A 69042-nucleotide genomic window follows, 5' to 3' on the forward strand; every position below is an offset into this window, starting at 1 on the left:
AAATCCGGATATTGGCTACTTACTCATGATCCTCATGATGATCACCCTTTCCCACCTATTCCTCACGGCTCAGTGGAGCTCAAAAATAAAATATGGAAACTCCAAATCTTACTAAAAATCAAGCACTTCTTATGGCAGGTTCTGTCCAAAGCTTTACCTACAACCACCCGACTTCGAACTAGAGGAATGAACATAGTTGCTCTTTGTCCAAGATGTAACCAGGAAGATGAAACAATTTGACATGCTTTATTCATGTGTCCTTTTGCGAGAATGGTATGGCAAATGTCAAATATATCATCTCAATACAGTAATCAAGTACTCAACGGATACGGAGTCATCTATCGAAACATTTCTCAATACAGCAAGTCAACAAACCAACACTCAGAATTCATATTTACCTTTTTGGCTCCTTTGGCGTATATGGAAAGCAAGGAACACACAAGTCTTTGATGGTATTCGAGATGGACCTTCAACCACTGTTCTGAAAGCAGTTGCTGAAACAAAAGAATGGATCACAACACAAAAACTTGATACTCTGTTTATTCCAAGGAATGTTGTTACAAATATATCAACTTGGTCAAGACCAATCTATCCTATGGTTAAATGTAACTTTGATGCAGCTTTTGATATACACAGCCACACAACTTCAAGAGGATGGATAATCAGAGACCATCAAGGAGATGCATTGGTTTGGGGAGCAACAGTCTTATCTCACTCTCAGCCGGCGCTAGAAGCGGAAGCAAAGGCACTACTATCAGCATTAAAACATGCATTGATCCGAGGTTATAATTCAATGATATTTGAAGGGGATTGTGAAACTCTTGTTAAAATTGTCAATGGCCATCAAACGAATGCTTCCATTCTGAATGTGATTCAGGATATTCATCTGTGGAGATCAAAATTTCATTATTTTGTTTGCAATTTTACAAGAAGATCATGTAATGTAGCTGCTCATACTCTTGCAAAATTTGGTTGTCAAAATACTCTTTCTTATGTTGAATCTGTAACAAAGCCTGTTTGGCTCATTGAACCCCTTTGTAATGATTTTAGTTAAGTAATAAAATATTTGTTGAGTAAAAAAAAAAATATAGTGGGTGCAACCTTAATTTATTTTTGGAAAATTTTATTACTAAATCACGTTGTTTCCAAAAAACTTAAAAAGAATATTTTAAAGAATCATCTGATATCATCTAACTTACCATATTAATTTTCTTTATTAAATTATTCATCAAATAAAATACTTTGATATCTAACTTAACATATTAATTTGTTAGTTATCATTATACTTCACTTATCATTTTTATATATGCGTCTATTTTGTGAAACAAATAAATTATCATATTGTTTATTATAATTAAAAATAGTTTTATTTTTGTATATACCATAAGTTAAATTTTTAAAAACAAATATAAATTGTTCAATCTATAAAATATTCAAGTTTTAGTAATATTATTGTTTAAAAATAATATCTATTGAATTAAAAAATTTACTGAGTATCGGGTCAACATTTGAATATTTAAATTCAATATCATATATTTTTGTTGAATTTTACAATTTTATATAATATAATAAACTTTAAATATTTAAATAATTTATTTTGCAATATTGAAACTTGGTATAAAAGTTAGAAACTATAGACACTCTAAATTGATTTGTTATAGCAATACCAATAATATGTCACTATAATATGAAAGAATTTCAAGAAACCAAGTATATTAAAGCAAAAAATATAACAATATATTAAATTACTCATAATATAATTACTCGCTTTTGAAAAACTAAATTTCCAAAATTATTTCTTATAATGACATTTAAGTCATGATGTAGAATATACATTGTTGAAATAACTTCACATACATAAACTAATACAACATATTTATTTTAAAATATAAAATATACAAAACTTTGTAATAAAATTTAACCAATGTTATAGCATGGTTACAAAATATGTATCTTTTTTCAAGACATCATATTTAGCATATGATTTTATTGCATAATATTTTATCCAAAAAAATTTTAAAAACAATCACATAAATTATATTTATATAAAAATGAATTTCAACCTGTGCTCTAGCACGAGTCTTAATCTATTTAAAAACTTAATTAGGAGGTAACTTTTCTCTTTAATTTCAATCTCTATTGACCTACAAATGATTTGACTTAGGTTTAACTCTGAGCTCTTTCATTTTCTAGTTTTTTTAATTGATGTAGTAATTTTTTATTATATGTGTATTAGTTCGCCAAAAAAAAAAGTTTATCTAGTCATTCAAAGTTTTCAATTAAGTGATTGTTTTTCAGTCTAATCCATATATCCCACAAATTATTGACTTTGGTTTCACTCTTGGTCTTTTTTTTTTAAACAATTCTCTTTTAAGTGTATTAGTTAGTCAAAATAATCGCTTATCTACAAAAGTATATTTTTCACCAAGTACATTAGATCATGATTGAAATTTCATACTATTTTGATAATTACAAATTAAATTTTGAATTTATCCTAGCTAAGAATTATCTAGATAACTAGAAAGCAAAATTTAAGTTAATTATAAGAACTACGCAAACGAAAGTATGGATAAAAAGAATAAGAACAAGTAGGTTTTAAATGCAAAAGTTCTAAATTTAGATACAAAGCCTTATCGTGTTTATATTTTGTAAAAAACTTGTTTGATATCTTTCACTCGAAACGTTAGATTTCATATATAAAACTTATCTTTGTTTGGTAATTAACTAAAAATGAAAGTTTTTGTTTAGTTGATAGTTGTAAATATACTACGTAAGGGAAAGTTTAAACACAAAGAATGAAATAAAATATTTAAAATATAAGTTCAAAACTTAGACCTTATTGTCCTAATACCTTGCAAAAATATTGTTTATCTTCTTCCTTTGGAATGTTAGTTTTTATATACGGTGAGAAAAAATTGTATTTAGAGAATTTTAGTAAATATATTGTTCATCTTTTTTAATAATAAATTATCTAAATAAATAATTGATCGCAAGAAAATTAATCATAATTGAATTAGATTTTAGCATGTTTTAACCGAGTTATTTCATGTTAAACATTAAAAAAATATAGATAGTGCATATCGATTATTTTTGTCCACCATGGTGAGGGGATAATTTCAAAAATATACCACCAACGGTTAGAATCTGTCCGTAATCAGTCGAAAAGAAAAAAAAAATTACTGATAAAAAACTGACAATATTCACAAAATCTTTTCCGTCAAAGATTAGTCGACTTTTCCTTGGTAATTACCGACGATTTAAAGCAATAGCTAGGTAACTCTATCAGTTATTCCCTTGTTTTCTTGTAGTATATAGCTTTTGCATGTTCATTGATACAAGGTAAAAAGTCCAATTCTGACTCTGGCTTGTCCGTGACAACACAAAAGAAAATCAAATCCACCAATGTAGCACATGTATTCTAATTAACATTTCATCAACATACAGGTGATTCAAAAAGAAAAAAGAAAAAGAAAAAAAAACATACAGGTGATTCAGAACTGTTAGTTGACAAACTCTACGCTTAACCACAGCATTGATCATTGGCACCAAATCATAAAAAAAAAATAGTGGTCATTAACGTCCCAAAATAACTTGAATCTCTTCAAGACTTCAAGTCACAACTCTTTTTTTTTCTCCAACAACTCGACAAAACGCTAATGGGAACCGAATCATTGGTTGAGAGTTCAAAGAGGATCCTACATAAAAATCACATGGTAAATCGCTTAGCCCATTTTTCCCCAAGCCTTTGGTTTCTAACTTCTAACCATGGCTTCTCCCGTAAACCCTAAAAATTTCACACAAAACTAAGACACCAATCACAGTTCTAAGTACGAAGACACTTGAGAGACTAAGTGAGAGAAGAATGTATAGATCTCATCTCTAGATTTTCGACAGCTACTAAAACAAGGCATTGCTTTTTCTGATTATTTTTAATTCATATCTATATGAATTTTGTGGTGGTTTTAGTTTACATGAATTTTAAAATTATTTTTAAGTTATTAAAAGAATGACAACTCGAGAAACTAACTGATGGTTTTCAACTCGAGAAATTATTTTTAAGTTCTTTCAATCTTTTGTTTCAAATGGTTGCTTAAAATTGAAAAAGTGAGTTGAACAAAATTGGGTTGAATAATTTTCAATCCATTCATCTTCAAAATAGTGGTTGAACAAGTTGAACATTTTTGTTGTAGAATTTATTTTTTCAACTTTTTAAGTTGAATGGGTTGAATAGTTTTTTTTCAACTTCTTCAACCTCTTCCATCCAAATGGTGAAAATTAATTTCTATATATGGTAAGAATTTTTCTTATCTATGTATGAATTCTGACCAAAATATATTTTGTTCTAGCATCTAACAAAAAGTTTGAATTTAACATCTCATCAATGCTCTCGAGTCTCATTGTAATTTCCAAAATGAGATGTTTTAGACGTTTCAACCTTTCTATACCATCCCGGAATCACCCTATTTGTGTTTGTGACAAGTTGAGATATGCAAAGAGAACAAACAAGAGATTCTTGAAACTGATGATGACACAGAAAGAATTCAGCAGAGATAAGCACCAAAGTTGCGGTTTAGTTGGAAAGAAAGAGAGTTGTAAGCTGATGATGACACATGTGACTATCAGAAACACCGGCTTACTTGACTCTTTATTTCATTACGATTTCCAAGGTTAGAAGTGATCCACATAGCTATCTGATAAATCACATTATGCATTTTAAAAACTTTAGTATTGTCATCACTCTCCATCAATAAACAAGTATGAACTTTGGTTCATGGCTCTGTCACTAGACCCACTACATCTGTATCCACCTACAAATAATCAGTTTACCTAAATTCCCAAGGGTGAGCAAGTAATAACATATCATGAGGCATAGAGAGCTTGGGTTTAAGAATCTTTAGATGATGGATTAAAGAGTCAAGAAGGATATTAAGTGAATCCATTATATGGTTGACGCTTAGGAACTAATGACCGACGCATACAGTTAATAACCGAATTAATTAAATACAGTGTGGTGAATGCAAAGATCATGTTGAAGTTTTGATGAGTCTTTGCAGTGGACAAGTGGGGTCGTGATGAAGTTACTGAACCTGTAGACATCACGACAAAAGAAGATAATATAATCTCTCACTAATCGAGTATGAGCTTGTGAACATCATTAAAGAGTGATGTTGGGATACAAACAATGTCCCACATCTGAAGATTAGAAAATAAGTTTCTAATATATAAGTCAAGACCAACTCTAATTAGTATGAGGTCTTTTGGAAAGGACTCCAATAATATATCCGTGCGGGCTTTGCCACTTGGGCCCAAAGCGGACAATATCATACTTTTGGGAAGAAGCCTATTAAAAAATTGTGTGGGCTTTGCCACCTGGACCTAAAGCGGACAATATCATATTAATAGGGGAGTTGGCTTGAGCTTGAACAAGTGATGAATTAAAAACCGAAAACAATATAATAAGGATTCTCATTTCTTAATCTGTATGACAAATTAATGAAGTCTTTTCTGTTCCGGAGTTCTGTTTGCAGCTTTTCTCTTATATGGTTTTAATCTTAAATTTTATACCAAAAAATTAACTGATATATACTAAGGCCATGTTTATTGGTATATCAGATGGGGTGTTCTTAGGCATTTTAAAAATGAAAATAATTGAATAGTGGACTTAAGATCAGGCTCATTGATCTTATTTTAGAACTGTTCTTGGGCCTGATCTTGTGTGACGTGTCTCTCTCGTATTGGAAAGAATTAATTAAATAAAATATTTGTCTTGTTTAATTAATTAAGTAATATGTTTGTTTTTTAAAAAAAAAATTATTTACAATGTTTTTTTTTTTTCATAAAAATATGGCATTGTATTTTGAATTTTAGTAAAAGTTTTATAAGTTTGCAATTAAAATGTTATTTTATAAATTTTTTTAATTGTAATATGTTTAAGAATATTAATAAACATTATATTATTAAATAGTATTAAACATTCTTAAATTATTTATTAAACATTAATCTATGTATTTATTAAACATTCTTAAATTTCTATAAGAATATTATATTATTAAATTTTAAGATCTTACACATGTTCTCCCAATAACTAACTTCTTAACAAAAGTTCTTAACTACTGATCTTACATTATTTTTATAATATTTATACTCTAAGAACATCCTAAACTGATCTCCCTATAAACATGCCCTAAAGCTAAACTAACATCCAATTAATTAGCTCTCTATGGAGAGATATACAAAAAGAGTAACGTTACTAAAAAGATTTCAACAGATGCGAGAAACAACTTAAGTAAGATTCTAGTAGTCGTAGAGCTGGGGAAGTAAGCGGATCTTTGGAAGACAAGGAGATGAGGAAACCATTTTGAAAATCCTATCATTCCTCTTCTTCCAAATCATGTAAGCCAGAACTTGGAGAAGTAACCTTGTACTAGAAATAAGTAAAGTTCTTGGAGGATTAAGCAATATAGGAAACCGCGATGATCTTTTAAACCGACAATGATCTGCGTGCTAAACATACAAGCGAGATGCCAAATTAAAGCAAAGAGAATGCTCTCTCCCCGAACGGATCTTGCCTCTAAAAGAAACCAACTGCCTTCGTACTGCATCACATAGAACTTTTCCCATCCTTATAATCGAACACTTCTTTAACTGCAATAAGTTTTTGACACTAAAACAGACCACTAGTTTTTCAGCTTTCTTCCTGTAACATTAACTTACTTGACAAACAAGTATGTGAAAAAAAAAAAAGTATGTGGAAAGTAACACCAATAGTTCCATGAAACAGCTTGATGTAGCGGACATTACAACCGTATCAGTGGCGGACCAAAACTTGTGCAAGTCCCGACTGTAAGAGTCGATTTCATCTGACAGGCTTGGGCAAGGAAGCAATTGAAAAAAAAAAAAAAAAAAAAAAAAAAGGAAGCAATTGAAGTTGGGCCTTTTGGTTGGTAAAGGCCAGGTAAGAAACTGCTCTTGATCAAGGCCCAGTTAAAAGAAGAAGACTCTTGTTGTGTCGTTTTCTCTACGTGTTACTATTCACTGAATCTTGGTGATAAGGTTTGTTTCTCCTAGGTTTTGAATGTGAGTTGTAAAGGGAACTAGGGAAGCATCAACGGGTATATAAGAGGAGCATAGAGTGAAGACAAAAGTAAGGAGCATGAGTAGCAAGCGAAAAAATCTAGAGAGAAAGATAGAGGTTTTAACTTTTATCTTCTTCCTTTCATCTTGGTTGTAATCTTTCTAAGGGTTGTTTATCTTTCTGGTCTCCTCTGTTTAACAACGCTGGTTTTAGCTCTCCAAAACTTACCTTGGTCACATTGACCTTGGGAACTTGTAAACCTCTGTGTCTTTCTTTCTTTGCTTGTTCGTCACAAAGATCGACAAAACAGTTTATAACACAACACCAACAAATATTATCTTCTTTTAATAAACATTTGGTCAAGAACTTGCACAAGTTTTGAGTTTTTGTCTCATATTTATCAGTCCAATCAATAATCATGCAAACAATAATCATCTCTAATTTTCCTAGAAACAAAAATCTATATATAATAGCAACCCCATTTTTAGAAATCAATTTAAATCTAACGGATGAAATTATTTTTATTATTTCATCTAACGCTTTAGATTTATTAATGATCTCACAAGTTGCACTATTTTGATCCAGCAATTGTGTTTCTTCATCGTATTTCCAGCTTTCAAATGTTTGTACTTATTAGTTTTTTCACCTTTTTGTTTCATATATCTTTGTTTTTACACTTTATTGTTTACCATAAAAAAAAAGTTTTTATTTTTCAGAGTATTCTTTCAATTTATTAATGGACGTTGATTTACTCATCTTCGGTAAAATATGGACTGTTTTATTTATTGATTCTTTATTCAACCTTTGTTTGGTGTTATTTTTTATCTTATACCTGTATCGATTATCTCTTACAGATATTAATCTAGGTAATTGATTAGATTTATACTATTTGTTAATGATCTAAAAAGTTGCAAGGTTTTCTTCCCGATAAATATGTTTCTTCGTCGTACCCCTAGCTTTCAATCGCCTCTTTGTTTCAGCACTACTTTGTTTATATATATATATATATTTTTATGGATCTTGAAAAGAGTTTTTGTTTCTCTGGGTATTGTTTCACACCTTCAAGTTTTAAAAAATTTGAGTATTGTTTTCTTTCAATTGATTAATCGATATTACTCATCTTTGTAAAATTTGGATTTTTTTATTCATTGATTCCTTCATCCAACTTTTGTTTAGTATTGTTTTCCATCTTATAGCTGCATCGATTATCTCTTCAAATATTAATCTAGATAATTGATTGTGATTTCTAATTTTTTATAGATCTATCTTTCTAGCAATTTGGTTAGTTGTAGCTTTAAGCTCTTTCACCCTGCTTTTATAATTACTTTTTGTAAATTTCGAGAATTTGCTTTATGTGAATATCTTTTAAAATTGATTATCTAACTAAGATTCGTCAAACATAGATTCATATATCTTGTTAACATTGTTCGCTTATTGTCATTGAATCGATTTTTGTATTTACAACATAATTATTATTTGATTAATTAGATTGATCCATGTTAGACATTATTTCTGAATTTCATAGTCAATTAAAGGATTAGAGTAAATTTTCCACTGGAAATAATTATAATGTTAATCATTTCAAGTTTTCACAATCTTAGTATTTATTAAAATAGGATAATATTTGTCGGGATAATTACTGATTAGCAACTTTATAATAAGGCTGGTATAAATTAACAAAAAAATTATAGCATTGGTACAAAACCCGACCAAACATATAAATTACTCCCTCCGTTCTAGTTTAACTGTCGTTTAAGGTTTTTGCACACAAATTAAGAAAACTATTAAATTTTATGTTTTGTCCTTCATTAATATATTTTATAATTTTTTTATTGGTTGAAACTTTAAAACAGCAGAGATAAGATTGGAATATTCATCAAATATCTGCATTGAAAATCTAAAACGACAACTAATATGAAACAAAAATTAAATCCTAGAACGACAACTAATTAAATTAGAACGGAGGGAGTATAACATTGTGTATATGTATATCTACTTGTTCTCTCATATAAATTTATTAAAAATCTATTTGAAGAATTGATGAAGCTATTCGAAATTTCGAATCAGCACATGATTTCTTATCAAAAACGGAAACGTCAAAGAGAAAAACAAAACTCTTATGTATGCATGGTCACAACCGACCTGAGGTTAAATCAAAACCATAGACTTGAAAGTCACGTACATTAATCTAGAAGCTTACAATATTTAGAAAAAAAGAAAAGACTAAAACACAAATAACTCCTTGTTTCATTTACCCAAAGTTACGAATACGATGATGTCGTTACATCGTTCTGTTTCTTTCTAGGTTACCTCTGCCAGCCATATCCTCCAACAATATCTGAATCTTGTCAACCATCGAGATTATGAACTCTCTATCTGTCACGTTACTGTCATACCATACAAGTGAAATATATCAACAAGAGAAAGCTTATCAGGTTCTAGATGTATATTCTACTTGGCAAAAAGAAAAGAAAAAGTACCTTTGTTCTGGCAAGAACATGCCTTTTATTTCGGGAATAGACACTAAGGCTTCCTTCCATTTTATAGTTCTTTCTCGTTGGTGTTGATGATCGCGTTTCATATCCCGATAACGATCCCCAAATTCTCCTTTAAGTTGTTTCACGACGGAAGGTTCAATTTTGTAGAAGATGGGAACCACTATGAGACGGCCTTGGTCCTTGCGTTCCTTGATCTTGGCCAGCTCATCCAAGCACCAACGCGAACTTGTGTAATCCTTGGAGAAGATCACTAGTGCGATCTCAGACTCTTCTATTCTCTTCAATAGGTTAACCAAATCTGATCCCAAATGCTCGTCTTCGTCTATGAAGACGTTTATATCCGCTTCTTTCAAGGCAGCGTAGAGAAAGCTTATAAAGTTTCTGCGCAATTCTATTCCCCGGAAGTTGATGAAAACTTGAGGCCCCAGCGAGTTGGGTCTCACAACCGAAGATGAAGCAGCCATGAGAGAGCTTTATATATATAGAGGACAATGCAAAAAAGACAGTTTAGGTTAATTATAAATTGTTTGATCTTTTTATGTTTTGTCAGATTGCTTTGAATGTAATGCTACCAATTTCATTATATGTTTGGATTCTCGAAATAATATCTATACTAGTATTTTTGTAGCAACTTTTGACAAAAAAAATTCATTTTGGAAAGTTTTTACATTTAATGCATTGACTTTAATATTAGTTACCAAAACTTCAAAATTAATTATAGGTAAGATTTAGAAAAATAAAAAAATCTTTCTACCTCATTCAAACATAAATATATGATTTCCTTTCATTATTTATTTGAATTTATATTTAAATTATATTGAATTATTCTATAATACATTTAGTTAATAAAAATTGTGATTTTTTCCTGCATATGATGTAATAAAAAAAAATTAAAAACGGACATATATTACTCAATAGATGAATAAAAAAATACGGGTACAATATCCCACATCGTCTAAAAAAATTGGGCAATGGTTCAGAGTCATATTATAAAAGAGACCAAAATGATTCTGAATACAAATGAGTAGAAAGGTTGATTTATCAGGCATTCAAACTTTAAAACTTTTATTTGGTTTATTCCGGTTCTTTATTTTAAATATTTTTAAAAGGTTAAATATGAAAAATATTTAAAACTTTTAAAAAGTTAAATATGATAAATATTATACCGTGGATACACAATAAATATTAAAAATTAAGATGATATAGTGTGAGTTAAAATATCTCGGGACGGGGTTATATAGCGGACTGGTTTTATCGATATTTAACTATTTATATAGATTAAAAAATATTATTAATTCGGTGTTATAGGGATAAAACATCATTTCATTATTTTGTTAACACTATCGGTATCAGAGAATAGACATATCTAATTATAAATATTATGTAAAAAATAAATTATATTGCGGTATTATATGGTTTATTTAACAATTATTATATAATTATAACCTATTTAACCAACAAACATAAATTATAATTTAAATATTTTAGTTATAAATAATTTTGTCCTGCGGTGTACCGAACTACCGCGGGTTAATTATGCAGTGAAACCAAAGCCGTAAATATATATAGATATATAGTATTTATGTTAGCTATTAGCAATCAAAAATCTAATAACGATGATGAATGGTGGTATATAACACTTGTTCACATATTTAATATATACTATATGATTCCACTATTTTTTACCATTCAGAATATTTATCAAATTTTTACGTTGGTAAAATAATTCCATTATGTAATACTAATGTGTTAGAAATATAGATATAAATATATATATAAAAATGTGATCTTATACTAAATTTAGCTTTTCAGTGTTTTATAATTATACTACAAAAAAAAAAAAAAAAAAAAAAATTCTAGTTCTAGTTTATTTTGTTTCACTAACAACTATTCACTTATTACATTATTTCGCTATTCATATGATATACTAGTCAACCCAATAAGAAAAAAAAAAAAAACAGTAATGTTTTCCCCGATAAATAAAAGCTTTGATGTTTGTAGAGTTCTGTTCTGTTTTTAAGGAAAAACTTACTTTGGTGCCTCGTGCTTATTGAGACTGAGTCCCCTTGCTGGGACCAATAAACAGTCACTATTTTCTTCTCCTCTATTGCCATTCATTCCTTTGCAGATTAAGCTTATGAAATCGTTCTCGGATGTCTCACTTTGATATGCAAAATACATATATATATAAAAGCTTTCTTCAATTGGTATCCGAACACAAAAAAAATTATCTTAATTAAGTAGATCCACCATTTTATCAAAGTGGAAAATAAAAACCTGTAATTTGACAAAGTCAAGGATAACTTTGGGAAAATAGTATTCAAAGCTGACTTCCATTGCTGGAATGTTTCTGGTTCATGTCGATATTTTTCTTCCAGAATCCTGAAAGTTATCCAAACACATAATAAATGATACAATCTAGCTTTTTTTGTCGAAATATGATACAAGTTACCATTTTAATTGTTGATAGGAACGTAAAGTGGGAGACCTGTATGCTGGCAAGGGCATGTCGAATGTTTGGGAAGTTGAATTCAAAGCTTCCGTCCATTTCTGTATTCTCTTTGGTTCATGTTGATATCTTTCAACCAGATCCCTGAAGTTATCCCCGAATTTTCCTTTAAGACCATTCACCACGGTGGCATCAAGCTTGTAGAAGATGGGAATCACTCTAAGTTTTCCTTGATCCACGCGTTCCTTGATATGTACCAGCTCGTCCAAACACCTTTTTGACTTGGTGTACCCCTCGGAGAAGATAACCAACGCAAATCTTGACTCACTTATTAGGTCTTTGCCCTTCTCTTCTTGCTCGTTTGTAAACACGTTAATGTTTTTGTCTTTAAAGCCACGCAAAAGAAAGCCGACGAAGCCGTCGCGTAGCTCTTTCCCCCGGTAACTGATGAACACTTGAAGTCCCGTCGGGATCAATGAGACATTAGAAGAAGAAAAAGAAGATGATCCTGCCATATCGAAGAGCAAACAAAAGGAGTTTTATCGTATCTTGTTTGAGTTTGCTATATGGACTGATGAAGCTTATGTGTATACTTGGGTTGAATTTGAAAGTACTTTATAGAGTTAGACAGGTGATATTATTATCGTCACTGATCGTATGTTTAATATTTTGCAAAAAACTACTTTTTGGCATTTTCCTCAAAAATTTAGTGGCCAAAAATAGAAGTTGCAAAAGATTACATAACTAGTTGACAACTTGTCTTTTTTTTCTTTGGTCAAACTAGTTTTCGAATAATATTAATATCTAGAAAACAAGTTGACTTCTTCTCTGACTAACCTCTCTAAGAAAATTTGCCTAATATATATAGATAAAGTAATTAAGAAAATATTATAGTTGACCAAAAATTGTGACACCTTTCTTTGTGTTCCCACTGACTATTGCATGGAGCATGGTTATTTCCTATCGGTAGTCTACATTAAATGTTCTTCACCCAACTTAACATTTCCTACACTGTCAATAACTTTCATATTATATGTAATATCTCTCGACTAGACACTAGTGATCGTAATCTTTTCTTCTACAATGATCCGCTTCATCCTCATTCTTGTTTGGTGGTGATGGTATTAGAGACAAATATGACATTTACACGCTCTTCTATAAAAATCTAGTAGAAATGTGTTTTGAGAGTTTTGAGTTGCTCATGTATTGTTCGCACATATCAATTCAGGTCCACTCGTTGATATGTCAATATGCCTTTTCTAACTTGTCCTAGACCCTTCTTACACTCGTAGTAATAAGAAGCCTTTAAATCGTTTAATAAGAAAAATCAACTTCAGCCCAAAACCAAAGTAGGTTTATTTCTATCATATCCCATTTTATGTCCAGAGGGGGTTTTCTTTCTATGACCAATATGGCAATATGAATTGGACTTTTAAAAGCCCATTCAAAAATTTTATCAAATTTGGAATCATCATAGATTTGATCTTTAAAGATGAAAACTTGTTTACAAAAAAGATTTATTTTTAGGTTCATTTTTCTTTTTGTGCAAATTGTACCTAAAAAACTATAGAGAAGGGGTCAGATTAAGAAGCACACATTAAAACTATATTCGTCTTATCAACAGACTAATGACAAAACTTAGAATAATATTTAATAAAAGCAATGTTAATTGATTTGATAACTAATCCAACCGCTATAGGGTTTGTATTTGATGATATATTGATATTATACAGATTAGGTTTTGCTGTCACGATCCATATCTCATGACTGACCAACATGAACCAAACATGAAATTGAATGATGATGATGATAGCACTCGATGTAATTCTTTGTATTTAGAATATCGAACAAATAAAGTCTTCTTCCAATATAATAATATTTTATTTTAATCTAATGTATTATGATTACACAGAAATCGCTTCGTGAAGGTCTCGACTCGAGTACATATACGGTAACTATATATTATAAAAAAAAAAATAGAAAAGGTCGATGCTCAACTTTTGAGTTTTTCTCACCATCTTTTTCAGTCCAATCATGCAAAACATTTATCTGCCATCTCTACGAGAATTCTCCTAACATATAAATTAATTTACTTTAAGAAGATATTATTGCTATATCGGACAATCGGTGATTATTACAGAATACATTATTTATAGTGAGGCCGGTGCTATAAAAACAACATGTATAGCAAAGGCGGTAACAAACCCAACCAAAAACATATGTCATATAACTATATATTTTTATAGCCTATCTACTAATTCCATCATACAAAATTTATTAAAATTGATAAAGATTGTTTACTATGTCGTAAGGATTATCCCATGTATTATATTTGTTTAAGAATTAGGATAGTTTTTGGTAAACCCCTTTAGTTAATATATAACCTTATGCGTGCATGCATCTTGACGGATCACAATTAAGTTATATAGTCTTCTTCAAATTACCATTTTGCCTGCTCATATTGATTTCGACGTTTAACTTATCATTTTTCATAATTGGATTTAGTTACTTAAAAATTATAATAGCCGCGTAAGATTGTCATTGGGTTTGGGCAGCTTTAAAATATTCAAAAAATTCTCCGTCATCTTTTTAAACTGACGTAGAATCATTGGAAACTGATGATATTATTTAGCGTTTAAAACAATCAAATCATATCTTTCAATATTTTCATATGATAAACATCTTTGACATGCATCACAACATGAATTGGTAACTAATTGATTAGTTTGTTTGTTAAATTAAAATCGTATGTAGTACTACAACTTGTTTGGTGTTCGTACTTCTAATATTATTTTTTTGTCAATGTTAATTTTTTTATTAATCTCCTTTTTAATAAAAAGGAAGTACACAACATAGTTTTTGTAGACTTTATAATTTTAATAAATAGTTACAAATAGGTTATATATAGGTTATAGATTAATCTATATATTAATATTAATAGTTACACTTAAATATTAGGTATATTCTAAATTGATAATTGATATATTAATGACAACAAATAAAATCATGGATATTCCAAACTGTATTTTTGGAAGATTTTAGTCCTATATCACGTTGTTTCCAAAGATCTTTTAACACAATATTACAAATTTATTTTCCAAAGATTTTATCAATAGATCACAACGTTAACCAAAGATAGATTACAAAATTAATAGATTGATTGGTTACAAGTTAAATAGTGGGTTAAAAGATAGATTATAAAATAAAATTTAACCAGTGTTATTGCACGGGTACTTATCTAGAATCATTAACAATATAAAACTTACAAAATATGTGTTCTTTTTCAAGCCTTCATATTTATCATATGATTTTATTGCATAACGTTTTATCCAAAAAAAACTTTTAAAAACAATAACTTAAAATTATATTTTATATAAAAAATATAATATAAATAAAATGAATTTTAACCCGTGCTCCTTTTTAATAAAAGGGAAGTACACAACATAGTTTTTGTAAACTTTATAATTTTAATAAATGGTTACAAATAGGTTATATATAGGTTATAGATTAATCTATATATTAATATTAATGGTTACACTTAAATATTAGGTATATTCCAAATTGATAATTGATATATTAATGATAACAAATAAAATCATGGATATTCCAAGAATAGAATCCGAGGATTTGCTTGGATTTGTCCGCTTCATTTCCCACGGTTTACTAGTCCTATATCTCGTTGTTTCCAAAGATCTTTTAACACAATATTACAAATTTTTATTTTCCAAAGATTTTATCAATAGATCACAACGTTAACCAAAGATAGATTACAAAATTAATAGATTGATTGGTTACAAGTTAAATAGTGGGTTAAAATATAGATTATAAAATAAAATTTAACCAGTGTTATTGCACGGGTACTTATCTAGAATCATTAACAATATAAAACTTACAAAATATGTATTCTTTTTCAAGCCTTCATAATTATCATATGATTTTATTGCATAACGTTTTATCAGAAAAAAAAACTTTTAAAAACAATAACATAAAATTATATTTTATATAAAAAATATAATATAAATAAAATGAATTTTAACCCGTGCTCTAGCACGGGTCTTAATCTAGTTTGTATATTAATTAAGTAGCCCGATTTCATTATACAACTTCCACATATTCATAATACGGTTTCTGATAAAGATTTAGTAAATTAGCCTGAGAAGTAGGTGAAGAAGTTTCTCGATGGCCTGTCATATAGTATTTGATTGTAATGTGAAACTAGTAGAGTTTATGAACAGGAACATTAACTAAAGCAAAGTGAATTCAAATATGAGTGTCATGTGAAACTAATAGTGATTTTCTTTTCTTGGTCTGAACTCTGAAGTAATAGTGATTTGATTATGAACAGTGTAACTTTAAACATTAATTAAAGCAAATGGAATTCAAGATTAGCACAGAGGTTGATTGTCCGTCCGAATCATGACAAAAAATATACACAAAATTAAGTAAATCATGATAGTGATTTTTTTTTTTTTTTTTTTTGTCTACAAAAGATCAGCTCAAACGAGCCAATGGGAAGGAAAATTGTTTACAAACAGAACATGATGCGGAGAGGTACGCGCTTGGCGTGCCAAAGAGTCCGCAGTTACATTAGCTTTTCTTGAAATATAAGATAAAGAGAAAGAAGAAAATTCTTCCCTATCCATCGTGATGTCGTCCAAGTACGTCGAGAAAGCTGGCCAGTCAGAGGGAGAAGACACCATCTTCACCAAATCCGCACAGTCCGTATAGAAAGCCACGTCCCCAAAATCATGGCCAATCATGCACCGCATCGCCCACAGGAAAGCTTCAGCTTCGGCATGTAATGGAGATAGACTTCGACGAAAACTCCTAGCGCCCATCAGCGGCGACGCATCCTGTAGTGAGGTACAACACCATCCAGCGCCTGCAAATTGGTCTCCTGCTTTCCAGGAACCATCTATAAAGCAACGGTAACCCGAGAACTCAGTTGGAAGTGTGTTCGTGGCCGCCGGAACCGATAAACCTACTGGGAATGAAACAGGGATACCGATATCCTCCTCGAGTTGTGCCTTCTGCCACCATGTAGCTTCGCCTTCTGCAATCCTAACAATATCCTCCGATTTCTCCACAATATTTTCATAAACTCGTGCATTTCGGGCTTTCCAAATATACCACATAAGCCAAGGAAAAGTCATAATATTTGCCCCTGGATTTTGCTGTCCTAAGAAGTGGTCCACATTTGCATACACCGATTCCGTCGGAAAGGAGAGTGGGCCCACCGGGACATGGGCCAAAGCCCATACCTGTCGAGCAGGAGGGCAGACAAAAATTGCATGATTTATTGTCTCTTCATCCGCTCCACAACGAATACATCCAATGTCACATGCAAGACCTCGACGCCCCAGGTTAGCCGAAACCGAAATGCATCCAGTTAGGACTTGCCACATAAAATGTTGAATTTTAGGAGGGCAACGGACCCTCCAAACGCTAGCTAGGAGGGGGGTAATTTCCGGCCCAGAACCACAGGGCTTAAAAGTCCGCGTTTCATCTAAACGTGTTGTGTGATAGCCCGATTTGACTGTATACCGCCCTGTTTTCGTAAAATACCAACCGAAAAAATCAGCCCTCTGATTACCACCTAGAGGTATAGCCTGGATCAAAGCCACATCGTCTGGAGCAAAATGCTCATAGAGCATGTCCATCCGCCAAGAGTTAGTCTGACGATCAATTAAATGAGTCATTTGAAGGGAGAGGTCCTTTACCGGGCCCCTACTTAAAGCTGGTCTCGGGAATTGAGCTGGCACCCAAGGATCAGACCATATGGAAATGGTGTCCCTGAAGCCAACCCGTTTAATAAGTCCTTTGTTAACCAGAGAGCGAGCGGAACAGATACTCCTCCACCCATACGATGGGGAGTAAGACCTAATTGGATCCAACGGATGCGTATTCCTATAGTACCTACTTTTAAAAACCCAGGCAAACAGGGAATCCGGAGCATCAATTAGTCGCCAAAGCTGTTTAGCCAGCAAGGCTGTATTAAAATCATCCACATTCCTAAATCCAAGACCACCTAGCTGTTTACTAACGCATAGTTTTTTCCAAGCAAGCCAATGCATGCCCCCTGACTGTCCATTAGAACTCCACCAAAAGTTCGCCACCGCACTAGTAAGTTTGGATGTGATTGTTTTAGGGATCCGAAAACAAGACATCACGAAGGTCAGGCACAGCAGTAGCTACAGATTTAATCATTACTTCTTTCCCCCCTTTCGAAAGCAAATTTGCCGTCTAACCATTCGTGCGACTCTGAAGCCGTTTACGAACAAAAGAAAAAACTTTGGTTTTGGCCCCACCCAAGCTTTCAGGTAAACCAAGATATGACCCCATACCACCCAAAGTGGTGATCCCAAGAACATCCTGTAATTCCGACTTCGTTGTGTCCTCAATTTTGTGACCAAACTGGACCGATGATTTTGCAAAATTTATTTGTTGACCCGAAGCAGATTCATACTGCTTTAGGATATCTAGAATAACCCGACATTGTTCTCTGTCTGCCTTACAAAAGAACAGGCTATCATCCGCGAACAACAAATGCGTAATAGGCGGGCATTTATTTGCAACTTTGATCCCCGTAATAAGTCTGTCCCTTTCTGCCTTTCTTATATTAGCAATTAAAACTTCTGTACATAGAATGAACAGATAAGGAGATAAAGGGTCTCCCTGTCGTAACCCTCTCTGTGGAATAATCAAACCATTTGGCTGGCCATTAAGGAGAACTCTATACTCAACCGAAGTGACACAAAACATTATCCAGGACACCCATGTCTCTGCGAAACCCATTTTTCGTAACAAAGCTGCCACAAAATCCCACTCAACCCTATCATAAGCCTTACTCATGTCTGTTTTTATGGCCATAAATTTCGTCTTACAAGACGGGTTAGTACGTAAACCGTGAAACATCTCTTGTGCAATAAGTATATTATCTGAGATCAACCGGCCGGGAACAAAGGCCGATTGGGTCTCAGAGATAAGACCAGGTAAAACCCTCTTAAGCCGCTGACACAGTATTTTCGAGATGATTTTATATCCCACATTACATAGACTAATCGGCCGCAATTCTGCCATCCTAGTAGGCTTTGCCACCTTTGGAATAAGACAAAGATGAGTACGATTAAGATCCTTTTCAAAAATCCCCTCCACAAAAAACCTATTAACCAAAGCCACTACGTCCCTTTTCACTATTCCCCAAGCTTTCTGGAAAAACAGAGCAGTCATCCCGTCCGGGCCTGGGGCTTTAAAGTATTTTCAAAGACGCGCTCGCAATCGAATTACTGGCTTGTTTTCTAAAGACAATGTTTGGTCAACTGAGGATGGGGACATTTGTCACACGGCAGTATCATATTTCGAGGAATTGTTTACGTCAACAAATCCGGAAAACTTTGAGGAGATTTTAAGGAAGGTAATTCCGGTAATTACTGATGAGGAGAATGAGCGGCTTATAGGTCCGGTAACAGAGGCCGAGGTAAAGTCAGCTTTGTTTATCATGATAGTGATTTTCTTTATGTCATAAAATATACTAGTATGATAGACATATACTTTATAATAATGAGTGACTAGATCTGAAACCGTGTCGTGGTTAAACACTTAGGCGGCGGGATTAGTGGGGACAAATTGATTATGGAGTGCATTTAAATCATTCCATTTAGATAGGTGGGACGATGATTCCTAAACTCTAACCTAACGGGTAGGGTAGACTTTAGAATGAAATTTTGAAAACAGTCTACATTTTTATATGAAAAAATTAACCTCAACTTCATCGTGGTTGTAGAGTTAACTGAAAATTTTCATGGGTTATTTACTGTGGTCAGGTTCTATATAGACCTAGCTAAAATATATTTGAATATGATGTATCCTTCGAAGAAATATAAACTGTAATGCTTCAATACTGGACTTCGCGGTGAATCATTACAACTTGGAAGCGACGACAGAGACGGTCTAATCCAACTTCTAAAAGTATAGTATGAAACAAAATATGGTTGTACTCTCTAATCAATCAAACGTTCTATATATCTAGATTTTTCAGTTTGGTCCCAAAAGACAAAGTAATCAATCAACACATCATTTGAGATGTTTGAAACGTGGATGTGTAAGAGACCCACTCCACGATGACTTTGCCTTCTTCCTTGCTTTGGGAAAAATGGGGTCTATAATAAAAGGTCCAATCATGGTTACAAAATTTACTCAACTATACTTTATAAAGAATTTACTCAACTATTCGTAATTTGAGTAAACGAAACACTAAAAATGACTTCAACTATAAAGTATAAACATTATATTAAGAAGACGATATCCACTAAATAAATAAATAAAAGTTTGCATTGTTTCTTTTTTAAATACAATAAATAACATCAGTATTTTTGGAACCTCATTAGTATATCAATATACTGATTTTTCAAATCGATTTTACTTGACTTTTTCCATATTGTATATGGATGGAGAACGACCGGAGCCAGAACCATCTCGCGAGAACCATCCTTGATCAAATCAATTGTCACTTTATACAAAAGCAAAGAACTTGTCCGAAGATAAAATGTTTTACCTTAAAATCGCAAAGACGCAAAAAGTAAAACGGATATTGAATAAAATTAAAATATTATAAATTAAACGACAGAAACCTGAAACAAGTCAGAAGAAAATCCTATAAAAAAAAGATTGACAGATGTGAACATTAAGATACTTTCACTAAAATAGTGGGTCCTTCTATATATTTTAATGTTAGTTTTGTAATCATAGTATATTAATATAACTCACTTGATTTGTTATTAGTCGTTTTTTAACTCTATCTTTCTTCTTTTGTCCCGAGGACTTGGCGGACACGAAGGGAGGAGGAAAAAGGAAATACAAGTGGCAAAAGTAAAAGATGAGATGCTGAATAAGTCATTAGTGGGACGTGCAATTATCATCGATTCTCTTGTGTCTTTTTCTTATTATAAGCAATAATTATTATAAAAAAACGAAAGAATCGAAAAATTAACTAGAATATAGGTTAAAAGGTAAAGTACATTTTTGCTTTCTCAAGTGTAGTCCACCATTTCATAAGTTATATATATGGTCCACTATAAAGTATTTAATACCAAACCGAACCATATCATACGTCGTATATATATATACTAGAAAGTAGTTCACGCGATGTGTGGATTATGTATGCATTATTAATTTGAAATAAAGAATCAAGTTTCTATTCAATTGTATATGAAATGTACATGTAATTGTTAATATATTTCTTGAAAATTAATTTTTATAATATTACAGATTAATTATAATATTTTAATATATAAATATTATATGATGCTTCATAAAAGAGTCATTTTGAGATAGAGAAAAAAGTTAAATTACACAGATTTGTTAAAAATATTTAACGATATGTTACTATAATAATAGGGCCATTGTTTTAGTTACCAGAAAATTAATTGAATTTGGTCTTTTCGTTAGGGCCATTGTTTTAGTTACCGGAAAATTAATTGAATTTGGTCTTTTCGTTAAGTAATTAAGATAAATTATATTTATTTACATTTTTGTCTTTTTTTGGAAAAAAAACTGATAAGTAGTCTAAAAATAAAATTGCAAGACCTTACTATAAAATTACTTTGATAGATAGTGAAGTGACCTTAGTGCAATGGCAGGAAGTAAGTCCATCTGTAGAAGGCACCATCAAACCAGAGATCGAATCCCGCTTCCTACGAACGTAGGAATTTGGTTAATAGGCCGGCCAGTTGTGGCCTAATAGTTGACAAAAAAAAAATATTACTTTGATAGATAATTTAATGTTGTTCTATATATTAATTTTACTTTCATCATCTAAAAGTAAGACTTAACAACAAATAATTTTAAAAGAAATACCCTCTCTTGTAATCCATTTTCAATAATATCCTTATATATATACAAAATAACTAAATTCTTAACCCTAAAGTTCAAATACTAAACATTATCTCTCCATCACTCTTGAATGAACTTGCCTCAACCTTTTTTTTTTGTTTTGTGAATGATTACGTAAATAAAACATTTGACTATTATAAATTTTATACTATGGAGTATTGATGTACCATTTTTCTATTGCTTGCTTTTTTACGACTCACCTCTGTATAATTAACTTTTATTTTGCTTGGTCCAAATGTTTGAAGTGCCTTTGATATGCCTCCATCTTCATGGATAGTGATTCTCCACAATCCAGTCTGGCCAATATTGTAATATGAAACAAAATCCCTTTCATCCAACAAAATAAAAATGCTGCCACAAATCATAATCTGGCCTTCTTTCCATTTATCATTGAATATTTTAAATAGTACATTAGTTTTATAATTATGTGGAACTGTATTAAATGGTTATATTAGACAATACTCCCTCTCTTCCTGATTAAACCATATTTTAGGATTTTAAAACATATTAGAAACTGATTTTAGTTGCATTTTTTTTTCGATCAACAAATTTCAACCAATAATATTCAGTTTCTTTTTTGAAGTTTACAATTTGTCATTAATTACTTATTAAAAATATATAGAAAACTTAAATTTTGTTTTTTGTGCAACATTTTTTCTCTCTAGAAAATTGATTAATAAGGAATGGATGGTGTAAATTTTAGTGAGAAAAACATATTGTTTAATAGGACAAAATTATTTTACAAAATATTCCTTGTCAATGCATCTATGTAACTATTCTACCAAAAATAAAATGCGTCTACGTAACTATAAAAGTTGAAAAAGACTTGGCCATGTTTTTCACTCTTCTTCTCATCTGTGAAACACAGAACACATGACATATACTGATGTTCATATATTTTACCTTGTTTTCCTTTAGTATATTCACATCTTTTGCATCTTTTCCTATCTATTTTGGCCATTATTGTGTAGCTTTAGGACTGTTCATGCATTAGAGTATAGATGCATTGCATTTGCATATTTTCTTGCATAAACAGGTGATTTTGGAGCCTAAGGAACATGGAAGCAATGCTAAAGAGGAGTGAAGCTATGAAAAGAAGAAAGCAAGGGAGTTAGAGCTGAAGAATCAAGGTCCGGAGATCCACTCGACCGCCCACTCGACCAGACACTCGACCGTGTGCGGAGAAGGACTTGACCGAGTGGAAGGAGCAGAAGAAGAGCCAACTCAACCGGTCACTCGACCGAGCACCAGGTCGAGTTGACCGAGCCGCCTAGCTATTTTGTCTTTTAGCATTTTTAGGGCTTCCACTACTTTTTCTATAAAAGGGTCTTGTACCCTTCAGCCACCAAGAGAGCCACCTTTGGTTAATTATAAGGACCCCTTGCTAGACATCAAACCTCTGTTTGATCATCAAGGATTGGAGAAGAGTACCATCATATCAAGAAACTTGACGATCTGTTTTCCTCTTGCAGCGATGATGATACATTAGAACAGGTCTAGAATTTGAGAGTAAATTTGAGTCCAAGTATTTAAGTATTGTCTACCTATGACTATATGTATATACATTTTTGATAATTGTCTACCTATATGTATATACATAGGTATATGTATATGTATATACCTATGAAATAAATCCTAAAGTTCATACATATTTACATGCATGCCATTGACATTAAATTTTAAAAGAAAATTTAAAATTAAGATTTTGCTTTTAAGGAAAAATTCTTAAAATATCTTAATCAATTAACCACTGCTTAAGTATCGTGTGGTCTAGATCGAGAACTAAATACAGCTTTTAATATGTCATTAAGTATTGGTTTCTTACCAAAATTTAAATACAGCTTCCGCTGGCGTTGCAAGAATCCCATATCTGGAATAACGCAACCTGGAGATCTCATCTTGATTGAGCCTCATTTCCTAAGAACACAACATTCCCAAAGCTCATTAATTAAAAAAAACCTAAGACTTGATTCAAGAGAAGCTGTTCTGTAATATTTGTAAGGTAATCGAATAGATTGGCTTACCTTGTGTAGAGAACTTAACTTAACAAGAAACTAAATTTATAAGTTTGTAATTGGTTTAATTTGCTTCTTTAGTTTACTTCTTTACACAAACCGTTTAATTATTCTGGATAGAATAAATTTTAAATTCCAAAAAGCTTTTTAAAAGTATAAAAATTTACACTTATTAAAAAATAAAATATCATGAAAAATATTATCTAGCAGGATAAGCTTGGATATTAGTAGAAATTTAAAATTATATCATTAAATGTTACAATATGGGTAAATCTTCAGTTCATAATTTTGTTAACTCAATCAACATTCAAATATTAAGCAGCATATCTAATTGAGTTTATTAAATTATGATTATGTCAAATAAACAAATTGTACTACATTATACCATAGGTTATATCCTAAATTTAACAATTTCAAAATTAAAATACAATATAAAATCTTAAACATGAAACAAAATTAACAAACAACCACAATTTATATTTTAAAAAAATTATCCTGCAATGTACCGGTAATCATTCCTATATTTAAAACCGGTAAACCTCAAATATAGTAGTTGTACACTAAATAGTATATAGATATAAGGGATATACATTTACAATTTATAAAACATTAGTCACATATATAGTTAGTCTATTAAACAAATTATATTTTTATTTTACATTGGAAAATATAGTCACACGGTGTACTTCGGGTTAAAATCTAGTATACGTACACTATTTGAATGTTAGATAGATGTTACTCTTAGGTTCAAAATATTTTATTTTCAGTTACAAATTTGGGAATTGTGGAATTTGGTGTCATAAGTTTTGTAACATAAATATTTGCAACGGAAATCTTTTCATTAGATTAAATACAGTTCAATGTATGGTTATTGAAATTATAAAAACGCATATCTCTTTAATGCATGGTGAAAGAAATTTGTAACCCGCTACATGATATTAAATATAAAATTTCAATATATTTTCCATATAAGAAATAATAAAACTTAATGATTGAATTAATACTATTTTAAATATGCCACTTACGATTGTGTAGTGAAATAAACAGATAGAAAATCAAGGAAAGTCAACATATATCAAAATCTTCTTTTATATATATTTATATGATTTTGAACAGGACAACAATTCTGAAATGCTCTTGACATATCGAATTTATGTTGATACATGTATTGATATGAAAGGAAAAGCTATTATTGTGTAATTTATATATTATTATGTAATTTATCTAAATTTAATAGGATTTAATTGGAAGTGGCTAACTTTATTGCCTACTCAATTAATGAAAGAAAACTTTATATGATTTTAAAATGTGTAATAATTAAGGTTTATAAAATTACATAAAGGCATAATCATAATCATGTATTTAAATTATTTCATTTCTCATCCAGGATATGGTTTTTATTATGATATTTTCTTTTATTATAAAATAGTGTGTATTTTTTTCACTTTAAAGGATGGAAGACAAATTAAATAAAATGTAAGAAAATGTGTAAAACAGATGTATCAATTATCAGTTATTTATTAGTAAATGTTTTAGAATATTAAATTTTGTTTCAAATATATAATATAAGATTTTATTATAAAATAATCTGATTTTGTTTGACAAAAGAACTTAAGATATAAAAGGGAATTTAAAAATATATATGTCAATTGTACCAACTGGATAAGAGAGGTATGATTATTTGGAATTGAAAGTGATATAAATTTGTTTTAAAAATGGAAATAAATGATGACAGGTGTCAATAAAAAAGAATGTCAAATGTCGCAATGTGAGTAAGAGTTAGAAAAAACTTTCTCATATTATATAAGATATATATATATATATATATATATCTTGTTCAAAAGTCTATATATTTACAATTTATAATTAAATGTAAGATATATATGATCCATTAATATTGTATAAACTCAAACTACGGTTTTTTTTTCATTTTGCCAGTGGTGATATTTGTTTTGAGTACAATTAGTGTTTGATTGTTTCGGTGGAAACATTTCAACGTGATAACCAAAGATATCGAATATTGCAATAATTATAAAAAGAAGAATAATCTTTTTAGTTATGACCATACAGACTTTGTAGTAGTCATAGTTCATTTGTTATTTTCTTTTCTTTTAAACAATGTAAAATTTTCATCTATACTTCGATTCTAGTCTGCAGGTTTTGATATTCGAGATGAAACTCCTTGCTTCCACAAATTTATGATAAATGAGTGTATCCTCAATCTCAAGATAATACGGAATAAATTTTAGTTCTGGTTTTTATTAGTATAACAACTAACGTGTGCGTGAGACGATGATCAAGTTCCCATGTATTTGTGTTTTCGGTGGCATGTGAATGTGATGATTAATTTTATTGCATACTGTTTTTTCTTTTTTCTTTTTTTGTCTTAGCCATCCATAATCTTCCATTTTCTCTTAATAATATAATAAAAATATTAAAAGACAATTTTGGTCATATGATTAAGCTTTATAGAATTATAGGTCCTTTGATTATCTAAATAACTAAACATTATATGCTGACACAATCATACAGACAAATTAGCCTTAAGTTCTGATCAATCTCCACTAATTATATTATTTTTATAATTAGCATGTGTTTCTAAAAGTGCACAAAATCTTTACCTAATATGCTCCATTCTCCAACTTATCAAACACTAATTTGTTAGTATATGCTTATCTTATTACATTAAAGTATTAATGGAAAGTTGAGATCACTACTACCTAGTATTATAATATCTCCAATAATTTACGAAGATACTTTGTATATTCCTATTATTTGGCCTTCCGACATTGTTTTATGTCATCCTTTGGTTTCTTCTTTATCTATATTCGAGCTTATACAGTTGCTTTTTTATTCCAATGCTCTATCGCAAATATCAAAATCTTTTTTTCTTTATCATCCGAGTGATAATATTGATTTGTCAATATTCATATATTCTTTTCTTTTTTGGGGGGGGGAAATATGTTCTAAGGAGCATTTATACTAGTATTTTTGCAGCAGTTTTTGCTCAAAAATACTTTTTGAAAAATTTTTGCATTTAATGCATTGACTTTAATATTAGTTACCAAAAATTTCAAATTAATTATAAGTAAGATTTTAAAATATAAGAAAATTTTTCTACTTCATTTAAACATAAATATATATATGATTATTTTTCATTTTTATTTGAATTTATATTTAAATTATCTTGAATTATTCTATAATACATTTAGTTAATAAAAATTGTGATTTTTTTCCTACATATGATGTAATACAAATTTTTAAAAGCAGACATATATTACTCAATTTACGGTTATAATATCCCACATCGCCTAAAAAATTTAGGCAATAGTTTAGAGTCATACTATAAAAGAGACCAAAATGATTCATAATACAAAATTTTGATTTATCAGGCATTCAAACTTTTAAAAAAAAATTATTTGGTTTATTCCGATTTTTTATTAAAGATTTTTAAAAAGTTAAATATTATAAATATTTATATTTTATAAAAAGTAGAATTATTATAAATATTTACATTTTTTAGAAAGTTAAACTTTATAAATGTTAAAAATATTAATAATATTTAAACATTCATGAAGTTTCAAATTTATAAAATTTAAATATTATAAATATTTCAACTTTTAAAAAAATTAAAAGACCTTTAAAATATTAATAATATATTTAAACTTTTACGAAACTTCAAATATGATAAATACTCAACCGTTTTAAGAATTTTAAGTATTATAAATATTTAAACTTTATAAGAAGCGCCAATCTTATAAAATGTAAATAGTTACAATCTTAATAATTAACATAGCAACTCAAGCTAATATTTATAATACAAGACAATAAATATTAAAAAAAATTAAGATGATATAGTGTGAGTTAAAATATCTCGGGACGGAGTTATATAGCGGGACAGGTTTGTCGATATTTACATAAATTTAAAATATCATTAAATTGGTGTTACACGGGTAAAACATCATTTCATTATTTTGTTAACACTACTTGTATCAGAGAATAGACATATCAAATTAAATTGATTAAATAAATATTATGTAAAAAATATTTTATATTGCAGTATTATATGGTTTAAACTTGAAATCATAAAATTAAAAATTATTATATAATTATAACATAATTAACCAACAAATAAAATTTATAATTTAAATATTTTAGTTATAAATAATTTGCACCGCGGTGTACCGCGGGTCCTAATCTAGTTTCAGTAACTAAAATGCTAGACAATGGTTAATAATGATAAATTTTCTCATAACTGACATTTATTACAAACCAGTGAAATTTAATTGTTGATTATCTGACACACAACTTTATCTAGTAAAGTTTAGTTGTATACTCCCTCCATTCTAATTTAGCTGTTGTTCTAGGATTTAATTTTTGTTTCATATTAGTTGTCGTTTTAGATTTTCAGTGCAGATGTTTGATGAATATTCCAATCTTATCCCTGCTGTTTTAAAGTTTCAACCAATGAAAAAATTATAAAATATATTAATGAAGGGCAAAACATAAAATTTAATAGTTTCCTTAATTTGTGTGCAAAAACCTTAAATGACAGTTAAACTAGAACGGAGGGAGTATTAAATTTAACTGAAAACAACTTTATCTAGAGTTAAGTGGTTGTATTGTAGTAGTAAATTTTGCGGTTGAAGTGAATTAGTTTTACTAGCATCTTTTTGTGGAAACACGTAAATTTGGCCTATAATAAACTCAATGGTGGTGGATACCGAGAATCCATCAATCTCAATATATGCCACCTTTTCTGGTGGCATCTCCATTTATGATTTTCTATCAATCTTGTTCCATGAAAATTTACAACTACTTATACTATTTGAGTTTTATTTTATACACATATATAGAAATAGATTACTAGGTATATGTATACATAAGTACATACATGTGTGTGAGGATCTTTTCGTACCTTTAATTTTGCCAGTGCTTTAGGGAATTTAAGACTATGCTAGCAAGTCTCAGACACATTATATAGTGGGGTTCACTGTTCCCATAACTTCTCTATTTCTTAAAATTTCTTTTCATTGTTTTTTAATATTCAATTATTTCCTTTTTCTGTGCTTTAGGATCAATGACCTAACAAGGTTGTGCAGGAGTGGGTGGTGATGGGGACCAATTTGATTATTTCAACAATCTCAGATTTGGTTCCATCACTATCTGTCTTTTTTCATATGAGTTTAATGCAAATTTTGTAAAATCCAAAATAATTGTAATAGGGAAGAAGGACAGTATCAATGGTACCTAGACATGTATACAATATATGTTTAATGGGCGTGAAAGTGTCTCGTGAATAAATTTATTCAAGTTTTGCAGAATCACTTGGGGACAAAATAAAAACATTCAATAATGAAAAGGACAATGAAAATTGGTTGATAGATGTGATGAGCAACTCATCCACGATGTGAAAGAACCTAATAAATATATAATATTGAAATTATATAATTCATTTATCACATTTATTATCATGTGGGCGCATTTCCGCAAATACGAAGGATGAGCTTGGGCATGGCCCTAGTACTATTGTCTTGTTCTTGTCTAAACTTTTAGTTATCAGTTCTCACTATTTTTTTAAAAAGATAAATTAAATAAATCTGAAAATATATATATTAAAAGGAAAGTGAGCTCATAAATCTAGTTGGTGGTGCCATTAGCTCGGCGATTGACAAGTTAATTTAAGAATTTTTGGTCTATGATTAGAGGTTTATATAATCTTATGCTTTTTAATAATCACAAGTCTATGATTTAATTTGTAGAGTTTTTATATGCAAAATTTCAAGCCAAAAGATGGATAGAAAATGACAAACATATTTATGGGTATTATTAGGTTTTCAAAATGTTATAGTAACATGTATGTGTAAAATGACAAAAATTTGTGATTTTGGGTATTAAACAGAAAATTATTATTAGTTGAGATATTTTTTTTTAAGGAACCAAAATAGTTTATGTATTTTAATGTTGAACTCCTTCCACTTTTAAAATAATTATCGTTCTAGACAATTTTTGTTTCAGTTTTATTGTCATTTTCATTCTTCAATATATTTTTTTAATAAAAAATCATCTCATTTACTCTTTATTAAATAAATAAAAAGTTAAATTTTTAGAATTTTAATAAACAAAAATATAAGAAAATATTTATTTGTTTTCTTAAGTTTAATAAAAAACTGTAGAATGACAAGTAATAAAAAAACAGAAAAATAAAATTTTACTTGGAGTATATTTTGAGGTTTTCCCGTATATAATTTCAGCCTTCAAAATCAGTTTCGTCATTAAAAATAATACTATGGCTAACACGGTTTTTTTAACATATAGAATATATATAATTTTTTCTATTAAATGGCCATGCCTAGTATATGTCACTCCCAAGTCCTACCCACTTCCTTTGTTCGATCCGTTGTTCCCCCATAACTTTATTACGATGCTTCAACAGTTCAACTTCCAATTCATCATCTTCTATTCACCCATCTCTTGATATTTTATCACATCTAATAAATAAGTATTTAATTTGAATATTGTAGTTAATTTAATGTTAGAGGATATACAGTTATATACCGTGATTTGATTTTACTGGATCATGAAACTGAACATGAACAAAAATTTGGAAAGAGAATATATATGTTGTACCGAACTACCAATTATGTCATTAAGTTGGTCTCAGGTGTAAAACAAGTGAACAACTCATAGGTTAGGTTTAAAATTTCTTAACCTATAACATTTTTTTGTCAACAGCTAGAAGTATATTATTATCAAGTGATCTCATATTGTAAAATATGAAAGTAATAATCAATATATTTGATTTATAATTTACAAAAAAATCTATCATCTAAATCCTAAACTAAAAACTTGGAAACTCCATAATTAACAATTTTAAACTTTAAACCCTTAATCGTAACACCTAAACTTTAAAACTTGAATATTTAAATGATGTATATACGTTTCCATTTTAAAATTCATTCTATTCTTTATTTTTTTCGATAGAAATATATCCATTCCATTCTTTTCAAACTAATCTCCAATCTTAGATAAATGACATACCGACGGTTCAAAGATTTCATTTTCAAACTTTTTTAAAATACACTGTTAATGTATTATTTCTTCTTGGTGACATATACCAATACGTATTCGTCAGTATGAAATGACACATATAATATAAAGAGAGACAGAGAAAGAGAGATTGATACGTAGATTCGCCTGTACATATAACAATGACTATAAGACATCAAATATACACAACACGCATGAATGTGTCCACAGACAGATATATATATATATATATATATATATATATTTCATGTGGTCCATCCACCTATTTATCGCACATCTAAAAAACAATTATTAATAAAATCACTTATTGTCCGTACAGTGTTATAACATTATCGGATTTGTTATTTTCAACGATGTCTTTGATTTTTCTTTTGTTTTGTATATTGTTTTACAAAAAAAAAGGAAAATAAAAGCGACGAGACAATAATGTTTTTTTTTCCCAGCAAAGCCATGGATGGACCAAAAAAGAAAAGAAGCTATTTCTTTCTTTACCGAATCACTAAAATAGTAAAATGGAAACAGTGAAGTTTTGAGGAATGGGTTCCACCAAAAACGTGGCTTATGTTGTATTTTTCCCCGATAATGGATCTCACGCGTTCGGCACGTGTAGAAACTACTATAGACTTACGTACTCATCAGGATTCATGATAATTATAATAATTAATAAACAATATAATAGAATGAAATTACTCACATAAATTATTGCCTTACCATTTGTGTTACCTTAATTAAGAAGGACAAAAAATAATAACTAAGAAGTGTAATTAAAAAATTATTTTATACGATAAAGGAAAAATTATTGCTTTAAACGTTAATTATATTACAGTATTACATTAATTCATTGTACACAAAATAGAAAGTGTGAAGTATTTAGAATTTAGTTATGAAAAATTGGTGGGTTCACCCTTCACTCTCTATATTTTTAATAATAAAATTCTGTCACATAACAAAAATAAATAAATTTAAAATTAATATTATTTATATAAAAAGTAAACCATATATTATTAGATTTTGCTTTTACAAGAGTATATATCAATTTAGGTTTGTAAAGATGGTGTATAAGAATTAGATTTACAATTAAACGAGGTTATATGTTTGTTTGAGTTCATAAAAGAAGATTGTGATTTATATTTTACAATTAAACGATGTTATATGTCAGTTTAGATCTATAAAAGATGATTTGAATTTAGACTTTATAATTTAACGAGGTTATCTGTCGGTTTATGGTTTATAAAAGAGAATTTTATAATTAGATTTGCATTTATGATGTGGTAGTACACACGTAAACGACTATTATATGATTCAATATGCAAAAATATAGATGGCCAATTAAGGAGTTTACGACAAAACGATATAGATATTATCTACGATAAAATATTATATGTCAAAACATATACATGGTGTTACTTCAAAATTAAAATTCCCTCGTTTTGATTTCTTAGATTTGCCTCTCCGGCGGCCACCATGACGCTGTGAGAGGGCTCCTTAGATCATTTCTTCTTCATAACGGTGGTGGTGAGGCTAAGATCCAGCTTCGACGTATCTCTTAGATGGTGAATATGACAGTGATGTTGGTTTGTCATTCCATTTGCGGCTGTCTCAATCAGGATTCACTGCAGTAGTTTTTTGTTGGGATGGTTTAGTTATCGAAGGCTCGTCGTTTCTGTGGTCTCATCTCACGATTTTGTTGTCTTCCAGGATCATGGCGTAAGCATCTGAGTCTCTTAGTTTAGTTTTCTCTCTTCTGTTTGTGGTGGGTGTGGTTGAGTTTTAGCCCTCAATTGGGAAGTCTTGTGGTCTGATTAAAGTTTTGATTTTAGGTTTTGTGATTGTGGTAGTTGGAGAGGGGTCAATTTTGTTGGATTTTGTGGTTGCAAGCAGATGTTAGTGATTCTGCAGCTAGTAGTTCCATGATGCGACTTTAACAATAATGCATCTTTTTGATCCTTCTTTTTTTTCCGTTTATGTGTGTTCTCATCGATTTGAAGTCGTTTGTGTTGTTTGGCTGTGATTATGTTTTATCTGCCCAGCTTTGTCTTGTCTCTCACCATTGGTCTAATCTTCCAACCGCTATTTTCAATAAGGCTTGTTCTTTTTCTCTAGCTTAGACTTTGTTTTGTTTGAAGATATGCTACTCTTCGTTGTTTTTAGTTGGTCCTCATTATGGTTGATAGTTATCTCAATCCATCTTTGTGCTCTAAGAAGCTTAGTTTTTATCAAGAGGTTAGGTTTTGCTACTTGTCTTGGTTTTGCAGATCTGTTTAGATCTGATTACGTTTTGAAGGCTTCTATATAAATGATTTTGGACGATGCTATCTTCATCGCCACATCCGAGAATGTATTTTGCTTGCTGTGTTATAAAGACTTTGGTTCTGGTTTGGAGAGATTGGGTCTCATCATAATAAGAGGTGGTTGATGTTAACTTTAAATTGGTTATAGGCGTCTTTAGTATATCTCATATGCAGGTGGTTTACAAGAAGAGTTTTTTTCTTGAATCTAATGTGTTATGTAATGATTAAATTTTGTTGTCTCTATTTTTAATTTTGGATTTATCTTATTTTCAATTTAAATTCTCTCTATTTAATAATTTTATAATTTAATTTGGTTTTATATCTCCTAAATTATTTTTTTCTTCATCTACATAATTTTTCTCTTTTGAAGTTTAGACACGGAAAATATTTTGTTTTGCATCAACTTAGAATGTAGTTCATAATGTACCCTTCCAAATTTAATGAATATTATCAGTTGTCAAAAAAAAAAAAAAAAAACACGGTGGAATCTTTTTTTTTTTTTGTTAAAAGGTATTCAATTTATAAAATATAATGCCCAATGGCCTATTTCCGGAGTAGGCCCATTTACAATTATTCTAAGGGTCCAACTCATTTACAGTTAACCAAAACTAAACCGATGGAAACAAAACCGGCCGGGTTCACAAACCGAATTTAACCGGGGACCATGAAACCCTAATCTGCAAAACGAAAAACTCGTTTGCAGCCGCCGCCCATACTTACGGATACTCAGCCGGAACAGGATCTCCGGTGAGCCTGGATGACGGTAGCCGAACAGAGATGGTGATCCAAGATCCGTTTGCCATCCTGCCACCGTAGAGCCGTTTTGGGAAGGAAGAAAAGATCCGATCTGCCTTTTGTCAAGGAGGTTTTCACGCTCAGTCGTGAGAGAAGAGAGGAATCTTCTTGGTAGTAGCATATGATGTAGCAAGCGTGGAGAGGAATTAACACATCGCATATATTATGCGACGTGCATGCTTCTGATTTTTTTTTTTTTTTTAATTATTATTATTCTACGAGTACATTTTAGAAAACTTGTTTTACCAAAGTGCCCCTTAAGATTTGTACTATGACATATACTGACCAATCATATCACTGTTTAATATTTTTATTTTATTTTAATATATTATTCCTTTTTGTTGGTTTAGTCAAAAGAAAACTGAAAAGGCATTTTTAACTATTTTAGTAAATGATTCCTAATTTTCATGTAGTCAAAACAAACCGTCAAAACCACAAGAAATTTTTTAAATTTAGCTAGATTGTATTTCCTTGTGACATAAATAGCATTTATGCTAAAATTCTTATACACGGGAAAAATAGATATACAGCTTTTCTCTTTCTTTAAACATTATTAACAAAAAAACAAATCAATTCTAAATTTTACAAAATTAGGAATATAAAAAATATTTATACCATATATCACTACAAGTCAAAGTCACATGTGCTGGTGTTTGTTAAGATATCTGATAATTCAATATATATAAAAAAGGAAATATAAATATCCCTAAATTTTAAAATGTAAAATTAGAAAAAGACTCTTTCTAGAAATAATCTTTTTTTTTTCATTTTCATTTTTGACTTTTTCTCTCTCTTCCGTAAATGAAAAGCCTCCCTCTATACATTTCTTCACCAGTCTTCTTCTTCTTCCTCTTCCCTCTAAACTCTCTCCAACCTTAAGAAAACGTTATCAATGGCTGTTGAAGCTAGACACATGAATCTCTTCTCTTCTCAGTATATCACCAACAGGTAAATAATCTCATTCTCTCTTTCTCTCTACACGATTACTCATTCTTTTTCTTTTGCAGTTTTTGATTTTTGATTTTTTTTTGCAGAGAATGTGTTAAACCACAAATGAACAACAACAACGGCGGCGGTGGTTTTCCGGTAACAATCGGTGATCAGAACTTACAATACCAATTACAAAGCGATCTCACAAATTACAACTTCAACCAATCTACCAAACGCCAGAGAGACGCAACAACGTTCGATAACACTCCATGTCAAATCGCGTCTCAGAAACGCAGATCGATCTCTGAGTTTTCTCCGTCGTCACTGATCGACGCAGAGCTCGTCTCTCAGATCCAACAGCAAAACTCGGAGATCGACAGGTTCGTCGCGCAGCAAACGGAAACGCTGAGGATCGAGTTGGAAGCGAGACAGAGAACGCAAACGCGGATGTTAGCGTCCGCGGTACAAAACGCGATTTTAAAAAACTTGAAAGCCAAAGACGAAGAGATCGTAAGAGTAGGGAAACTAAACTGGGTTTTACAAGAACGTGTGAAGAGTCTTTACGTTGAGAATCAGATCTGGCGTGATTTGGCTCAGACTAATGAAGCTACTGCTAATAATCTCAGATCAAATCTTGAACAAGTTCTTGCTCAAGTCGATGATTTGGATTTGGTTCGTCGTCCTTTGGTGGTAGCTGAAGATGATGCTGAGTCCAGCTGTGGAAGCTGCTGCGACGGAGAGAAGAATGTAACGGTAACGGAAACGGTGGTTAACGGAGGGTGTAGACGGTGCGGTGAATTAACGGCGAGTGTGTTGGTGTTGCCTTGTCGTCATTTGTGTTTGTGTACGGTTTGTGGATCGTCGGCGTTGTTACAAAAGTGTCCTGTTTGTGATATGGTCATGAATGCTAGTGTACATGTTAACATGTCATCATGACCATTTTTTATTTTATTTTATTTGTTTAATTTTTAAGTTTTTTTTTTTAGTTTTAAATTTAAGGATTAAAGAGTGAAAATAGGATAAAAAGGAAGAAATATGACTCTTTTTGACTTTTTACAAAAATATGGATTTGATTCATTTGTTTTGTAGTTTTGTTTATTTTTGGTAATTATAATTTATTTTTTATTTTCCTTCATTCGTACGGGAGTATACATAATCATACTAGCTAGTAGATAACTAGATAATTAAATAGTATTTGTTGTTTTGAATTAATGTGACCTCTTTGAAAAGATTGTTGTAACCGTGAGACATTAAAAAAGAGTTATGTTAGGATTGCGGGATCATTAAACTAAAAAGTTTGATTAGGTTTTAGAGTCAAAGGATGTTACGATACTTTTAAGTTTTTATCATTCTTTTTGCGGAACTGCTTAATGCCTTTAATTGCACAAAATAAAACATAAATTTGGACTGAATATATATATCATTCTTTTGTATTCGTGAAAACTAAGGAATAATATGTAAATTGTATATCCAATTACACTGCATTTTTTTGAATGATGATTAATTTGTGGTGTGTACGTGCTCATGCTTCGGAACGCACTAAACAAAGTTTACCCTACAAGTTTCAGTGTTAGTTAGTGTCTTGTTGCAACATTAACAGTGTACATTAAGCACTAAAATTGTAGTTCTTAATTTTGTGGTCCTAGTTTTTTTTTGTTTAGATTACGATGCAATCTTACGGGTTTAATTTGGTTTAAAGCTTAATCTACATCCTTAATTAGTCCCTACTTTTTTCCTTCCTAGTTAGAATTTGAAAACGATATCGTGTATATCCGTTTTGTTAATCTGTTGACATTATTATCGTCATTGATCGTCATGACTATTATTATAAAAATACTCTTTGGTTAATTGTTTTTCCTGGAAACTTCAGAAGTGGAAGCCAAAAATGGAAGTTGCAAAAGACGACATAATAATTGAATGAGGGGAAAGACATTTTATAGAGTCCCTCCAAAACGTGTAAGGTGGTCCTTGGCCTTTTACTTCTCCTCTAGCCAAAGCAATTTACATATAACAAATTGAAAAACAGAAAACAATTTTTTTATAAATTTTCCTTGAATTTGGAAAATATTAAAGATAAAATACTTTTACTTATCTGACATTTTCTAAGTTATTCATTACCTGAAAATTTTAGAATATTACTACATTGTAATATTAAAATTTCATTATTTATGTTTGGTACAATTTCCTAGTCAGATTTGGTTTCACATTGTTTTGCCATGTTTGTAAAAGTTGATGTTCTAACAAGTTCACTTATATCTTATTGGCTAAATTTTGGATTCGATTACGCCTTGTTATGTATAATTGTATATGTGTATGCTTAACTATATATTAATATTATTAAGAATGTTATAAAAAAAGCTCAAAATTTAAGCATCCTATACTATACTCAAAGTGTCAGAGGGAATCATTTTTACTCAAAGTGTCATCAACACCTATATGAAGAAACACAGAATTCATAATTTTCTTGTGTCCATTAATTGTTGTTCTTTCAAAATTCGAATTTCAATGCTACCCAAAAAACTGTTTCCCCACTAAAGGTCATGTAACTATGTCGCAATCACTAATAATGAAATTGTCCAGTGACGTTTAATATAACAAAAAATGTTTGTATATTAATTTGTTTTTTCTAAGAAGAATCAAATTTCGCTATCCCAACTATATATAAGAAAAAAAGTATAAAGGAAAACGTCAGAAAAAGCAATAGTCTGAATTTTTTGATACCTTCCACGACATTTTGCAATTCAAAGTCATTATTATTTGTCGTGTTACAAACTTTAAAAATTTGGGGTCGTATCTTGTGCAGTGCATATAGACAAAACAAAGACCCCATAACTTTTTTAGATAACCAGATTCAATAATAAACTAAATGTTATTCAAATATACCATTTAAGTGTGCATATCAGAACGCAGAACGATGAATACGATGTGTGAATTCACGATTTACGATGATTTCGTCCAAGAAACGTTACAATGTCGCTATCCAAAATTTATATTTTCCTCCTCATAATGCGTCCAACAACTTTTTTTCGTAGTGATGACATTTTGATACTATTTGGTTAGATGATGATTCACATGCTTTCACATATCTTGACTAAAACCATATTCAACAAACATTTGATCTTAATCAACGATAATTATCTTCTCTATTCAGTTTAATATGAATATTATTTGTTGAACAAAAGAATCTAAATTGTGAGAAAATGTTATAGGTTATTAATTAAATTATATACGCAATTGAAGTGGTCTGGAAATGTTCTTAATTTTATAAAGTTTAGGGTAGTTTTTAAGTGCTTTTATGAGTTACATCAATTTTAAAACATGGTTTATCTAGAGTTTTTTTAAAAACATCTTAAATTATTTAGCTCAAAGGAACTAAAAATAAGGAACATTATTTACGTATAAACTACATGATATGTTAATAGGCTGATGCCTAACACTAACAGGCCAAATTTCTTCCCAGCATACATTTACGTAAGTTACTTGTGTAGTTAAAATTGTATTACTAATCAGAATTAAAATTGTATTACTAATCAGAATTTGACTTAGATCCAACTACATCAAATTCAGGATACAGAGAATTGTGTGCCTTTGTAAATGCCAATGGGCTGTTTCTGTGAAGGGGCCAACCTCTTAATTGGGCAATTTATTTTGCCAACAATAATTTGGTAGTTTTACTTACCATCATAATTAATCTAATAACCCCATACGGATAGAAACAAAATTGCAGGATAATGTCATGACATTTTAACCTGGGTACAACGTTTTCAAGAGATTAGTTTTGTTTTTACCAAAAAAGCTTGTAACAAAGTACCTCACCTCTTAGGTAAATTTAGTTGTCTTCATTGTAAGTTTTATCCTGATAACGGTTATCCTAAACAATTTTATAATAATCTTATTAATTCTTGATTAATACTATATATATAAACTTCTAAATTTAGATGAAAAATGAAAACTCTAATTAGATAGGAAAAGAACCAAAATTTTGAACCAGAAACTAATGTTGAACTAATATGGTTGTTGTTTGGATAATCAATATTGTACCAACTAATCCTTTTTATTCCTCAATATAACGAAGGAAACCAACCGACACAGAATAAAACTTGATAATGAGACTTTCAGAGATCCCAACTGACTAAAGTACGCGATTGTCGAGTTTTATTAGCGTTGATGTATGAAATCGACAATATAAATAATACGAGTTTTATTGGAGATAAATCGGAGCTGATCCTTTTATTAACGTAGAATCGAAGGAAGTCTTTACAGAAAAAGACAATCAAAGTGCTAAGCGCAGTAAATACTACTCCCTCCGTTTCAAAATATAAGATGTTTTAGAGAAGTTTTTTGTTTCATAATATAGGATGTTTTCAAGTTTCTATGCAACTTTTAGATTAATTTAGTATTTTATATTATGCAGTATTATTTCTGATTGGTTGAACTTATTAAAAGTAAAAGCTTCTTAATTTGCGTGTTTTACTTAAAACATCCTATATTTTGAAACGGAGGGAGTATTTATTAATTGCTCTTCTCTCTCTGATTGCCCAGATTTTGGATCCTGTTCCCTGACAATGACATCTGGTATTTATAGTGGACAAGTAACTTAGGGTTCCTTCAGCAAATGACGATTTTGCCTTTGCGGTCAGATGGACCAAGTCCATGACTTCAAGCCCTAAAATCTTAAGAATCTCCTATCGGGCTTCTTAGTTGTTGGGGGGCAAAGCCCATTATCCAACAATTAGTAGGTTATGTTGTATATTTTTGTTTCATATGAACATACTTGGTCTGAACAATAAACTGGACTTATATTAATGTATAGCCCATATAAAATTCGAATTGTATAGTTTGTAAGGTAAACCAACACAAACTCTAAGCTTTCACTATATAAAAGAAGTTAGAGTTGAAGAAAGATACGCAGAAAGCATAAAGACATACAAAAAAAGCTAGTTGTACTCTCGTGGCAGTTGTAGGACACAACGCATAGCACTGTGCAGGACAAATGCAAGAGCGCAGAGCGCAGTGACCCTTAGCCAACATGAGTTGAAGTTAAGGTACCTTGTGAACTAATCAAACTTGAACTTATTAATGCTTGCTTGGTTTGCTAGATTCAAACGAGAGTTTAGGGTTTAGTAAATTCATTGCTTATATAGTTAACGCTGCGAGAGTGGGTTAGCTTTACAACCGTGATTTAATTCTAGAACGGTGTCTAATGCATCTTTAATTTAATCGCCTAAATTTGTGGTTATATTTCCTAATGATTCCCTGCGCCTAATGTTTCTCTTTTGATTTAAACCACTTGTTACTTTTCGTTTTTGATAGTTACTTTCATTCACAAACTTTTACATTATCTAAGCTATATTTAATCTTCACAATTTCTTTATTAATTGACCTTTGATCAGTTACTCTCTAAGCTTTATATATGAAACACAATGTAAACCTTGAATAATTGATAATGGATGTTTGTGAGAAAAGGTTCCCACACAAGATGTACCCTCAAGCAGAGGGGAACTTGTTAAATCTCTATTTTATGTTTGTGTTATGTTATTGATCTGTGAAGTAGAAAAGGAGTAGGGGCAGAGTCGCGTATGCGGTTCACTACAGAGGTGAATCGAGGTCTGCAATTCTCAACAAGTTTAAACATTAGAACTTAAAACAAATCAATTTTGTTTTATAACTCAATTTTTTTTGCTTTCACTAACAAAAAAAATTATTTTAGTTTTTAAAATTATTAAATTTTCTTCATGTTACTTAGAAGACATTATGTAGTTACATATATAAAGAGAAAATATTTCTAAAATTTTCCTTAGGAGACTAAAACGGTTGGTCTGATGCTTTGTTATGCTGTCTTATCCCCTATATAATAAAACGGAAGTATACAACTTTTTTTTTGTAAATTATATAATTTTTATAAGTTGGTTACAAAATAGGTTATAGATTAAATATAGGTTAGTTACAAAAAAATATTATAGATTAATTGATCAATCTATGGAATACACTTAAGAATATTCCAAAGAATCATTTTAAAGAGAATATTCCAATGATTTATATAATTTCCAAAATAAAATCTTTGGTATTCCATGTATTGTTACAAAATATATACTGTTAGGCATAAAAATATAATGTTAGGCGTAAAAAGAATAAAATATTGTAATTTATCACACTTAATCATGATTTCCAACATCTTATTGTGCAGTTGAAAATAAAATATTAGCTAAGCACGGGTCATATTAAAACATTCTCATCAAACATGTTCAAAAATTAAAATAAAAACAAACAACAAAAATAACTATTTCTCATACATAAATTTACAAAATTACAATATAAAACTTACAAATATGTGCTTTTTACAAGCATCATATTTAGCATATGATTTTCTTGCATAATGTTTTATCAAAAAAAACTTTTAAAAGCAATCATATGAATTATATTTATTTTAAAATTATAATATAAATAAAAGGAATTTGAGCACGGGTCCTAATCTAGTAAATCATTAATTTGTCTGTTACGTTGTGTTAAAGTTCAATATCGAAAGTTTATTCTAAAAAACTAATACACAATTATTCATCACACGACAATTCTTGCTCTTTACATAATTTATATGAAAGTAACCAACAGAAGACATAAACACTTCACGCGACAGACAGAGATCAAACGACACTTTCTAAAACCGAACTTATAAGTTTGGTTAATTAACCAAACTATTTTAAAACATGAACACCAAAATTACTGATCAGTTTATCATGATAAGTTTCTAAGCCCACTTGGCGAGGATTGACATGCCACCGCAGCCAAGTAGAGCGGCAAAGAAACACTTGATTTGAAGCTTGATGCTGCCTTGTAGCTTTGGTCCCATGAACTCAGCCGCTAAAAGGTCCACGAGGGCCATGTAGATGAGCAGTCCTGCTGAGCACGCGTTAAGCAGTCCAACAGTGATCAATGCGGTCGGACTATCATCCCTGTAAACGCTCGACAATGCAATCCCTAAAACGATTCCAAAAGGTGTTGTAACCGCGAAAAAGAAGGCCATCACGAGCTTTTTTACATTCGTATATTCCGCCTACTCACAATTAACAAGATTTTGTTAGTACACATTTATTCAATATCTCTATGGGATATAGTGTATTAAAATACCTATCATGTGTATTGGTATATAGTGTATTAAAACACATCAATAAAGATGTAGTTTGCGATTTACCTGGAGGATGCAGCCGCCGAGACCCATGCCTTCAAACATTTGATGGAAGCAAAGAGCTGCAATAAGACCCTTAATAGTGCATGTGTCATTTGTTGCACCTAGGGATAGTCCAATGACTACGGAGTGAACTATAATTCCAAGCTCCAACACCTATCATGTGTTTATATAACATGCTAAACTGTTAACTAATTTTGTAAAAACTTTATATCACTTTAATTGGTAAATTTATATATGTGGTGGACTTACCATAGCAACAACACGGTACCGCAATAACTGTGAAGAACCATCATCTTTATTAGTTAGTGTAACGCCATGACCATGGCTATGACCACGAGTTATCATCGGATTGGCTCTCTCCTGATCACCGTTACTAGCAGAAGGTACGATCTCACTACCGTTCTTGCTAGAGTAGAAGCTAGTCGCCAAAGAGTCAATGGCTAGAGTGATGAGGGCCGACAACATAGCGACAAATCCTGTGAATGGGAACTTGTGCCATGGATCATCCTCTAAGCATTCTGATGACAACATCTCAAAAGAATCTGGTAACACGTGCATGAAACTTGTTCCGAGGATGATTCCGGATGCAAAAGCCTTGACAATTGTGAAAATGTTTCCGTCCGGATGGAGGAAAGAAACGTATCGGCTGAAGAGAGGAGCCGAGACACCTATCATGCTGGTCACGAGGATGGCTACAATGGATATGATTTTTAAAGGTAAGGCTTTAGCCTTGTTGACGCATGGATTAGTTGACTCCGCTTCACATTCTTCCGGGGCCGTTGACATCGCCGGAGATACGGCAAAGCTGATAAGAATTAGGGCGAAGAAGAAGAGCTTCATAAGTGTTTTAACCGAAGCTGCCATTATAATTGTTTTAGAAACTTCTTTTTGTTTTAGTTTTCTTCGAGCGATTTGTATTCTCGTGTAGTCGTGTGTTCTATTTGGGCGTGGTACGACTTAGCTTATATAGGAAAAAGTGGGCTGGCTATTCCCATGCCAAAATTTAGCTGACGTTGAAGATATTTCTTCTTAATATGTACGGAAAGAATTAAGGAGTTGGCGAAATAATTTTATTTTTTAATGTTAGGATTTGGTGAAACTGCAATATTCTTGCTCACGTACGTAATAAGAAGTTGTACGGATCGTGCCTTTTCACAAGTCGTACAATGCGTACGGTTGGATATACATAGACTAATTATTGGGATTTGGAGAATAAAATAGTTACAAGAGGAGTAACCTTTTTTTTTAATGGTTTATCTTCAACTATACAATTTTAACCAAAACATATTTATATCTATTCTCTCTTATAATTCTTTACTTTTGATTCAAGACATGCATGTACGAAGCCATTATATTCCAATCCATAAAAATATGTATCACAGTTTGTTGTTTTATAGACTATTTATATGAATGGGTTAAGTTTCTTGTGGAACAAGAGAATTCTTTGGATCTAAGAAGAAAGAGAGAAGCACGTGGCGTGATAATTTTTGTACACTGCTTTTAGATGCATAGAGAGAGTGTTAAGAGGTAAAGAGCTAGGGGTTAATCGTTGTAAAGTAAAAGTCTCTTTAAAACAATTTAAGGATGTATATGGTAAAATTAACCATATGTACCATATATCCTTAGTGTGGTAAAATTTATCAGGTAAAGCAATTGGTTATAAGATTTTGGTAACATCCTCAAGCTAAAGATTTGGAACGAAAGAAACGTTAGACTGTCCAAATCCAAATCCACAATCGCAAGCATAATCATTTAACAGATAATGTAAACTACATGAAGGGGAATTTTGACCATTCCTCATTCGGAATCAGACTCATTGATCAATACATCTCATATTTGGTTCAGTCTTGTTCCTCATTCGGAATCAGACTCACTGATCAATACCATTTGATCAGGCCTGCCCTAGATCACTCATGAACAAGGACTTTAGGCATCGGATTTATTAACAATGGAGAATCATTTTCAGAAAAATTGTTGGTGGTGTAGTGGCCAACGCCTTTAATTTTCTTCTTTAATCTGGAGTGTTTGACTTTAATTCTTTCTAATATTTGTATTCTTTCCAACAGTTTTTGTTAATGGACCAAAATTTTATTTTGCTTTTACTATATCCCTACAATACTTTTATCGACAAGCTCACTGAAATTCCTTATTAAGTATTTTTTTTGTAATCCGACGATAAAGTTAAAAAAATTCTTTTTCTTTTGCCAATAGAATTAACCATGCAAACAAACCAAAAAAAATGGTAGTAAGAGATAAAAATTCCTCAAGATAAAGCATAATTCAATTGTATAACCCGCAATACAGTATGACAATGAAAACGAAAGTATAATCGCTTGAATATCACATTTTTCTCTTCTTATGATAGAGAAAAATATATTATTTACACTCACTGAAATATTATTACATTTCATAAAAATTGAAAGTTAAATGTTGAAGTATTTACGCCCACTTAGCTAGGACTGACATTCCACCACAACCGAGCAAAGCTGCCCCGAAGCAATTAAGCTGAAGCTTGACGCTTCCTTGGAGCATAGATCCCATAAACTCTGCGGCTAGAAGATCAACAAGTGCCATGTAAATTAGCAACCCTGCTGAACATGCATTGAGCAGTCCGACTGTGATTAAGGCTGTTGGACTGTTGTCTTTGTAAACGCTGGACAAGGCTATACCAAGAGCGATTCCACACGGTGTTGTAACCGCAAAGAAGAAGGCCATCACAAATTTCTTCACATTTGTATACTCTGCCTGTTCAAAAAATAATTGTTTGTATACTCAGAATGTTTTATGTTTCTATTATCGTTAGATACTTTTTATTGAAAATATTATTAAACAAAGGTTACACAAATTCACATAAAATTTTAAATTACTATTATTTAATCTATATGTTTATGGTGTTAGTTGCTATTATTTTTGAAAATAATATATGTGCATATTAATTTTGATCCTCATTTAATTTTTACATTGGGGCTTAAGGCTTTTACGATTTGTTTAGTATTGTTTTAGACCAGAGATCATAAAAGATTGTAATATAAAAAAAATTGTACCTGGAGGATGCAACCACCGAGACCCATGCCTTCGAACATCTGATGAAAGCAAAGAGCTGCAATAAGACCTTTAATGGTGCATGTGTCGTTGGTTGCACCTAGGGATAATCCAATGACCACTGAGTGAACTATTATCCCAAGCTCCAACACCTAATTTTACACGTGAGTTTTTAAGATGTAAAGTAAATATTCAAAATTTATAGTACTTTCCATATGTTAAAGCAAGAGCTAAATGAGCTCGTAATGAAAAACTAACCATGGCGATAACTCGGTACCGCAAGAGTTGTTTTGAGCATGTAGAGCTAGTTTCTTTAGTTGTTAGAGGCAAATGATCGATTTGAATAATCATCGGAGTAGTCCTTTCTTCACTGTCGTCAGCGACAGCTTTCTTGGTGTAGAGACTTGTAGCAATAGAATCAATAGCGAGAGTTACAAGACCGGACAACATAGCGACAAAGCCCGTGAAGGGAAACTTGTGCCATGGGTTGTCTTCAAGACATGGAGAGGACAACATCTCGAAAGAATCGGGCAAAACGTGCATGAAACCAGTTCCTAGGATGATTCCGAATGCAAAACACTTGATGATCATAAAGATTTTACCACCTGGATGCAGGAAAGTGACATATCGGCTAAAGAGAGGAGCTGTCACTCCGATCATACTTGTGACGAGGATGGCAACGATTGCTATGATTTTGAGGGGTAAGGCTCTGGTTTTATCGATGCAAGAGTCTGTTGGGTCGGTCTCGCATTCTTTTGGAACCGTTGAGATTGTCGGAGAGATTGCCAAGGAGATTAGGAGGAGTACGAGGAAGATTTGATTCATGTGTTGTGTTGTCGTGGCCATTTTTAATTTTGGCTTTTTAGTAAAGGAAACGGATATATGTTATTTTTGCTTCAAATAATGTGATATTTGACTCGTATATAAATAGAGACTATATAGTATGCTGGCTGTTGATATTGACATGGTATATTATTCTTTTTATATCTAGGAAGAATAAAAACGCATGACACACGGAGTCAATATCAGAATAAATATTAAATATAAATATATAGTTTATGCGAATATGTAATCTTATGGTTTAAATAGAAATTCTTAACTTCATATGTATGTATTTAAGGGATCAAATATTTTGGTGGCTTGTCAGATTAATGAGTCCTTTGAGGTTTTATTCGTAGAACTAATTAGAAAATCTAACTCTTTGCATTGCTTTATTTATATTCGTAGAACTAATTAGAAAACCTAACTTTCTCTAAAGTTTCCTACCAATATTCAAGGCGACGATGCAATGAACTACGATAGGGTTTAATATGGTTGGAGATGGATAAGGCTATTTAATTTTATCGTATGGTTATAATTAACATATAATTATATTAAATATACCAAACATATAAATGATTATATTCTATACTATATAATATATTATAATTATTTTATATAGTATATATATTCTCTATCTGTACTTTCATTCTGGCCATGGGTCACGGCGATCGAGGATTTAAGCTTCGTTCATGCTTTTGGATCGTTAACAAGTCAACGTTAATATACCACTAAATTATTTTTTCACTAATCTATAAGACTAGAAATATATTAGATGTTTAATTTTGAACATATATTTGAAATAACTATGATAAAGTTTCACAGGTATAAAATATTTCAAGTTCAAGGCCAGAAGAAAAGTTACTAGTTCCGAACTAATGTTTGATATCTATTTTTTTTATCAATCACATGTATTACACACATTAGAATTTGAATGGCAACATCTCGATATTAACAAGAAAAATTATTAAACCGACAAAAACATTAAACCAAAAAGTAGAAAAAAATACAATTTTTTTTAACATGTTAATCGACTAAAAGAAGTCGATTCAATCAAACATATAAAATGATTTTAGGTGAAAGTGTAAAACTATAGCTTGAATATTAATATTATTATCTTAATTTATCAAAAAGAGAAGAAAAAAAAATATTATATTGGATTCACAGGAAATATAATGTTTTAAAAAGAATAAGTAATATAATAATATTGAAGTGCCGAACTTTCATATAGAAATAAAAAAGAAAACAGTCGAATGAAAAGCTTAGACTTGGGCATTCAGATGAAGTTTAAGCGTCACTCTAACCTACATTCTAGCTAAATGAATTTGATGATATTGCATAACTTGATTTATGGTTGTCTGTTAATGAATATTGAAAAGAATAATTGATAGGATTATATGTGTAGATTAAAGATTGGAATCGTTTTAGGTTGTGATGAATTTATCTAAAGTTTTTAAATAAATTCCTTTCACCATGCATCATAGAATTAAAAATAAAACTTTTACTCTAACTACTATATTCAGCATGTTTTAGGTTCTGAGATCCATCTTGAAACCTCTCTTCCATACTTTGTTCTTGATTGTTTGCTTGAGAGCAAGCAAATAATAAGTTTGGGAGAGTTGATATGTCTATATTTTGTCTCTCCTTAGCATATATCTATTATGCATTTAGCTAGGATAACTCATTGTTTTACATCACTTTCTAGTCTCTTTTATATATTTTGCATGTTTAGGTAGTTCTTGTATCATCTTCGTATACATCTTGCATATTGGAGTATTTCAGGTATAAGGAGATGTTCACACTGTTGGAACCGAATGGAGGCTGAGACGTGCATCCGAATCAAGCGCACAAAAAAGAATGCAACGTCAAACTCAACCAAGCTCAACTTGACCATGCGACTCGACCAGCACTCCCGGGAGAGACGTCATGCGACTCTAGCAACACCTTAAGGATTCACGCTATGCGACTCCAGCACCACCTTGAGGATTCACGCCATGCGACTCTAGCACCACCTCAATGATTCAAGCCACGCGACTAGAGAAACACCTCATAAGCGACGTCAGACTCAAGCGCCACCATCTCCACCTTGCGCTTCAATCCAGCCTCGCCTTCCCGCTTGATTCGACATGTTCTAGGAAGAGAACCACTCTCCCACTCGAGCACACCCCCAGGAGAGATGTCATCCCACTCGACCGACATGCGACTTGGATGCACTCCCAGGAAGAAGCACCAGCATGCCACTCGAGCACACCCCCGGGAGAGTTGTCATCCCACTCGACCGACATGCGACTTGGACGCGCTCCCAAGAAGAAGCGCCAACATGCACTCGACCAAAACGCCTGGAAGAGATGACATTCCACTTGACCGACCATGCCAGACATCCGACTCGAGCAACCCGTCTCGACCGTTTCAAAAGATTCTCGAACCGCCTCTCTATCTTGTCGTTTTATGTTTTAGGATTTTCTATGGTTTGCTATAAATACTCTCTTAAGTCTTTATCCAAAGGATATTGTTATGACCCTAGGGTTTATGAGTAGCCACCAAAACATTTTCTGAGTTTGTAATTCATACTTCTCTGAATCTATTTAGAATTTGCATGTGTTTCTTTGATCAATCTTGCTTCTTAGAATATCATCTACTTAATCATGCTTGTTTCAACATTTTCTGGGTTTGTGTTCTTGAGTATGATGTTTTCTTTGAGTAGTGTTAGTGTTCTTGAGGATGAGATAGATTAGGTGGAGAATCTTAGTGTATAGGGTGTTGAAGCTTAGATCTGATTGTTTCCCTTTTGGATTAGGATTCTTAATGCTAATTTCTTACTAATCATCTGGAATTAGAACTTAGGCATTTCCACACCCAAAAGGTGTTTGATAAAATGTCTGACCAACTAGTGCCAAAGATTTGCATTCCTAGCCTAAGAGATTGGATGTCTAGGGTGTTTATTGACATGAATGAACTTGTATGTAATGCCTTCTTGAACAAGTTTCTCTAGCGAGAGTTAGGTTTGGAAGTGTTTGAGTATGAGTAGCTTCTATCAAGAGATTGGATTAGCTAAGTCGTAATGTTCATTGTCTAGGGATAGTTTGCTTGTGGCATGTTAAACACTCTGTAGACTAGGAGACTTCGCCTATATTAGTTACTCCCATCCTTAGGATCTCTACCTTTCTGATTGCTATTGCATTCCTGAGACTGTTTTCTGTTCTTGTTTTTTAGTTCATGCTTAGACTTGTTTTTTTTTTCTTTTCATTATAACCCTTCAAGAGAAGTTTAGTACAATAGGAGGCAAGATATAAATAAGTTCAAAAGGAGCAACACATGATCATAGACTGGAGCTACTAATAGGCATTACGGAGGTTGGAAATGGGTAAACCAAAGACCAAGATGAGTGTCCTGTGGCGAATTCGTTAAGGGTTGAACAGCTCTTGAGGTCCGGTCCAGCGACAATAGCTTTCGACGAAGTGTTAGCTGGATTTCCCTCTGCAGTTGAGCTCTGTTCGAGAGGAAGTGGTATGAATTCTTGAGTTGCGCTCTTGCCAAATGTAATAGATAAGGGCTTGAAAAACCAATTTGCAGATTGAATTGAGTCTCCTGTTTGTGGTGGGGGACTTAATCCAATTGAGGACTCCATCAAATGTTATTGTTGTTGATGTGTGCAAGGAGGAGAAGAGTGCCGTCCATAGATTCCTCGAGTAAGGACATTGAAAGAATAGGTGATCCCTCGTTTCCATACCTGTCAAACAGAGAAGACAATAAGGAGGAACGGGTAAGCTCCAACGAATTAGTCTGTCTCTCGTTGTAAGGCGGTCCTGAACAGTAAGCCAAGTCATAAAAGCCATCTTTGGGATTCTTTCCTTAAACCAAACTTGCGAGGACCAGGGAACTGAAGGACCAGGAGGATGAAGGTGCTTCCAAGATGCTTAGACTTGTTTCTGCTTCTACTTATTCATGTTCACTTCTTGCAATGCATGTTCGTCTCTAGTTTTCTAGTTTATTTATGTTTTGCATTTTGATCATTCTAGGATTGTTAGACATAAACACGTTCTTTGAATTGGCTTGACTTGTGATATCTTGATTGTATCTTGAGTGACTAGTATCATCCCATTTGGATTGATACCTGTTGTACTGCAATGACATGATAATAATACTCTAGGATAATTGATAGTAAAATCCTAGTGTCAGATTGAAATCAGAATATAAAATTAAGTAAAGTAAATGTAAAAGATTATCAAATGTATAGAGTAAATCAGATAAAACTTGTACTATTATTTTATAACTAACAAATTACAGTAAAATTTAGGAAAAATGTTTGTTAGCTACTTGAATTATACGCCAACATATAAAAACAATATAAAAATCTTGTTAACTACGTCAACTATTGTCATCACATAAGGACATCCATAAACAAACATAGGTTATGTGTACAACACCATAGACATTCAATTCCGGTGGTTGGTTGGTTGGCCGGAATCCGGCATTGACCAGTATTGACCGACATTGACCAATGTTAACCGGCGTTGACCAGAAAAAATATATTTTGTTTTTTTCCTAAAATAATATTTTTTTTTGTTTTCATGTATTTTTGATAAATAAATAAAAATATAAATGATTTGTATAATTTACAAAAACAAAATTTAACAACAAAAAGTTATACAACAAAATAATACAAGACAATTATGTACCAAAAAATAAAAATTATATGACAAACAAAATTTGTGGTATATCTAGTAACTAATTTTGTTAATACAGAAAATATACAAAAAATAATATAATAAAACTATACCACCAAAATTTTATGTGTAGTAGATTTTTTCATAAAACTATAACAAATATATACCTTTTTATTTTGTATTTTCAAATATGGGGATTTTAAATATATATATTTACTTCTTTATAAGATTATGTCATTTGAAATATATCCAAGACATTGCCAACTATTTCTTTATTTTTAATAAGAAAAAGAAAGGAAGAAAATAATGAAATTTCTATTTATTTACATGAAAGACATATATCTAGAAGATAATTAAAAAACAAAAGTTGATTTTGTAAAATCAAAGATTGGTCTTGTAAAATCAAAGAAATAGTTGGCAATGCCTTGGATATATTTCAAATGACATAATCTTATAAATAAGTAAAAAGAAAAAAATATATTTAAAATCCCCACCTTTGAAAATACAAAACAAAAAATGATTGTTAAAAGGAAAAGGTATATATTTGTTATAGTTTTATGAAATAATAGAATTGTTAATTGAATTGATTTGGTGGTAAAATTTTATGAAATGACCCCAAACCAAAGAGTGTATCTCGTCTAGCTTTGAACAAATATTATCGATAAATTTCTTATCAAGAAGGCAAAAAATGCGGATATAGTCGAATGGTAAAATTTCTCCTTGCCAAGGAGAAGACGTGGGTTCGATTCCCGCTATCCGCCCAAATATAAATGGATTCAAAAAGATAAAAGATTCGGTATAGTTGACCGGGAAATATAGTAATTTTTTCCTCGCGTCCCAAAAGACACGTATTAATTAATGACTAGTTAATAGAATCAAACTTTCAAGATCTACTACACATAAAATTTGGTTGTATAACTTTTTGTTGTTATATTTTATTTTTGTATATCTTTTTTTTTTATGTATTTATCAAAAATACATAAAAAGAATCATTATTTTTAGGAAAAAAAAAAGTTTTGAATATTTTTTCTGGTCAACGATGGTCACGCCGGTTAACACTGGTCAATGTTAGTCAACAATGGTCAATGCCGGATTCCGGCCAACCAACCACCGGAATTGAATGTATATGGTATTGTACACATAACCTATGTTTGTTTATTGATGTCCTTATGTGATGACAATAGTTAATGTTGGTCAACGCTGGTCAACGCCGGTTAGCACTGGTCAATGTTGTTCAACAATGGTCAATGCTGAATTCCGGCTAACCAACCACCGGAATTGAATATATATGGTGTTGTACACATAACCTATATTGTTTATTGATGTCTTTATGTGATGACAATAGTTAACGTAGTTAAGAAGACATTTATATTGTTTATATGTGTGGCTATGTGTTGGCGTATATTTCAAGTAGCTGATAAATATTTTTCCTAAAATTTATGCAAACATTTTCCAATATTATACTAGTTACTAGGTAAATATCTGTATTTACGTGCATGATTTGATATAGGTTTTAAATTTATTTTCTTATAACATTTTTTCAAGTATCAAATAATATATATATAACTACTAGTTATAACAAATATACAACGCAAACAAAGGAGAAGGAAAATCGAAAATACCTCTGTTTGGATTCTCGATAACACAGAGGGTGGTGAAGGGACGCCAGTTAGAGTTTGCAGGGTTGTGTACTTGAGATTTGATATATTGGGTGACAATTGACAAAAAAAGAGATAATCGAGTATCGAGGAAAAACCTCAAACGACAAAACTTCAAAATGTAAAGAACCCTAACCTCCTTAGCTTTTAAGTGTTTTAATTTTGGGTATTCGATTTACCATTTTGGGTAAAACGTGAAACCAAACAAATACTTACGAGTCCAGCTATATAAAAATCAACAGTGTAAAATGGCAAACACCAAAACCGAAAACGGTCTTGTCGGTTCTGGTTCGAGTTTTTGTCCAGAAACAATCCTAAAATCCAACTAATCAAAATCTATTTTAAACTTGGTGTATCGAAACTGGGCCAGACCAAATGGGAAGAGCCCATTGCTTTTTTTTTTCTTTGGTAGGCTACCCATTGATTTTCTCTAAGTCTAGTTTTGAGCTTACATACTTTATAGACTTTTTTCATTTAGTGACAAAATCTTTTTTTCTTTAAGAGAAGTACTACTACAAGAGTGGTATGAGACGTGGATATTTAAGCAAGAATGATTCGAGCTCGTGTGACTGTGTGATGAAACATTTCTTAGCTATTGGTTTAAAACGTTTGTATATTCCCTGAATGACGATATATAAAGAGTATACATATATAGCCAATGAAATGTGAAACGGTAATTTCAAGTCTTTTTAGGGATTCAATTTGAGTGGACTGATTAAGAATTACAGACATACTAATTCGTTGCAAGATAAGATATACAAAATATATACTTGAAAATATAGTTTCTAAAATAAGCAAAAATGACACTATTAGACATAATTTACAGCTTCATTTGGAATCAATAATCATATCATCAGTATCCTACTATATTAATTGAGAAGTACAAATATGAAACTAACCTTAAAATGTATAAAAAAATACATTCAATTTACCATTAAAAAACTTAATTAAAATTAATTAATTAATTAATAAATATATTTACTTAAAAAATAAAAACGCTGACATATCAAATACTAAAAAAATTTAGAAAAGTAAAAGAAATCTATTCAAATCAAAACTAATTTGTACTTGAAAAAAATAAAAAATAAAAATTAACTGCAAAGATTTTTTAAAAATACGGATAAATTTTTTTCAATTTTATTTTATATTGTCATGCCATTGGTTTTAAATAATTATAAGTTAAAAAATATATTTTCTCTCTCTAATAAATTATGGACGAAAATTACAAAATATTTTTTTTAAAAAATATAAACAAATCAGAATTTCAAAAACTAAGATATTATATCCAAGTAGTCAATATAATTATTTTTAATAACTAGATTTTGAAGATTTTGTTAAGATTTCAAATTATGATTTTCCTATCATCTTTATTTTATTTTATTTGCAATTTTTTGGAATTTTAATATAATACTTATGATTAATAAAATACAGATTTTTTTTCTGCATATGTTGTGATTTAAATTTTTAAAAACAAAGATATATTACTCGATGTATGAAAATAAAATGTGTGATTTTAATTTTCACATTGGCGGATTGGTAAAACTAAATTTATATAGCTGATAAATTAATAAATTTTAGTTTTTCAAAATTATAATATTAAAATTACTACTTCATATTTCAAAAAATAATGATGCAAATACAACAAACAAACAATATAAAACTGTAATATACGTTAAAAATAAAATACTATAATATTGTAAAATAATTAGTATTCAAAAAACATATATAAATTTATAAAAAAATTAAAAATAAATATTATTTCAAACAAAATAACTTTAAAAAAAATATATATAACAATAATTTTTATTATTCTATTGTAATTTTTTAAAAAAATATTGACACGTGCTTTAAGCATGGGATATATCTCCTAGTATAATGTGAAACAGTAATGCTTATTTTATATTCCGAATTCATCCGTGTTATTCTTTTTCTTGTTTAAAGTCTTAGAAGTCTTTTCTAGACAACTTTGAGATGTATTGTCTTGAGTACAAATTATTATTACTAGATGAGTACCCGCGCACTGCACGGGTTATCTTTTGGTGATATGAACAATTAAATTTTCACTGTCAATATCACATCGTGTATTGAGTAGTCAAAAACGAAAGCATAAACCATGGTGATTAATATCATGTGACTGAAAATTTGGAGTAGCCAACACACATGATTGAATCTTCTTTTTCTCTAGTACTTGAGCAATAAGAAAAAAAAACTGTAGTAAATTTGGCTAATTCCCAAGTCTCATAATCTATTATACGTCTTAATAATCAAACACAAAATGACCAGTTTCTTTTTATCCTATAGTAAGATTACATTTACCAACACACATACCGGTCTTGTGTATAAAAATTTAGAAACAACACCACTCAAAGACAAAATCTTTAAGGTTCACCATAGTGAGAATGAACTTGCAATCCTGTGTATAGTTGAGCAGATAGAGTCATAGGAAAAAGGTTTGCAGAGAAGGAAAACAACACAACAATGTAAAATTAAGAGAAAACTTTGATTTTTCGTATTTGTTATCGAATGAGAATGAATATAATTACTTACAAACTATAATTAGAAGAACTAATTAAACATCTTTCTCTACATATTCACGACTCCTGCCATATAAGGATTTGTTTTTTCGAACCTGCAACACCGTACCAAAGCAAAAGAATATAGGGATAATTAAAGAAAACAGTAAGCAAAACATAGCATGCAATTCCCATAATGAAGAAACTAACTTGTAATCTAGTTTGAGCAAAAGAAATAAACCATTACTAATGCATTAACATAGTATAGGTAAGCTACAAAAAATAACCAGCTACAACCAATATAAATTCGTTCATGTGTGGATATAGACTCTTGAGAAGCCTAAAAAGCCACAAGTTGTACCCATCAGCTATTTGGAACAATAAACATACTAATCAGTTCCAATTAGATAATTTCTAGATGATGTTAAAATTGTCTTAACATCAGTATAAGACAAGTTTCTTTCTTTAGGAAGTTTAGTCCTCTGTTATCTTCAACATTTCTAATCTATATTCTAAAGCTGATTATGTTGGTGATTTCTTCAAAAGAGTATTCTCTGAATATGCTTGATCTTCAAGTTCTCTTTTCTTGTGTTGTTGTAAGCTTGAAGTAGCTTGGAGACCAAGCAGAATATATTTAGGAGGATCTAAATATATATATCAAAATGTTAGTTTTACTTTCTTTAGGAGAAATCTAAAGTTAGTTTTCCAAAAGTGTTTTGGAAATAAAATCTATATATAAGGAGGTGCTAAGATGTAGCACAACTTATGAGATTAGAGAGAAAAGTTGTTTTAGTTTTAAGAAGTTTCTAAAGCAATAAACAAGAGTTATTTGTTTAATCTTTGTGTTTGATTCAATATTTGGTATCAGAGCATTATTGAATCTTTGAAACACCAGTCGTTTGTCTTTGAACTAAGGCACCTTTGATCAAGAAGAGATGGGAGATATCATTGCCGTGACATCCGCACCTAAGGAGACCAGTACGTCAACCCTGCAATGTCCGATGCTTACCACCACCAACTACACGGTGTGGGCGATGAAGATGAACGTGATGCTAAGGGTGAACAAAGTATGGGAAACGGTTGAAACAGGGGAAACCGATGCTGATAAGGTGGATCTAGCTAAGGCTCTCTTGTTTTAATCGATTCCGGAGACACTAACCCTACAAGTCGGAACTCTGGCTACACCTAAAGAAGTCCGGGAAGCAATCAAATCACGTTACGTTGGAGCTGAAAGGGAAAAAGAGGGCAGGTTACAAACTCTGATGTCGGAGTTTGAGAGGATGAGGATGAAAACCACTGATTCAATCGACGATTTTGTGGGAAAATTGTCTGAGCTTGCATCAAAGTCAGGAACCTTAGGCGTGAATATAGAAGAACCTAAGCTGGTTAAAAAGTTTTTGAATAGCCTGCCAAGGAAGAAGTATATCCACATCATTGCAGCTTTGGAACAGGTTCTTGACCTTAACAAGACAAGCTTTGTGGATATAGTTGGTCGGCTTAAGACTTATGAAGAAAGAATTCGAGATAAGGAAGATCAAGAGGATGATCAAACCAAGCTTATGTATGCGAATAATTACCAGGAGGGTTATGACCATGGACGAGGCAGAGGTGCAAGAGGAGGACGCTTTGCAGGTCGAAGCAGAGGACGAGGCCGTAACAACTACTAGAACAGAGACAAGTCCTCGATTGTTTGTTATCGATGCGACAAACATGGTCACTATGCCTCTAACTGTCCGGATAGGTTACTCAAGCTACAGGAGATTCAAGACACAACTGATTCAAAAACCAAAGACACTGAGGAGTTATTGATGCATGAGGTGGTTTTTCTCAATGAAAAGAAGGTTCATCCAAAGAAGTTTGAAACAAACATTGCTTGAGATGATGTGTGGTATCTCGACAACGGAGCCAGTAACCATATGACTGGGAACCGGCGCTACTTCACCAAACTCGATGAGACTGTTACAGGCAAAGTCAGATTTGGTGATGACTCGCGAGTCGACATTAAAGGGAGAGGCTCAATTCTCTTTGTCACCAAGTCAGGTGACCGGAAGATCTTGGCTCAAGTCTATTGGATACCAGACCTCAAGAGCAATATCCTCAGTCTTGAACAAGCAACAGAAACAGGGTGTGAAGTTAGAATGAAGGAAAATTACTTGATGCTACATGATCGTGATGGAAAGCTTCTGGTAAAGTCAATTAGATCACAAAACAGGTTGTACAAGGTTCGTATGGAAGCTGAGAGCAACTTACTGCAAGTTAGTAAAGCGGATCCTCCTACAAGGTGGCATGAAAGACTCGGGCACATCAATGTTAGAACAATGGAATCAATGGTTAGAAAGGAGTTCATCACCGGAATTCCAGACATGAATTTTGCTAATAAAACTTGCTCTTCATGCTTGCTTGGGAAGCAAACTAGGAAGACGTTTCCACAGGCAACACGGTTCCGAGCTGACGACCACTCGACCTGATCCATGGAGATTTATGTGGCCCTATCTCGCCTGCAACAGTAGCACAAAACAAGTATATTTTTGTGCTCATTGATGATCACTCTCGTTACATGTGGTCTCTGCTTTTAAAAGACAAGAGTGACGCCTTTGATGCTTTCAAAAGGTTCAAAGCTCTCGCTGAGCAAGAAAGTGGAACAACGATCAAGGTGTTCAGGACTGATAGGGGAGGTGAATTCGTGTCCTTCGAGTTTATGAACTATTGTGCAGAACATGGAATTCAATGACATCTGACGGCTCCTTACTCACCACAGCAGAATGGGTGGTGGAAAGAAGAAATAGAACACTGCTCGAGATGACAAGATCCATTCTAAAACACATGGAGGTTCCAAATTACAGTAAAACCTCTATAAATTAATAAGGTCGGGACCACAAAATTTTATTAATTTATAGAGGTTTTAATTTATCGATAAATTAATAATTATTAATTTATCGATAAATTAATATTTTATTAATTTATGAAGAGATTTTTAATTTTCATAATTTTTTAAAAATTATATTATAAAATAAGATACTTTTTGATCATCTACAAGTTGAGAGTGTGCTCGGGCAAGTGGGCTAACCGGAACTACTAGTGTTATCATTCATAATATTAAAGAATTTTCTTAATTTATAATCTTGGCTATCGTAATTGTTAAGTTTAGAGTTTAGATATAAATGATAAATGTTAGAAGTTTAGAGTTTAGAAGAAATTGCTACCATCATTCATGGTAAAGATGAAGTCAAAGAATATATTGTGGTAATTTTAGAACCAAATACATGTAAGGAAACAATTATCGCATTTAGGATTCTCCATGATTTTTGGATGCGATTTGAGAAGACATCAATGAAAAAGATTAAAGATGAGCTCCAATAAGAATGCAAATTCAAGAATATGGAAACAACAATAGAGTCATATTTCACTAGATTTTCTTAGATATATATATATATATATATATATATATATCAATATTAGCTTGATTATTAATTTATGATATTGATGGGACCATATTTTTACATAAAATTTGTGAAAAAAATATTATCTTATTAATTTATCGAAATGTGTCATTTTTTACACCGGCCCAACTCGGGACCGGAAGAATTTATTATTTTATAGCGAGTATTAATTTAAAGAGTATTAATTTATAGAGGTTCTACTGTACTTGTGGGGAGAGGCAGTAAGGCATTCGACCTATCTGATTAACAGAGTGGCTACGAGATCGTTGTATGACAAAACACCGTACGAGATGTTTAAAGGGAGAAAGCCAAACTTAGAACATTTGCGTGTTTTTGGATGTATTGGCTATGCACGGGTGGAATCAAAACATCTAAAGAAGTTAGATGATAGATCGCGTGCGTTGGAGCACATTGGAACTGAACCAGGAAGCAAAGCGTATCGTTTGTACAATCCTTCAACGCCTAAAATTGCAGTAAGTCGAGACGTAACCTTTGATGAACCTAAGAAGTGGAACTGGAGTGATACACACGATGAAACAGAGGTCTCCGGGTCCTTCACTGTAACGTTTGGAGATTTTGGTAACAATGGCTTAAGAGAAATTGAAACAGATTGTGTACCAGCTAATAACTCTGAGAATAGAGTTGAAGTAACAGGAGAGTCACTAGAACAAGAACCGGAAGCAGCTCCACCTGTCTTAAGAAGATCAACTCGACCTAGTGTAAGACCAAGTTATTTGAATGATTATGTGCTGTTTGGAGAAGAAGAAGCAGTATGACTCTTGCTAACCTTTGATGATGAGCCAAGAAACTATGAAGAAGCAAAAGAGCTAGATGTGTGGAGAGAGGCTTGCAATGAGGAGTTGAGTTCGATTGAGAAGAACAAAACTTGGAACCTAGTTGAGTTGCCAGCTGGTGTGAAACCAATTGGTTTAAAATGGGTATTCAAAATTAAAAGGAATTCAGATGGGAGCATCAACAAGTACAAGGAAAGGTTAGTTGCCAAAGGATACGTACAGAAACATGGAGTCGACTTTGATGAGGTATTCGCTCCAGTAGCACGACTTGAGACAATCCGCTTCATCATTGCATTGGCTGCATCAAGAGGATGGGAAGTGCACCATCTCGACGTAAAGACTGCTTTTCTCCACGGAGAACTTAGAGAGGAAGTTTTTGTTACTCAACCTGAAGGTTTCAAGAAGAAAGGAAGTGAAGAACTAGTGTTCAAGTTGAATAAAGCTCTTTATGGTCTGCGACAGGCTCCTCGAGCTTGGAATCATAAGCTTAATCAGATTTTTATGGAATTGGAGTTCGTTCGTTGTGCTAAGGAACTTGCTCTGTATCGAAAACAGGTAAAGGAGCATTTGTTGATTGTTGCGGTTTACGTTGATGATCTTCTTGTTACTGGAAGCAACTTGAGCTTAATTCATGAGTTTAAACTCAAAATGTCATCTCGATTTGAGATGAGTGACCTTGGTAAGTTGACATATTATCTTGGCATTGAAGTTCTGCAAGAAAGCAGTGGAATTACGTTGAAACAGGGGAGATATGCGGCTAGGATTCTCGAAGAAGCTAGTATGACAGAGTGTAATGCCGTACAAATTCCAATGGACTCAGGTACGAAACTCTCTAAATCAATGGCAGAGCAATCTATTGATGAACAAGAGTTTAGAAGAAGCATTGGTTGTCTTAGATATCTAATTCATACCCGGTCTGATCTGTCGTTTGCTGTTGGGATCTTAAGTCGCTATATGCATTCACCAAAGAAGAGTCATGGGGTTGCTCTAAAGCATGTTTTGAGGTATTTGCGAGGAACTACAGAGTATGGTCTCACCTTTAAACGAAGTGATAACTCGGGCTTAGTCGGTTATAGCGACAGTAGCTACAATGTCGATGAAGATGATGGAAAGAGTACTAGCGGACACATCTTTTCTCTGAATGGCTGTCCTATTACTTGGTGTTCTCAGAAGCAGGAGATAGTGGCTCTGTCCTCTTGTGAAGCTGAATTTATGGCGGCTACTGAAGCAGCGAAGCAGGCTATTTGGTTGCAAGATTTGCTCTCGGAAGTAACTGGTGAAGCTCTTAAGAGGGTGACTGTTCGTATAGATAACAGGTCAGTTATAGCAGTCACCAAGAATCCTGTTTTCCATGGTCGCAGCAAGCATATCCATAGGAAGTATCACTTCATTCGTGAATGCGTTGAAGATGGGCAGATAGAAGTTGAACATGTTCCTGGCGTTGAGCAAAAGGCTGATATCTTGACAAAACCTCTTGGTAGAATCAAGTTTAGCGAAATAAAAAGCTTCATTGGAGTTCATGATGTGAGTGAGCAAGGTGTCAAGCTTAAGGGGGAAAATGTTGTTGTAAGCTTGAAGTAGCTTGGAGACCAAGCAGAATATATTTAGGAGGATCTAAATATATATATATCAAAATGTTAGTTTTACTTTCTTTAGGAGAAATCTAAAGTTAGTTTTCCAAAAGTGTTTTGAAAATAAAGTCTATATATAAGGAGGTGCTAAGATGTAGCACAACTTATGAGATTAGAGAGAAAAGTTGTTTTAGTTTTAAGAAGTTTCTAAAGCAATAAACAAGAGTTATTTGTTTAATCTTTGTGTTTGATTTAATACTTTGTAGCTGAACTTCATCTTCCACATCTTCGTTCACTACAAAAAAAAACAGCAGGATGTGAGAGATATTATAAAGGAGCAGTTACTACAAAAATCAAAGCAAGGGAAGACAAAAAGAGTCGAAGCAGCAATTACTACAAAAATCAAGCAAAGGAAGACGAAGAGGATCAGTCAAGCAATATAAAGAATTCAAGATGATTGATTGATTTTAATCATGGACATGTGACACTCTCTCCATTGCTGATGTGGCAGAAGGATGGAGAGAGTTGGCCAACTTTCATAGTATAGATTCCATGTCCATATATTTATTTTCTTTCAAATTTAAGTTACTATATAACTTGATTTTTTAATTGCATCTACTAATTCTGAAATGATTAGTTGTGTTTAATAATATTATGCAAATTCACCAAATGTCAATTATTTTAGTTTCGTCATAGTTGTTGACGTTTAGGGATAGTAGATTATTGGTTGAGGAAGTTTAAATTTGCTTTGCGAAGTGGTCATAAAATCAAGAAACCGTATGTACTTGAAATGTCGTTATTAGTTATTACGCCGAACTATGATATGCATTTGCTGCAAAACTACAACGATCTTCATTTTCTACAGTTAACAAACACATTCTCCAGATGTTACTTTCTTCATTAGTGACAAGACTACCAATCGAACACTTCAAATGGGATGGTAATCTACAAATCGATGAGATTTGAAAGGAACAAAAATAAGTTGGAGATAGTAGCAAAGATAGGGTATAACCATGGATCAATTGATACCCATGGATTTTCTAAACCTAGTTTAATTTTAGTTGTTTTTGTAAATTGATCCCATTGAAAACTAAAAATTGACCCCAATGAATTTTTAATTTTGTATTTGACCCTTATGAAACTTTTGTTCCGCCTTCGCCACTAGTTGAAAATATTTTCATTAAATCGATCGAGTTGTGTGTTTGTTGTTATTGACAAATATTTGGAAAAAAATAAACAAATTATTTGAAAAATATATGAAGGATACTGTAGAAGAGAAAGAGGTCCAAGTCCAACAATATTAAGCCCAAGTCCAACAACATCAAAGTTTGATTGGAAATAGGACAAAGTCTCAACGGTCAAAACAGAGTTGCAAAACCAGTACGGAGAAATATGTGTCTTCTCCCATCCAAAAAGATTTGAGCTTCCAATGACTCACCCTAATATAGCTGCCCACAAAGACAAGTTTTGCTTTTGTACCGTTCTAGAGTGTTCCTTATTTTTTAGTGAAAATATACCAGTTTGACACAAATTTAGCAATTAATTGCTAGATTAACACTCCAACCTATCCAATAACTAGAATGACACAATTTTGAGGTAAAAAGACTGAAAACCCAGAAAATTTTCTTTTTAATTTTTATTTTTTTTTAAAAAACCAATATATCATTTAATATTTGGATTTAAAAATAGGATTAATGAAAAATATAAAGTGATTAAAAATAGAGTAAAAACCCAGAAAATTTGTTTTTTATTTACTTTTTTTTAAACGAAAATACAATATAGCATTTAATATTTTGATTTAAAATATGATTAATGAGAAATATAAAATGATTAAAAATAGAATTTTTATTTTTAATATAATTTTTAAAAATAAAGTATGATTTAAAATATAATGTATAAAAATAATATTCAAAAAATTGTTTATAAAAATATTTTGTATAAAGATATGATTTAAAAATATGAAGTTTAACATATATAGTTTAAATAAGTTTTATTTAAAATATAATGTATGAAATTATAACTAAAAAAGTAATGTATATAAAAAGTATTAAAATAAGATTTATGAAAATATAATATAATATATAAAAATATGATTTTAAAATATGAGGTTAATTTTTTTAATATGATTTAGGAAATTAAAATATATAAAATATGCTTTAAATATAAGAGTTTGAAAATATGATTTATATTAAATATAATTAATAAAAATATGACTGAAAAATATAACTTAAAACAAATCTGTTGTCACTATATTTACATTTTACATCTAATAAATCTGTTATCAAACACAAGATTTTTGGAAGCAAATAAAAAACTGTCATAGCGTAAAAAACCTGCCATAACATATAGTATTCACATAGGTCATTTTAGCAATTTTTTAAAAATGTTATAAATCTGTTATTAAACGACAGATTTTTAGTTAAATTAAAAAATCTGTCGTAACTTAAAACAAATCTATTATCACTAGAGGTTAACCTAGTAATTATTTTTTGTAAAAAAATCTGTCATGTTACGACAGATTTTTAATTAAGAAAATAAATCTGAAATAATTGAGGAAAATAAATCTGCCAGACATTTTACAAATCTGTCTATATTGTGAAAATATGTGATGTCTTTATAAATAAGTCTGTCGTGAAAAATAAATCTGTCATCAATTATAAATCTGTTATAACTGTGTTAAAAAAATCTGTCGTCCAAAATAAGTCTGTCATACAAAAATAAATCGGTTGTGCAAAAATAAATCTGTCGTACACAAATAAATCTGTCACAATTAGTCCAGCAGACTTTTGAAAATATTTAGATTTTCTTAAAAAAAAGTTCTGGGAGGGTAAATTTGACTTTATTTTTTTTCTTAATAAAGAAAAAAGGGTATTTTAGGTAAAAAAATAACTCATTTAACCCTCACATTTTATGAGTTAGTTTAATAATTAAACTCTTAATTTGGGTCAATTTAGTTTTTCTCCCTATTTTTTATATAAAAGGATATAAAACTCTAAAGTAATATTAAGCAAAATACAAATTTATTCAGTAAATTCCTTAGTTCTCAAAATCCTTTCAGATACGAGACAGGTAAAATTTATTGATATTCCATCGTAGTAATAAGGAAAGAACAAGAAAATCTCTATTCGCAATCATAGATGGTGACCGTGTATAAATGGAGGGCGAGATACCTTGACTCTTGAGGTAACCAACTCAACAGAACCTTATCTGAAATATTTCTGCAAATTGTGAATAGAGATTACCTTGAGGTCTTTAATTCACGTGAAATAGGGTTCAACTGTTTTCGTCATGACCTATGTAAGAATATGACCCAACTCCTTAGAATATAGTTTACATAGGAATATTATTTAACTGCGAGAAAGAAAACGGACGAGCACAAAGCCACGACAAGTCTATTTTAATGGACGAAAAATTCAAATTTCAACAGTCGAAACTCATGTTATATATTTTTCAAGACCATTTTAATGTATCCAAATTATTCATTATATATATAAAAGAGTTACAAGAAGGAGACTTTTATTAGTTTATAAACTGAATAAAAATATGTTTTTAGTCCGCGTAGCTTCTCAGCAGAAGCATCACCGACAGGTCCGACACTAATCCATCCACCGCTCCATTGGGATGTTTCCTCGTTAAAACAATTTTCTTTAGGCTCTAGTTAATCTCTTACTACTCTGTATATTTCTTCTAGAGTTTTTTAACAAATGTACCACATTTAAAACAAATCTGGTGGATTCTACCACATTCACCTGATCCTTTCTGAATATACCACATCATAGAATTACAAAAGACACATATAACCTTAGAATAGTTGAACCTTTTAGCTTTTTAATAATTAAATTTTAATTTTCTGTAAGTCACAAAGGTCTTGTCGTTTCATGCTTTTGTCCCCAAAATATTTTAGTTGTTTCTCTTTTTTTTATTTTTTGCATTTGTTTAGAAACCCTTCATATTTCCTATAGAAACTAAAACAAAATGAAAAATCTGAAAACAAAGAGAAACCAAACGAAACTTCAACGGCGGATCCCTCCCGGAGATGGAAACTAACACTGACACAGGTGACCAGGACGTAGATCGTCGAACCAGTGAGAGGAAGAAGAAGAGAATCAGTAACGGCCATGACGGGATTTCTCAGCCTGGTTCTTCTCCGTTCGGAGCTCCGTCATCCTCCTCCACATCTCTGTCTTCATCTCTTTTCGGAGCTTTTCTTACCACCGCCATCGCCGGAGCTCCAAAAAGCTTGACGGGATTTCGACATAGCTCTTTCGCCGGACCAACCGGAACCGCCAGATCGCCTCCTCATATATATCTCTTGGTCCTTGCCTTTAGTTCTGTCACTGGTTTTACTTTTACTACCGGATCTAACCATTCGTCGTTGGCATAGTCTTCCTCTTCTCCTTGCAAGACCAATGGACCAATTAAATGCACCAGGTTGTCCACTATTAATTTTATCATGGACAAGTTATTTTACAAAGACAATACTTTATTTACTCGATAGACAAGTTTTATATTTGTGGACAAGTAACTCTAGTAAACAACATTTTTATTAACTCGGTGGACCAGTTTAAACTCGGAGAAACAACTAGTCCTTTATTTATTTTTGTTGTAGACAATTAATTTAAGCTAATGGACAAGTTTGTACTCCTCAACTTGTCTACGTGACATTCACAAAACTAAATTTTGTCCACCGTCTTATAATATTCCACCAAATCTCGTAGACAACAATTATTTGTTTTTTGGTCCACAGAAGAAATAACAAAATAACTTTTCAGATAAATATCTCTATTGTCAATTTGTTTTTTTTATTTCGTGTTTTTAATTTAAATTTAAAATATCTCCATAATTAATATTATTATGGGTCCTATATCACATTAAAAATCCGAGAGTTTTGTTTTTTCTGCAGGGACAGTTTCGTCTTTCTATTATCTAACAAAAGTTAATTGTGGTAGTTTTGAAAATGTTTTTGAAATGTGGCATTTTAGAAAAGTTTTATATGGAATGTGGTAGATTTATTAAAATTCCCTTTCTTCTATACCTTTTTCTTTCGGTCGTCAATTTTGTCTTCTCTTTCCACAGCAAAACAAAAAGTTCGCCGTATATATATTTGAATGGAAATTTACAAACTTGGTTTTTATTGTTTCAGTCAAGTCAAGTTTTTTGTTTTTGCTTTTTTTTTTTCTTTTGTCAGTGAAGTCAAGTTTGCTTTCCACTCATCTTTATATATCAACTAGAATTTGTATCCGCACACGCACGAGATTTTAATTTAAAATATTTTTATCAATAGAAATTGTTGAGCTCAAATATAATCATTCCAACTTTTGAATATAAATCTATATAAATACTAAACTTACTTTACTCAGTGATATACAACATATATATTTTTGAAGATAATATTTCTTTGTTATATCTATTTGCGATTTTATGTGGAATTTTAGTTATTTTTTTTATCAATAAAAACCATTGAATATGAATATAATTTGAAGATTAAAAGATAAATCTATATAAATGCCGTACTTATTTTACTAATATATATATATATAACATATATTGTCTAGTGTCGCAATAATATTGTCGATCTTCTAACCTTTTATCTTTAATAGAGTTCATTCCATATTCATATCCCATGAAAACATAAATTTAAAAGTTCTAATGTCAATATCGATCATTGACCTAATTATAGAAACCATTTAAACATATCGATATCCTACATGAAATGCGAATATACAAAGTTTCATGAATAATTTTAGTGTTATGTCGCTACAATAAGGTTATACAAATACATCATCTGCCATAATAAAATTTCCAACTAAGTCAAGAATGCTTAAATGATGAAACGTTTAAACCCCACAATGAATATCTATTCACTAATCCAAGTTACATATTTTTCTAAAATCTCATATGTTATTTGCAGATGTTAATTTTGTGATGCAACCCCAACTTCATTTTCTCAAAAAACATAGTGTACTTTAAATATGTTGTTTTTACCAATGTTTTAGGTTAAAAGCATTTGATAATATATATATATATATACATATATATAATATATATATACATATATATATATATATATATATATATGTTATATATATGTTATAAAATTGTAGTTCCAGTTGATAATATATCTTATAAGATATGCTACACAAATCACATGCCACTTTTTGTAACGGCTAACATATCATTTTTTCTATATTTCCTGACCATTGATTTTTTTTTTTAGATAGATTATTTTTCCAAAATTCTTTTCATAGTTTTCCCAAAAAAAAAGTTTTCCCCCTTACAATATCTTTGTTTTAGATCAAAACTTTTAAGTTAAGTTAATTTAAGTAATTAATCTTTTCTTTCTTATAAGTAAAATTTAATAATAAATCTTTATGGTATATGTTTCTTAGAAACTAATGTTTCACTTCAATTTTATTTTCATGTTTAGATTTTTATAAATACAATTACATAACTTGTTTTTTTTATTCCACCATGCATTAAAATCTTACTTACATTCTAAAACTCATTAACTTATTCTAAATTTTGGAATATAATCATTTTTCGTTATTATTTTAATAATAACATTATTACTAAAACAAATTTATAGTATTATTTTTATAATTTTAAAATTTTCATTTATTTTACTTAATTCATTTTAGATAGTTATTATTTTTATTATTTACTAAAAATTATATTATTGTTTATACTATTTTAAAATTTAATTAATTTTAGTTAATTCGTTTTTTATTTATTTTTTTACTATTATTAATTATAAGTAATAAATATGCAATGAATGAATATTAAATAGTATTTTTTATGCAAAAAAAATTGATTATGTGGATCTTGATGTGAAGGAAGGAGAAGTGAACAAAGTTAACTTTATATATATAGATGATGAATATGAGTGTCGTTATCCATGTGGTACTCTTAAAATCATTATGGGGTTATTTGTATTCCGTATTCCTATACAAGAGAGGTGTACTTTGAAGGGAAATTGGCAGATATAACCTAAAAAAACTTTAATTAACTGGTTAACTATTCTAACTATAACCTTCTCATATTATGTATATTTTTTATAATAATGATAATATTATTCCTAGTATATAATCAAAAGTTGTTAACACATTCTCTCTCTCTCACCCTCTATGCACCCTCATTTCTATTATATATGTACACATATTTTATTTTCTCTCTTCTTTTTCCTTTTTTATCCTTTAATTTTTTTATTCTATATATTTCTATTTATCTGTTTATAGTTTACAATAAAATTTATTTGTTTTTGGATTTCACAATCTCAATCTAAAAACAAACTTTTTTTTAGTTTATCTAATTATTTCATTTTTTAAAACAAACAATTTTAACTCACTATATATATAAATAATAAAATTATTTGTAAAATATAGAACATAACAACATTCACTTTCATGTTTTTAAAAAAATATCATTCTCAATTTTTGAGTTATATTTATATTGCATAATTACAAAATTTAAATTATAATTACAAGTATGCAAACGATTTATATGTTATTGTTTTTTAGCGTTTAATTTGGTTGTTAGGGTTGACAATATTATATTATTTAGGGTATAGCGTTTTTATTTGATATACGTTTGTCTCGAATATTTGGATTCTCTATGTTGTATTCTTTAGGATATAGTGTTTTTTATTAAGCAAATATTCAACTCGAAAAATTATGTTTCATATGTTGTATCTTTCTTAATAAAAGACTTGTTTCATACTTTTCATTTTATTTTATACTATTCCATTTATGTGTTCTATTTAAACTGAAATGTTGTAAACGATTTATATGTTTTTTTTTGTCAATTATATGTTTTTTATAGCGTTTAATTTGGTTGTTGGGATTGACAATATTATATCCCTTATGGTATAACGTTTTTTATTCGATATGCATTTGAGTCGAATGTTTGGATTCTCTATATTGTATCCCTTAGGATATATAGTATTTTTATTAAGCAAATATTCAACTCAACATACTAGATTTTATATGACTTGTTTCATATTTTTCATTTCATTTTCTATTATTCCATTTGTGTGTTCAGTTTAAACTGAAATGTTGTATTTACAAATTATTTTTTTTCTTTTTGCTTTTTATTTATTTATTTAGATTTCTAAAAATATATTAAAAATAGTATAGTATAACATTATATTCATCCAAATTCTATATAGTATTATTTGTATCTAACTACCAACACTATATACTATTATAATATTTTTTACATCAGATTTTAGACATAAAATACTACATGTCATGTTAAACCTACAGCAGTAGCTGCTACACATTATACTCAGCATCTCCTTCCATACAGGGCATTCATACCACGTGACCCTATTTTGGTTATCTCACAATGGACCTTGGCCAT

The 69042-nt window shown here is 31.0% G+C and overlaps 4 protein-coding genes and 1 non-coding gene across 6 annotated transcripts; 2 read left to right on the top strand and 3 right to left on the bottom strand.

The window, feature by feature from the left end:
• Nucleotides 1-9112: 9112 nt before the first annotated feature.
• LOC104771702 (uncharacterized) lies at nucleotides 9113-12661 on the bottom strand. Its single transcript, XM_010496269.3, has 5 exons — nucleotides 12062-12661; nucleotides 11851-11955; nucleotides 11606-11734; nucleotides 9556-10044; nucleotides 9113-9462 (listed from the first exon to the last, which is right to left on the bottom strand). Exons 1-5 carry the CDS (start codon nucleotides 12535-12537, stop codon nucleotides 9357-9359), a joined length of 1305 nt encoding a protein of 434 aa, XP_010494571.1. The 5' UTR covers nucleotides 12538-12661; the 3' UTR covers nucleotides 9113-9356.
• A 22061-nt stretch (nucleotides 12662-34722) lies between these two features.
• Nucleotides 34723-36056, top strand: LOC104771703 (BOI-related E3 ubiquitin-protein ligase 1). Its single transcript, XM_010496270.3, has 2 exons — nucleotides 34723-35012; nucleotides 35099-36056. The coding sequence occupies exons 1-2, from the start codon at nucleotides 34957-34959 to the stop codon at nucleotides 35928-35930; spliced, it is 888 nt and encodes a 295-aa protein (XP_010494572.1). The 5' UTR covers nucleotides 34723-34956; the 3' UTR covers nucleotides 35931-36056.
• Nucleotides 36057-41546: 5490 nt separating this feature from the next.
• Nucleotides 41547-43089, bottom strand: LOC104771705 (fe(2+) transport protein 1-like). Of its 2 annotated transcripts, XM_010496272.2 has the most exons (4): nucleotides 42579-43089; nucleotides 42430-42533; nucleotides 42184-42333; nucleotides 41547-42045 (listed from the first exon to the last, which is right to left on the bottom strand). In XM_010496272.2, exons 1-4 carry the CDS (start codon nucleotides 43042-43044, stop codon nucleotides 41740-41742), a joined length of 1026 nt encoding a protein of 341 aa, XP_010494574.1. In that variant the 5' UTR covers nucleotides 43045-43089; the 3' UTR covers nucleotides 41547-41739. The 2 variants fall into 2 exon arrangements, with proteins under 2 accessions (XP_010494574.1, XP_010494573.1); XM_010496271.2 differs by having other exon boundaries at nucleotides 42430-43089.
• Nucleotides 43090-44484: 1395 nt separating this feature from the next.
• Nucleotides 44485-46120, bottom strand: LOC104771706 (putative zinc transporter 8). The gene is made up of 3 exons (XM_010496274.2): nucleotides 45481-46120; nucleotides 45225-45374; nucleotides 44485-44925 (listed from the first exon to the last, which is right to left on the bottom strand). Exons 1-3 carry the CDS (start codon nucleotides 46066-46068, stop codon nucleotides 44620-44622), a joined length of 1044 nt encoding a protein of 347 aa, XP_010494576.1. The 5' UTR covers nucleotides 46069-46120; the 3' UTR covers nucleotides 44485-44619.
• A 5278-nt stretch (nucleotides 46121-51398) lies between these two features.
• On the top strand, nucleotides 51399-51469 carry TRNAG-GCC (transfer RNA glycine (anticodon GCC)). Its single transcript has one exon. It is a non-coding gene; the product is annotated as a tRNA-Gly (tRNA).
• The last annotated feature ends 17573 nt before the right edge of the window (nucleotides 51470-69042 follow it).

Source organism: Camelina sativa, chromosome 20 (genome assembly GCF_030686135.1).
Source record: "Camelina sativa cultivar CO46 ecotype springtype chromosome 20, ASM3068613v1".
In the NCBI taxonomy this organism is placed as follows: domain Eukaryota; kingdom Viridiplantae; phylum Streptophyta; class Magnoliopsida; order Brassicales; family Brassicaceae; genus Camelina; species Camelina sativa.

Coding starts and splice junctions, on each gene's coding strand:
- LOC104771706 (XM_010496274.2), bottom strand. CDS start 46,068: ATGGCCACGACAACACAACACATGAATCAAATCTTCCTCGTACTCCTC. Junction 45,375..45,480: donor GGTACCGAGTTATCGCCATG/GTTAGTTTTTCA, acceptor GTGTAAAATTAG/GTGTTGGAGCTTGGGATAAT. Junction 44,926..45,224: donor TCGGTGGTTGCATCCTCCAG/GTACAATTTTTT, acceptor TTTTTTGAACAG/GCAGAGTATACAAATGTGAA.
- LOC104771705 (XM_010496271.2), bottom strand. CDS start 43,044: ATGGCAGCTTCGGTTAAAACACTTATGAAGCTCTTCTTCTTCGCCCTA. Junction 42,334..42,429: donor GGTACCGTGTTGTTGCTATG/GTAAGTCCACCA, acceptor AACACATGATAG/GTGTTGGAGCTTGGAATTAT. Junction 42,046..42,183: donor TCGGCGGCTGCATCCTCCAG/GTAAATCGCAAA, acceptor AATTGTGAGTAG/GCGGAATATACGAATGTAAA.
- LOC104771702 (XM_010496269.3), bottom strand. CDS start 12,537: ATGGCAGGATCATCTTCTTTTTCTTCTTCTAATGTCTCATTGATCCCG. Junction 11,735..11,850: donor TTGACTTTGTCAAATTACAG/GTTTTTATTTTC, acceptor TGCATATCAAAG/TGAGACATCCGAGAACGATT. Junction 9,463..9,555: donor ATGTTCTTGCCAGAACAAAG/GTACTTTTTCTT, acceptor ATGGTATGACAG/TAACGTGACAGATAGAGAGT.
- LOC104771703 (XM_010496270.3), top strand. CDS start 34,957: ATGGCTGTTGAAGCTAGACACATGAATCTCTTCTCTTCTCAGTATATC. Junction 35,013..35,098: donor TCTCAGTATATCACCAACAG/GTAAATAATCTC, acceptor TTTTTTTTGCAG/AGAATGTGTTAAACCACAAA.